General features: G+C 37.1%; 2 protein-coding genes across 8 annotated transcripts; one reads left to right on the forward strand and one right to left on the reverse strand.

Annotated features, from left to right (window-relative positions):
- The first annotated feature begins 3,698 nt into the window (after positions 1–3,698).
- LOC147492964 (uncharacterized) lies at positions 3,699–9,299 on the forward strand. 7 transcript variants are annotated; one of them, XM_086568981.1, is made up of 6 exons: positions 3,699–3,846; positions 4,053–4,107; positions 5,041–5,181; positions 6,774–6,958; positions 7,044–7,213; positions 9,036–9,299. In XM_086568981.1, exons 1-4 carry the CDS (start codon positions 3,818–3,820, stop codon positions 6,804–6,806), a joined length of 258 nt encoding a protein of 85 aa, XP_086425107.1. In that variant the 5' UTR covers positions 3,699–3,817; the 3' UTR covers positions 6,807–6,958; positions 7,044–7,213; positions 9,036–9,299. The 7 variants fall into 7 exon arrangements, 6 of the variants coding, with proteins under 6 accessions (XP_086425107.1, XP_086425106.1, XP_086425103.1 ...); XM_086568980.1 differs by having other exon boundaries at positions 3,720–3,846; positions 3,990–4,107; XR_015199958.1 differs by having other exon boundaries at positions 3,815–3,953.
- Positions 9,300–14,129: 4,830 nt separating this feature from the next.
- LOC147492965 (protoporphyrinogen oxidase, mitochondrial-like) lies at positions 14,130–29,768 on the reverse strand. Its single transcript, XM_086565794.1, has 18 exons — positions 29,542–29,768; positions 29,373–29,412; positions 29,132–29,267; positions 25,760–25,825; positions 23,860–23,910; positions 23,611–23,667; positions 22,369–22,457; positions 21,201–21,237; positions 21,025–21,090; positions 19,943–19,983; positions 18,444–18,576; positions 17,440–17,616; positions 16,737–16,811; positions 16,140–16,266; positions 15,943–16,051; positions 15,713–15,787; positions 15,483–15,589; positions 14,130–14,402 (listed from the first exon to the last, which is right to left on the reverse strand). Exons 1-18 carry the CDS (start codon positions 29,603–29,605, stop codon positions 14,254–14,256), a joined length of 1,599 nt encoding a protein of 532 aa, XP_086421920.1. The 5' UTR covers positions 29,606–29,768; the 3' UTR covers positions 14,130–14,253.
- Positions 29,769–72,089: the final 42,321 nt, after the last annotated feature.

Here is a 72,089-nt window from a genome sequence, read left to right on the forward strand (position 1 = left end):
CTTGTTGCATATGGTAAATGCAATCATGATGATGCCTCTTAAAAATGAGTTAGGATTTTATTTTTGTTATTAGGATGTGATTTTGATCACTTATCTATTTTTTTATCTTATTTGCTAAGAGACTAGCAAAAGGCTAGTTGGGAGTTGTGATAAGTGCTCAAAAAGTGTAATTTAACCCTTGATTATGCCTCTTGTTTAGCCATCTTAGTGAACTAATAGTGTTTGTAAGTTATGTTTTATGATTCCCCAGGTGAAAGAGAGAGTTTTGTAGAATATTAGAGAAAAAGGGGTAAAATGAAGCAATTCGGAGGGTTAAGGATCACATGGGAAACTCGTGGACAATCATGGAGAAGGCCAAGGAATTGAAGCAAAGATTAGACTTGGACCTATTTTAATGCCTATTTGGAAGCCCAAGGCCAAAGAATTCGTTGTTTGGACCAAAACCCGCAAAAGAGGATAGAAGAATAAAGAAGAAGAGACAAAATAGACTTCCGCGTCTGGGATGCATGGATCGTGCGTCCAGATGCATTGCTCGCGTCTGAGATGCATTGATAGTGCGTCCAGACGCATGAAACGACAATGTAGCCAATTCCTTTTCAGTTTTGGAGACGAAGTTGGACTCTAAAAGAAGTCTATTTGTATTAGAAAACAAATGGCTGTTTGGAATGCTTCTAGAACTCATTGTAACCCCTATAAATAGAGGACCTAAGTGCCTCATGTAATTTGCCAATTTACTTATACTCTTGTCTACATAACTTGAGGAAGAGAGAGATTAATAATAAAAGATTCGGTTTTAACTAGCTGAGTCTTAATAAATTAGTCTTTCTAGTCTTATGTTCTTCAACTCTTCTTCTTCTCGTTCTTCGTGTTCTTCCTTCTCTATGGAAGGCTAATCTTCTCCTTCAAGGGAGAAGATGAAGCCTGTGCTTAGGGTTTGTTGATTCTTTTGGTTCATGGTGTTCTTCAATCAGGTTAGTTCTTTATGTTTTTAGTTATTAGTTCCATTGCCCAGACCAGGGGATGGAAGTATAGATTAAGGTTTTTATTTATTACGATCGAATATCATGCTAGTTTAGGGTTTTATTTATTGCAATTGAATATTTGCTAATGACATGCTTTTATTTATTGCAATTGAATATAATGCTAGAATAGGGTTTTATTTATTGTAATTGAATATTATACTATTATTCTCTACTTTTCTTCTAGTAGTGTAGTGTTTTAGAGTAAGGGAAGTATTCCTTACGTTTGCCTTAGATGGTGATTCATTGAATAGCTGCCTAAGCTCACATAAAAGGAAAGAAGATACTAGTAACATAAAACTTAGGAACAACCTTGAGTAAAGTTATTTGTTAACGATGTTTTGTCCAAGAGGGCATCGGCACTCGCTCGATTGCCTAATTGTAGTCTACTTGTGAGAACAACCATGAAGTAAAAAGTCATTGAATCAAAAGTATCGGTGGATTCTAATCTCTTGAATTCCCTTTCTTATAAATTCTTAATAGTTTAGTTAGTTTAGTTTAGTTTGGCATTAGAATCTACAATATCTATAATCATAGTTTTTAATCCCTCAAACCCCCTTTCCAGTCCTGTCCTTCACATAACATACACTTAAAAGTGGAATGATACCCTACTCATCATTTACTTATTGAGGGACAATTAGGTTTTGATACGCTTCTATTTTAGTTCAATGACCATCATCCATCTACATCATCTATCTACATCATCCATCTACATCATCCATATACCATCTCACACACACAAAAGGAGGCAAGGTCAATTAGTAATGCATTTGTAACAGAAAATGTTTTCAGTTTTACTAGGCCTTCAATTAATGTTAATGGAGATATAGTAAAAAAGGTTTTCGGTTATTATTGAAATTTCAATGTGCAATTTCTCTTGTATTTCGATATATAATCACATAAATATCGTGGATAGGTGGAAACATTGTGTAATTTGTTGTAATGCAACTGCCAGTCTTAGCGATTAATGCGTGAATACAAATTTGTGGGGCGGCTTATATAGTGTCGTTCGTAACTTTCTAATTTACACTTATTAACTTGTTAGTAAGCACCTGATATAAAACACTCGATAAGCTTTGAATGGCACTATATAAGCTGAGAACGGCACTATATAAGCTTCACAAGACACTATAAGTGTGCTTCAAAATATATTGCAACACCACATATGGGCTCAAAATACCACCAAATGGATTACATCTTCACAGTCCCTACTTTACATATTCACATCACTTACAATGACCTACTGGGGCATCAAAGAATGCATCCATGATACAAGTTATACAACAAAATATGCACAATAACATGTAGGTTGGGCTACCACTGTACCAAAACTTCAATCCACCACTAGTAGTGGTTTTCCAATTCCATTCTTCCACAGGGGAGCGTATAAATTATGGAGCATTTCTTTGGCATTGGAGGATACCAGAAGCTTTGGACGATTTCTAGTCTTCGTCTTTTTGTAAGCAAAAAAGCATCAAATTCTATCTCCTCGGAAATGCTCATCTCTGAATCCATGTCAGAGTGTTTTCGTTTCATCGACTGTAACAAGTAACAACGAACAATACGACTAATTAATACCAACTGTAATCAAATTACAACCAGACATTATATAGAAGCTCCCGACACTATAAACTGACAAGGACATAGAAATTACCATTAATCCAGCACGAGGTTGTAACGCCCGTATTTAAAATACGTAATTATTTATTAATTAATTAATTTAATTATTTATTTAAAAGTCGCTGGATTGGATTTGGGATATGTGGGCCTGGTTTCTGGGCCCGAGTCTGTGTTGGGCTTGGGTTTCAAACTCAGGTATATAATCACATTGTTTTAGAGAATAGGGTTTTTAGAGAATAAAATAATAAAAATGGAGGCTGCTTGTTTGCTCGAGCGTTGGAACGCAACGATTCGGATTAGGAGAGATTCGTCGAGTTGTTCATTAAGGTGAGTAGTTAGTTTTTCTACTTCACCGGTATACAGAAACAGTTTTATCGTTCATTCTTCTTCGTCATGTCTCGTTACTATTAAACTAGTTATATATAGGTATATTGTTTTGAGTTATTAGTGAAACTGTCGGAACTGTTGGAACTCGGAAGTCATCAATGGCGGCGTCGCGAGTCCAACAGCAAGAAATCGTCCGATTTTTTTTATTTGAACATTTATGATTATATTTACTGTGTTGTGGGGTTGGGTTATTAAGTGAGTTTAGAATCGATTGTTATTGGGCTGTTCAAGCTTTAAACAGGCGCGAGCTCAAATTTGTGCTGCTTACCTTTTTGTTGTTTGTTTGGTGGGTTATACGGCTATTGTTCTAGTTGGATTATGAGGATTGATTGAGGTTGGGATATCGATTTGGGCTTGTTGGTTTACTAGGCTGTTGGAAGCTTTGAATAACTGTGTTAATCACTACACCATAATAGGATATTTGCAACACGCACCTTTTTTGGTTTGCAACGGTTTTTTACCGTTAGAAAATTGCCAACACTATATAAGCGTTGGTAATGTTGTTAAGTGTTACTTTAATTCCGATGAATTTCTAGAATTAATTTCTAACGCTTAAAAATCGTTTGGAAAGTGTTACAAATCAAAATTTTGAAAATTTCGCGAAATAGGGAAACTAAAAAATCGCGCTCTATTATTTCGGTCTAAATATAAAACATAACCTTAGTTTTAGTCTCTCTCTTCTCTCTCTCACCGCCGCCACATTCTTAGATCTCCTCCCTCTCTCTCACTTCCAGTACCCTCTTCTCTCTCACTCACTTAGTTTAATACCTACTTAAATTTTTCTTGGATTGATGCTGCTCCAAATTTTCTTGCTTCAAAGGTACGATTTTTATTTTTGCCGATGCGCTGGAGTGAGCATTTATAAGTTATACAATGCACTAATTGTTCATCCAGCTTTTTACCAAGTACAATTGCTCCATTGTTCAAGTAAGAGACTCTATCCCCGACATTTATCTTCTGTAGGTTTATCTCTATGTTGCTTTTGTCATGAATGGAGATTCAACAAGATTTGTGGTACTGTTACAGGTCAATCTGGACTTGTAAAGAAGCTCGATTTAGTCATTACTTCTCCTCTACTAAGGTATTGTTCTGCCATAATATCTTGATTATTTTTTCACACCCACTTATGTACTTTGGTTGTAACTTTTCTTTTTTGGTGAAATTGGGCCGGGTTTGAATTGTAGATACAATCTAGGATTTCTATATTTTGCTCGACTTTTAATTTCTATGACTTAGTTTTCTGACATGAGTTTATTCTTTGTCCATTTATTTTCAGTTTTGTTTGATTAGTTTTTTTTTTGGAATAGTTGTCCTTCTAGTGTTCTTGTAGGAAGGGAAAGAAAGGGTCCTTTTTATAAGTGTACGTTGTAGTCCAGTATCCAATGATACTTTTGACGTTCAATCCATATTTGATATTTAAACAACTTTCTTGTTGATGATTTGACAAACTTTCCCGTTGATTTCGAAATATATATTTATTTGTGACACGTTTTAAGACTGATCACTTTTCTATCTCACTTACTTTCCCATTGCTTTTCATAAATTTATTTTAGAATAATAATCTTAATAAGCAACCCTTTTAAGGAGCTGCACATGTGGCACACTGGTTAAATTGTTTTGTTATAGCAATTATTTCAAAATCACAATATCATACGTCAATAAAACTGAAGACATCAAATATCATTACAGACAAGATCTGCTATAATCTTTTCGTTAGCTAGCGGTCTTCATTATGCATCCAATGACTCTAAATTTGTTGCATATGGTCCAAAATGTCTGGTATGCATACCCTCTATGTGGTTGACATTAATTGTTGCATCTATAATGGATTCCTGTTAGCATATTTCAAATTAAATGTTGTTAGAAAACTGCATTCTCTCTTCATATTCAAAAACCGTCCCTGAGTACACAGTACACTTGAATAGAAGATCAAATAATTCTAGCAACATTGATTTATGCTTGGCCAGTGGTTAAATGCTCACCTTTGATTTATATTTCGGTTCTTTTGTTCTAGATTAACCTTGATTCAGCAAAAGGATACAAGTCTCGTGGCATAGCTCGATCGATGCTTGGCCAGTGGGAAGAGGCTGCCAAGGATCTTCACTTAGCATCCAGAATAGATTATGATGAGAAGATTGCTGCCGTTCTTAAAAAGGTATCACTAGACATGTACATATGTTGGAAATGGTATCACACTCTATTCTTAAATGATGCTTGATGGGGTTACTCATATTGGGAATGGGAAAAGAAGCTTTACTGTTGTTTACAAAATTTGGGGAGTAATATTAGAAACAATTTCCTTACTTTTTAATATTGTTGTTTATTGAATAAAAACTTTTTGAATAAAGTTCAATGTCAATCTCATTATCTGACTGGACTTAGTTTTGCCTTAGCACATGATTGTGATTAGGCGTCGCCAGACTGATGAAATAGGCCGTCTTTAGTTTACTTAGGGCGGCTTAGCTGAATCTCGTGCTGGTGAAAGGCCATGTCGGCTGATCGTCATACGTGACCGGCGGATCAGAAGAACCTACAGGAAGAAGAAAGAGCCTCCACTTGAATTTCGCTAAGCCCTTGCCTCCAAACTCTAAACTAAGGCCAGATTTCGACTGCAGGTGAGGTGCGAAGTCAGACTACTCAACCAGATCAGATAAGGCGGGCCACCGTCGTAATAGTAAGCTAGTGTCGCTTGCCTAGTCAAAGGCGGCAAAAGCAATTGAGCTAGCCGCCCGGTCATGCAGGCCTGGCGGTGCGGATGAATTCTTTCGTCCTCTATAACCTAGCGGCGGATTTCATCAGTCTGGCCCCGATCTTCAAAATCGTAGGATTAATATTTCCTGTGATAGTGCGGCTATTCTCTGTACAGAGCTTAGTGGCCTAGATCTTGTCAAGAATCAGCGTCTAGTGTGCGAAAGATCAGTATGATGAAGGAAGCAGGCGGCTTTTCAATCTTCTTGTGCCCCTGAAGAAGAGTCACTTACTTTCGCTACCATTGTCGCAGTCAAGATGACTCATTATTAGTTGCTACGTAGACATGTTAACTACTGCTAACGAATAGCCGCTTATCTGCGAACAATAGCGTGGCGCTACCTACCCTCTCGAGACCTCTTTCACGGCCTGGGCCGGTCTTCGACAGTCAGGAGAATGCCGAGTAGGGAGTTCACTATTATATACATGAATAATGAAAAAAAGTAAAAAAACATGTAGCCTTGCAATCATTGTTCTGATCTCCTTCATCATGTAATTTGCCTGCCATGGAAGCTTCCCCTCATTTGAGATGAATGAAACCACATTGCTAGAGTCTATTCACACCTGTAAGTTCCTCACTTGATGTGTCATAGCTAACTGAAGTCCTTTAAGTACTCCTTGTAACTCAATCAGTGCAATTGAGTTATATGAAGACCTTCCCTTTGCTGCTGCAACAACTGAACCTTCATGATCTCTTATAACAGCTGCCCATCCCTTAACTCAACATTAAGTGTACCATCTGTGTTCAGCACATGTCCTTCATAAACTGGTTTGTTCCATACACATTGCTTGATGTCTGTTACCTCGGGCTGAACTTGAACATTCCAACTTTATTTGCATATGCTTAATCTTTTTAGTTCAGAAAACTGCATGTAGACACATCCTGTGCCAATAAAAAAGTAACCTTTCATTGGTATAAAGTTCTAAAGAGCAAATGGATTTACATACAACATCATGGAATATTTCTAAAATTCATATTTCCTTTGGTATTCTGTGCAGTTGCTGCTGATGGGAACGAGCCAGTGCAGATGAAGCTTTACAAGTCCTTAAGATTATGGGCTTTTTACGTAGATTTAGAGGAGGGTTTAGGAACATTGGAGTCAACTCGTGCTGTTTATGAACGGATACTTGACTTGAAGATTGCAACACCACAAGTTATAATCAATTATGCTTTGCTTCTGGAGGTATGTGTTTCCCTTTGGTATTTACCATTTTTAATGGTTCTCAGTCGATTTAGAGCTAATTTTTTTTTTTTTGGGTGTTTTGAAGGAAAATAAATACTTCGAGGATGCATTCAAGGTATATGAAAGGGGTGTCAAAATATTCAAATATCCCCATGTCAAGGATATCTGGGTAACATATTTGACAAAATTTGTCAAAAGATATGGGAAGACAAAGTTGAGAGAGCCAGGGAGTTATTTCAGCATGCAGTTGAAACGGTTTGTAGCAGTCTCATCCTTTTAATTATTAAATTGTTAAGTCTTTATGCTCCTAGTTTGTAATTAGCGTCCAATGATCTGCATTTTTGAAACACTGTTTAACATTATACTGTTTATGCACACATTACAGACAGAGAGGCACCACACACACAGACTCAGGGTCTTAAAAAGTAGCATGGACATTTCAAATATTTAAAGAAGTCCATGTCGGATCCACAGGCACATGGACATTCACGTCGGACGCCTTCATATCCCATCAGACACTAACACTCATATCTGTGTTAGGGTGACTTAGGTTTAAAAACACAAGGTTTCCAACAAAACCCACGAGTCTTTATGATAGTAATAATCTCCTCAAAAAGTACAAATATATAGTGCAATTATCATAATCTGCCAGTGAACACCCAAACTGCTTTTATAGGGAAAACCAAAAACTTCGAAAAGAACTTTTCAATACTTGAATAACAAAATCTGTAGTACCAAAATTAATTTGGATTCAGTAAGACTTAAGTCTGAATCAGAACCTCCTAGAAGGGCTCTTTTTTAAGATTTGAGCATCCATCGAATGAAAAGAGTTTGTTTGATGCACTAAGAACTCTAAAATTTCTATTGAAGTGAAATATAAAAGCATAATGAACATAGTGTTGAACTTCAAAAACTGCACTACCTAGTTGAAAACAGATCACCTAGTCAAGTTTGTCCGCCAAAGAGACTACGAGAGTATAAAAAGAGAGAGAGTGTAAAGCAGAGGTGGCAATGGAAGGAGGAAAAGCAAGACAAAGGGACGAAGGTATATCATTTCACCCTCCAGTAACTCATAATCTCGCTTCCCTCGTTGGATTATGACACATGAAGAATTGACAAGGTGAATGGCGTGTTTATTGGGTCCACATGGAGGAGAGCGAGCTATATACAAGAGTCAAAAGAAACGTTGCAGGTTGTGGTTCTGTAAAAGCCACAAATAGAAGGGTAAGTGTATTGCTATTGGGAACCTGTTTTTTTACGTTATAAAAAATAATTTCCATTGGGAAAAATAAAACCTTACAACCCGACAACGTAGTTCTTAGCAGGAAAAGGAAGCTAAGGATAGCACCACCCAGTTCTATTTTGGGCGTGGGAGGTGTGTGGCTGTATTACTGTCCATCTTCATAGAACGGTTTAATTGCTCGTCACTTACTGGTTTAGACATCCAGTCTTGCAAATGTGAGACGCATTGGTGCCCAAATCGTCCGAATATTATAAGATAACCATTAGTGGTCATTTGCGTTATATTTTCTATGGCAACTGTAAATAAATATGTTTGAGGATGATTGTTTATCATGCGAACAAACGTATATCTGGTTCTGGTCCGTGATATTCCTTTCTAGCATTTCGTGCCTATGGAAGAAAATTGTTGATTTTGAAATGGATTTAAAGTTTCTACCTAAGTAAAGATGCGCGTTGTGCTTGTGTTTCATTTTGAAAGTATTGTGGAAGGTTGATATTTTGTTACTTTCTATTGGGTATTAGTGAAAATCAGCATTTTCGTATGTTGCTTAGTTGTTGTTCTCTTTCGTGATTTTACTATTGATCTGAAGTGATTGTGTCTTTGTCGATTCGATGTATTGAAATGTGTTGGCTGATGTTGTGCAACTCCATGATTGGCTATGACTCCTCATATGGGTCTATTATGGACCATACAGTGACTATGAGTCTTACTCTTTATCCCTCCTATATATACATATAGTTCCATTGTGTATTTCCTTACTAAAAAAGTTATCTGAGGCCTAAAAGGTTTCTTATTTTCGACTCTGGTATATGAGAAGGTTTGTTTTTCTTTCAGCTCTTGTTCATCTTCATGTTGCACTATGACTTCATTTGGCAATTTAAGGATTGTGGATTATTGTTGTGATCTTTGATAGGGATTTGAAGTTGTCGGGATGTACAAACTTTTTGCTTGGGAGTATAGAATTGTATTTTACTTGATTTCATAAAATTGTATTTTTTATTTGGTTACTATATAGATGAGGTAGTTTCTTTTACCTCTTTCACTATCTTTTGAGATTTAGTCATCAAACCATAATACAAATGCTCCTGTTTTGATTAATTCATTTCGTCCTATTTGCAAAAGCATTAGTAATTTTCTTTGTTTTTATATGAAACCAGGAGGTTCAAATTTAGGGCAAGAAAAAAATAAAAATAATTTTTTTTATAATATCAACACATTAGTAACGGTTTTAAACCGTTGCAAAGCAAAAAAAAATTAAAGCATCATCAATAATCGTTACAAATCAAAGTACGCAACGCTTTTTAACCGTTACTAATTGTCACTCTGCAACGGTTAATAACCGTTGGAAAATTTGGTTTGCAACGCTTTTTAACCGTTAGTAATTGTCACTTTGCAACGGTTAATAACCGTTGGAAAATTTGGTTTGCAACGGCAAAAAACCGTTGCAAATATTTCCAACACTTTACCGACGCTCTATTTGCAACGCTTAAAAAGCGTTGCGAAAATTATTCGCAACGGTTTTTTGCCGTTGCAAATAGCCTGTTATGGTGTAGTGAATGGCGGCCAGAGAATCGCCCAGTTTAAAAATGCCCAGTTTATAACTGGAAATGTCTTCTTTGAATTGTGTTTTTTGAATGGAGTTTGTTTGTTGAGGTTTGAGTGCTTCTTTGGATTTGGGTGGAAATTTTGTTGGGCCGGTGGTGAATGGAGGTCGATGGAATCCAGATCTAGATTTGAGGATGAGTATTGATTTAAGGAGTTGGGGTTTTCGCTTTTGTTAAAATAGTGGGGGTTTTTTCCCTGAGCATTTTCGAGTAGGTTGGGAGGAGTGGCGATCGGTATTGGCGGTGGCCGAATCGGTGGTGGCTGGTGGAGGAAGAAGCCTGAAGAAGACTACTTGGTGGTCTCTCCTGGGCTTGGGCTTGGGCCGAAATGGTTAAGTTTTGGTTGGGCCAAAACTCTATTAGTTGTGTTGGGGCCGGGCCGAAATGTTTGAGTTTTGTTTGGGCCAAAGATCTAACTTTAGTGGTTGGGCCGGATTCATTTCTTTTAATTTTGTTTGGGGCCAGTCCAGAGGACTTAAAAATAGAGATCCAAATAGGTCTTTCAACATTTAGACTTTTGGGTTCTAAGGTTTGGGCATGGCCAGTTGGGTCCTAACCATGACCTTAGCCAGGAGCCCATGAACCATGCACCTTTGACCTTAGCCATGAACCATGGCTATGACTCTGAACCTGTTGAATATGGAAACGACAGTTTGACTTTTACCGTTGACTTTGACAGTTGACCGTTGACTGGAGAATGTTGACTTTTTCCAGATTTTCACATATTAGATTCATGGACTTTAGATTTTTGGGGATTTGATTATGGAATGTGGACTGTTTAATTGTGCTACGTTTTATGTTGTAAATTGTATGGATAAATCAAATGCTAAAATGCTGTGGAAGCTTGTATAAACTTGTTTGTCAGTATCTAATATAGATTTGACGTTGATATTGTGTATATTTTGACACGTGACGAGATAGAAATTTTAGGAGATATAATATTCCTAAAACGCTATAAAAATATTATGCGATACATTTGAAGTAATTGTGACATTATATAATATGTTGGGATATATATATTAAATGCAATAGTTTTGGAGAAATAAATGTATAAACACTCCATTATTTTATCTGTGAGATGCTAGTAGAGTATTTGTAGATATTTCCCACGGGATTGTGGCATAGTGCAATAATATATTGGCTCGTGAAAGAATGAAAGTGGTTATGAGATATAATTGAGATATTTCTAAATATTGTGGCTTAGTACAATAAGGTATTTGACCTGCACGTGATATAGTGAAATTATTATGCATGAGTCATAAATGTATGACACTTGAATAAATTACGTAACAAAAATCCTAGAACCTAGCTACCACAACTCATGTGATTTGGCCCTTCTGGCGTTTCAGTGAATCTGAATGGCACTTTGGGCGAAAGTAATTGGATTGGCCCTTCTGGCGTTTCAGTAAATCTGAATGGCCCTTCTGGCATAGCCGAATAGTGGTTTGATTATTCCGTTCGCAAAATTAGAACGAGATGCGCGATATTTTATGCCGTATAATGGCAGTACTTACATAATGGCTTTTATGTGAGGGTTACGGTGTCGCGGCATCCATTTCGAGGTAGTTACGCACGGAGTGGTTCATTATGTAAGGGGAGGCATGTGGATGTACATGTTCGGCGTTGGGAAGTGATTGTGGTAGCCAGGGAAACTAGGTAAGACATAGATACGACGTGATTTTAGGGACACACAAAGAAAGCCTTAATTAATATAATTATGGTAATATGTTGGTTAATAATATATCTTTAGATAGATGATTGTATATGGTTTTGGAGAAGGGTGGGTCAAACTAATTACTGGTGCAGGGACGACCCACTCTGTAATTGAGCATGAAATGTGGTAAGTATAGAATATACTTGGCTGGTTGCTAGTTTAGTTAGAACTTAAGGCGCCTAGTGGAGAAACTAAATACCTTTGTATTATTATCGGAAAGCTAAGGCGCCTCAGTGGAGGAACTACCTGCCTTAATTATGGTACTTAAGGATGTTATATTAGTCGTTGAAAGTTAAGGCGCCTCGGTGGAGAAACTAACTGCCTTAGGAATTGTGTATGTATATGTATAAGTATATGTTGTATTTTAGAGCTACTCACACCAGCATTTTTATAATGCTGACCCGATTTGCATGTTTGCTTATCAGGTGTGTTCATTAAATGAACATAGTTGATAAGTCTTGACAGGTGTAGTGTTGAAGAAGGTTGGTTACTGCTTGTGGTTTGTGTTAGCGTTGCATTTCAGGATATGTTTTGTTTTCCCTTGAGGTAATATAGATTTTCAATTGAGACAAGGTTATTTGTATTCTCATTTGTAAATTTAGATAAAGAGTTATTGAAAAGAGATTTGTAACCTAATCTTATTTGTAAATTTTTGTAATGAAGAGGACTTTTGTTTAAGTTAAAATTTTTATTGGCTTTTAATTATCCGCATATTTAAACTGTTTATGGTTTTTTGGGAGTTGAGAGTGCGTCACACCTCGAAGATCGAAGAGTCGGGAACAAATATTGTTTTTCCGAATTCTGTCGAAATTCGGGGTGTGACAGAGGTGGTAGGGGATATGGTTGTGGTGTAACCTCTGGATAGGGTGAAGACGAAGAAAAATCTTCTGGAGTATCGAATCCACCTAGAAAGCTAAACGCTGAAATGAAAGCGGGAGAGCGAAGAAACATCACTGTCATAGCCATTTTGATATTTCTGGCGACACAGAATAACTCAACTCTAACAGGATCAGTTTCTTTTCCAAGTCCACTAGCATGACATTTACCTAACAGACCAACTGTTAAAATTTGTACCCATCGCAACTTCTGTATTGTCATAGACTTGTGCTTACTTTCAATCTTCACAAAACCAACAGAAAACTTTCCAGAAAGTACATTTAGGCTCTGAATGTTCTTTTCAATACAATAAGTGTACAAGTCCAAAACTTCTTCACACTCACATATCATTTCCCAAAGATATTTAGCCATGAAATTGACGTCAATACCCCAGGACCTCAGCAAATCTATTTCCACAACCAGATTGTAAAAGTAAAAGTATTTACTAACTACTGTGTTTGTGTCTAGCTTGAACTTGTACAGCTTATTCACAGCCACAATGAAAATCTCCCACAAATGAGCCAGAGTATCAATATCTGGGCACTTTGGTGACTAGGAATGCCATTCCAAGTTAAAAGCATGACCATTCACAATAGCCACTAGCGCAACTGAACTCTTCCCCAGTATCCAGTATTCATCAAAAGTCCCTTCCTCTACATGCCATTTCCACCACATGTTCACCTTCTCCCCTCTATGAAAATCCCTCACAGATCTCTCCTCTTCACGACCCTCATGAGAATCATAAAATTTCATGAATATACTGATACTGGTGATTTGACAAAATATACGGCACTATACTGGAATTATAAGATACTAAATTGGGCGGGAAGTGTGGGGATAAGAGTTTCTCCTGCTCCAAGAATAGGTGTTCCAAAGAAACTGAAGGAAATATAGGGAACATTGGGCGGGAAAGGTAGGGAAAAGATAGGGAAATGTGTTTCATTGGAGTGCGTGGAAGAGGGAGAAGAAGATTAGGGCAAGTCCTCTTCTGAAACAAACTACAGAAGATGGGTAGAGAGAAGAAGATGAGGTCCTAACTTGGAAGAGGCTAATAAAGTAATTACACATGATTTAACACAAGGGTAAAATAATATTAACACTAGAGAGGAAGAAGGGCATGGTAGGAAGTTCACATTTGTTTGCTGACATTAGCAAGTGGATCCAACGTCCTGTTTTGGCACAAAACATGGGTCAACAATTTCAACGCCCTATAGTAGTATATCTGCTAATTTGGTGTCCGATTTGTGTATTTGCCGATGTTGGATTGTTGGTGAAGCTTGGAGCGTGACAACATTGACACGAGGACTTTGGTGTGGATCCATGGCTATGAAGTTACGGGCGACTTGGCAAGACCATAGATTGGCATAGCATGACCATCGACTGTCTTGTTACCTTTGGAAAGAAACGAGCTAACGAGTCGAATTTTTATGCATACAATCTTTGGCTTCTGTACTAAATTAAGTGCTGACAGATAACAGAGTGCAAGGAAACAAGCACATAACTTTGCATCTGAACTTTTATATTTCTGAATTTTTGGACATGCCTACGACAAACTTGTTCTCTAAGTTCGATTGTATGTTTGATAAGATTCCTCTTGTATTTACCCCTTCATTTTGTGCTAAAACATCTGCTGAAACGCTTATTTAGATGTTCATCTATCACCCCTGTAGTCTGTATTTTATGAAGTTAATTACAAATGCTATATTATTTCAGCTTGTTACGAAAACTTGAGTCTGAGAGCAAAACTAAAGATATGCTTTGCTACTTGGATTCAATGGTATTACACTTCGAAATCATCTGGTACAGAATGATATGCCTAGAAGTTGCTTTTACATAATAACATTTTCCACAAGGCTAGTTAGTTTTTGATAGTTTCATCATCCGATGCCTTGGATTCCAAATGCAACTTGTCCTCGGAAGAAGAATTTAGATAGGAGATCACTAGGTCAGCCGCTTTGCATCCAGAAGCTAGTGCTTTGTCAACAGATAAGCCACCTCTGTGGTTACCTACAAAGTTCATACACACAAAGAAAGAAAGTTATTATTGCTGACCAAAGACCACAACGACGCCAGCTTTAAAAGAGAATATATTATATATATCTCGGACAAGTGAAAGTAACAAGGACAACTGGAACTTGGGGAACAGTTTCTTCCTTCCCTACAAGAGCTCGAATGGGAGAGTATCCAATCAGTTTTAAAAAAATTAATCTTACACAAACAAGTGGGAACACTGAGTAATTGGTCAAGCATTCTCAAGTATAACGCAGTCAACTGGTAATATGCAGCAATAGACCTAGCTGAGGCTGAGTCCAATGGTTTGGTGCGCCAAAACACCAAATCACAATAGAATACAGGGTTTGCGTTTTTCAACCCAATGGTTTTTCTCCCACCCGCCACTCACACAGGCGTGTAGAAAAAACTTTAAATTTGACAACTATCCTAGCCGCCATCAACAAAAGCGTGTGGGGAAATTGACACTTTTTGACTAAATTAAATTCCAAACTCCCAATTTTGCCCCTCTCCTCATGGATAGAAAACTAAATTTGCCTAAATTAGATTCTTGAAAATCAATTATGTGGGGCCTTATTTTCTGCCCGCCATTGTCCCTGAGGTGTAGAGCATACGCCATTCCGCTAAAACTTCCTCTATATGTAGGTAAATTAATAGCAATAGCGTTGACGGGTTGGTGTTTTGACACACCATTGGATCACAATTTTCGTCATATTTGGTGGGATGGGGCACTATTGGACTTGGCCTGAACAAAGATATGTCGTCAGATTAGTTAGGTAAGACATTGTTATCGCACCTTAGATTTACAATGAGCTAGCTTTCAATTATGAATACTCGATAGATATGAAAAGGTAAAAGTTGTGTGATATAAGTCATGATACTGTGGCTCAACTAACTTACAGTTAACTTTAGTCACATACTCGCACTAGATTTAGAAAAGATAGGAGAGACCAACTGAGCAAACGAAGTACATCCTGTGCAGTTGACCCTCTCATAGAGTAGATAATAAAATTGCCTTAATTGGGCATAGCAACTCATATCAGCTCTTTCCTAAAGTTCATACCAGTGAGCACTTACCTGCATAAAAGAAACCAGGAAGACTCTCTTCCATCTTCTCTATTGCTCTCAGAACAGAGTTGTAGTCATGCCCATACAAGGGAAAGGCTTTGCTCCAGTAGAAACAACTGTATTTTGAGCAATACCCACAGAAGAAAAGCAACAATATAAGAGGTGATCTGGGATTCCATCCAAATGCCATGCGTGTAATATTACCCTAAATCATTTATAAGGAAAGGAGGTTTTCATACTGGAAAAAGGCTGGCTCCCCTTGTGCACCCAACAATTTTCCAAGGTCAGAAGCGACCACCTCCTTCAATTCATCCCTGAAGACAAATTAATAATAAGTACACTTGTTAATTAGGCCAACGGAGAAAGCAGCGGTGTATTAGTTGGTTCAGTTAGACCTCACATAACACAATATAGTCTTGAGAGAATTGAAATGAGAAAACACCATTCACAAGCGTAAAGTATCACGTACACTGAAGCCTTTGCTAGCTCCTTGTTCCGACTTCCACCAACAAAAGTAGTATATAGATGCACATCACTTGGCACACGATCCGGGAACATCATGGAAGAAAAAATTGTACCTGTTTGATAGAAAGAAATGTTAAATTGGCACAAATAGGTTAAAAGGATTTAGGTACTTATTAAATTGATTGATTAAAAAATTCGTACCGAGTGTTTTATAACCATTCGTTTGCTGCTCTATGGAAGGAATAAGAACCCCAAATCCCTCAAGTGGTCTCCTGACATTCTCTTTTTTATAGGTGGTGATTACAACTGAAAGTGGCATATAGTTTACCTGCATTACAAAGGCCAACGACTGCACATTGATACTAACTAGTGAAACTCGTGAAAGCTGAACCATAAGAGCTTCAAGCTAATGTTCTTGTCATCTACACAGACAAGCTGTCCATGTAAATTGTAGTTATGTTACTACACAAACACAATAAAAAACTCTGGGTATAGCATTTAAACAAATGAATGATTGGATCAAGATAATCAAGTCGTGAAATTTCTGAAAATGTTCACACATATTTTCGGGTAACGTGGAATTTCTGTTGTTCATCTGGAAGATAATAACAGTGTATGAGTTGTACGTATTTTCAGATAACATGGAAATTACCATATGGATAAAACAACAGAGCTATAAACCAATGACGGGATTGATTTCGTTGAGATGCATGTGTGTTTTATTTAAGATGAAGAATTGAAATTTTTAGTGACAATTAGCATGTGTAGAAATTACTGATGAAGTAGTTGGATGCTTACCTCCGGAAGAAAGTCAAGCATAAAAGGATAGCCTCTTCGTAGAATCTTCATTTCTTTAACATTACATAGTGGAGCCTGATATACAGAATGCAGTCTCAACAGAATATTATCTCAAATAGGAATCTTGAAACTGGACCAAGTTTTTTTTTTTTTTTATAATGAAATGAACCAAGTTAATAAATGGGCACTATCCAATCAAATGTGCCGTGACTTTGACCCAATGTAAAAAGCTGCCAAAACATTAGCTTATCTTAAACTTTAGGAGCATCCAACTCAAAACCAATTGATGTTGAGTAGAGATGCTTCAAGAACTTTATACTATAATGGGATTATACAAACATCTCAAAACACCCCTTCATGTGTGGCGCTACTTCAAGCCAAGCCACTACATGGACGACACACTTGGGTGACGTGGAGTAAACGGCCACTTTGGGCCAAACACAATAGCCTGCTCTAATCTCATCTTAAACTTTAGGAGCATCCAACTCAAACCCAATTAGTGATGAGTCGAGTGGCCCCAAGAACTTCATAACTTTATATACTGTAATGCAAGGATTTTATTATCCCACGTGTCCATGTGGAACTATACTGACAATCTCAACGAATAATAATACTCAAGATTATTATCATCAGCAGCAGCAGCACAACTCTTATATAAGCGAACATAAAGAATTTCAATACGAAAGGATTACGCAAAACTCACCGTCATGATGACTGCATCAAAAGATTGATCGGGTGAAGGCTTCTTGTGGTTTGGGGCATAAGAAATCGACCAATTGTCAAATAGAGAGTTTTCATCAAGGCTACAAGATAATGATAGCACCTTTGAATTCAATTTAAAACTATCTCCAAGCTCTTTGCACAACATGTTTGCAAGCGACTGTCAGAGATAGAAAGTTAAGAATTAGAAGCAATGATTTATTTATTTTACTTTTTCTTTTCGTGCTTCTTTTTTTATTCTATTTTACCTGAACCCCAAATGATGAATAAAGAATGAACTCCAATCCCCAAAGAAAATATAAAATTAAAAGAAAATATAAAATATGGTTTCAAGCTTCCAATGGCCCATATTGAACGTTATTCTTAAAAATTTCCACAAAAAAAATAGGTCTTTGAACTATAGTATTTTTAACCAACAATTGTCTTCTAAGAAAATTTATTAAGATAATGAAACCTTTTACTTAGCATTTAAGTTTATTGAGCATGATAATGAGGATTTCTATTCATAAAGTAAAAGGATTTTATTATTGGTAATGAAGAAGAAGGTTTGGAGAGAAAAAGGAGAAAAAGATAATAAGGCCTTAGTTGGTTGCAGCCTTGTATCATGGTTTAAAGAAAATAACATGGTTCACATAATAGAAACTTCATAAAATGGGAGATGTCCTCTTAGAATTCTAACATATAAATATCTTATTCTAAGTATTCCTATAATTCCTTTAAAAATAATGAAATAAGAAAAAAAAAAAAAAAAAAAAATCAACCTATGCAACGCATGCACACACCCATTATTAGAATATAAAATTTCTTAAGCACAAATGCATAATTCTGAGAACCGAAAAAAGGTAAAGCTATTGGCAAGAAATTCTTTGGAATTATAAAATGAACTTCAAAGTGATTGCCGATGTAATTACACACCGATTTCCTAGAATTAGTTATATAGGAAACAACATGTAACTTTGTCAATCTATTTAAAAGACATGTAGAAACCTGCATCCCTCCATGAAATGAAAATGGACCGCGTTGGGCGTTCTTTTTTCCAGAGGAAGGATCCATTTTTCCCTTCTTTTCTTTTTTTCCAAATAATTTAGAACGAATTGCACCAACTACAACGGATCCAAACCTGATGAGAAAAGAAATTATTAGATAATTACAAAATGCTAATATGTGTCTCAATCTCATAACTGTTAAATTGCCAATTTCTTTATAAGCCCGCTCGAACTTATGTGAATGGTCAATTCTATTAATATATTAGATGAGGCTCGGGGACACTCAATATGTCAACACTCCCCCTCAGCAGAACACGCTGGAAATACACAGATAGATGGATTGGACATCTTCACCTGGCTGGCAAGAGTGGAAAAGCACAGGTAGAAGGATGGGACATCTTCACCTGGCAGGAGTTGAACCCGAAACATCTCAGAAACCATTGGCTTCGATATCATGTTAAATTGTCAATTTTTCCATAAGCTCAAACTTACGTGAAGGGTCCATTCTATTAATATATTATATGAGGCTCGGGGACACTCAATATGTCAACAACAACATTATGCAAGAAGGATAATTTTCGTTGAGACAATAATCTCTCCACAAACAAATGTAGAAGAGTTTTTGCCTTATCGAAGGATAAGTATCTATAAGAGTTAAACAAATGTTTTCCACAAACTTATAAGGGAACAAAAACACAACAAGTTAAGGCCCCGCTTGTTGGAACCCACTACTTCCGCACGAGCTGCCACAAAGCAATAAATCAAATGAATTCTTTGTCACAAGTGAATTTGTAGAGCATGACCATTGCCACCACCCACCACCGTCATTGCCATCACCTCGTCTTTATTTTTTTTTTCTTTCTCCGTTCTTTTTTCCTCCTCTACGCCATTATGATAATCACCGCACCTTCTTCGTCCAAATAAGTGGGGGAGAAATAAGTTGACACAATGCCCTCAAACCCCAGTGGACCATCCACACAAAATGAAAGTAGCATTGTGGGACATCTCCTGGTCCTCTTAGAACTCTTACAAAGATCATGGAAACAGTCCACTCATTGCCAACTAGTTTTGAGTTGGATGCTTTAAATTTGAGATGGAATTAGAGCAGGCAATTGTTCTAAGCCAACGACCCATTCACTCCACGCCACCAAATTAAATTAGTTTGCTGCTTCGCTCAAAGTTATGCCACGTGTGAGGGTGCATGTTGAGATAAGATATATAGTCCCACATTGGAAGTATACCATTTTGCATTAGAATAGATAAGAACTTGGGGCTACTCCACTCATTGTCGATTAGTTTTGAGTTGGATTGTCCATATATAAGAAGGGCGACGTGACATGATTTGGTTTGTAACAAGATTTTTTTAGTTTCTTCTCGTCAACCCTACAATCTGTAGATATCCTCTTACAAGCAATTTTAAGTAAGCCGGCCCTAATACACGGACCTTTTAATAATGTTTATTCTACGGGAAATAACCAAAACAATTTACACATTACTTACATTTTTTCAAGATTCCATAGAGCGGGAAATGCATGGGGCATCTGTTAAAAAACCCAAAACCAGGCAGTAAAAGAAAATTAGTAATTCCCAAGAGAAGAGAGATGAATTTATACATTAGCTAATACTTTTTCTTTCTCACAAATCTACATTAGCTAATACATACATTTGGCTATTATTAACATTAACATCCTTCATCAATACAATAGTTTCAGTTACGCAAAAGTAGTTTTCTTTCCTAAAACAAATAAATAATGGCTTAGATACCAATACTTAACCTGTTGGGCTACTATTACAGTTGAAGAGGTCCTCTCGAATCCCCACCCTCCAGAACAAAACGGTCCAGTCTGTGGTTCTTCAGAAATATTGTAGCAAAAAGTTGATATCTAACTAAATTTAATAACAGAGGCTTCACTTACTGTATAGTTTAGGCAAGCTAGTCTTCTCCTTCCCTTAAGACTAATTTTGCCCTTCTCAATTTTGATCCACTGTTGCTCGGGTTGAACAGGTTAAAACTCAATTTGCGTTGTTGTGTGACTACTGACTTCTGTCTATGGGCTAGCATAGACAAATTGCAGGTCATGCAATGGCCACGACTGATTGGTGCCTTAGTCCTAAAATGAATATGATAAAGGAATGCAAAGATGATGAACTAAAATGTGTCTGGCTGATTGAGGTGCCCAACGGTATTTGTCCTAAAGACTCATCATGCAATGGAGATTCCTTATATTTGCAATCACATACTAGGTACTTAGGAAGTAAGGTGTCATTAGCTGCCTATTAGAACTGTGAAGCCTTTAGGTTGTGTACTCATGTATTTTACTATTTTTGGTCCCACCCCACAATATATGAAAACATTTGGGAGGGTTGTAATAGTTTCGACATGAGTACTCATGTGTACTCAAGATCAAGTCTTTACCAGATTCAGCTGAATCAAGAAACTTATGCACCTCCTTAGGCATTCAAGTTTAGTTCACAAGCCCTGTTACTCTGTTAGTAACACTCTCATTGAGCGCGCACATACATTAGTACATCAAGAAAAGATCTATTTCTCACAACAAAATTCATAAGAAGAAAATACTCACAGACAATGAATCAAGGTCTGCCGCACTTGTACCAGCAACAAAAGGATCAATGAGATAATCAACAACCTAAGCAAAAAAAAAAACATAAAACTTTGAAGTTATCCAAACTAAGTGTTAGCAGCTTTAGACATTTCTTTACAATTGATAAAACTCCCAAGCATAAAGACAGTAAACACCTCTTTCCCAAAATGGCGCTCAAAGAAGTCTCGCACACTGCAAAGAAGGAGCAACCAATTAGCTGAGAGGACATGCAAAAAGGTTTTCGGCACTAACGCTTAGAAGCTGAAATTTTCTGAGAATCTCTATCGTAACCATTACACAACAGATTTTATAAACAAAATCAAAATGCAAAACCATCAAATCATATAAGCTTTTAATTTAGATGAAATAATTAACTCTGATATCCATCTTTCAAAACTGATATTGTCATTTGAACTTCAGTTTATGGTTCCTAGATAAGTATCCCGTCTCTAGCCAAAAGAGGAAAAAGTGATATAGCTCTTCAAATGTGTAAAGCATTCTTCATGATGCAAGAAAAATGCTCGACGGTCCGCATGTATGACCATACTATTTTAGTTCCATCAAATCATAGATGTTAAAATACAAAAGGCTTTTTTTGACTGACGTGCTCCCTCCCCCACCTCTACCAAAACAAAGACAAAAACAAAATAAGAATGTCAAAATGAATCAATCTACGAATCTACGTGTTTTGGCCATGGAGCATGACACCGCCCACACACCCCACCCAAAACAGACACACATAAACAGACAAACTGTGGGGGGGGGGGGAGATTCTAACTTCAATTAAGTTGAGGGGCATGTAAATTCCCATATAACTTCAATTAAGTTAAGGGAAGGTCAATAGAAACCAATACAAATTATGATTATTATTACTTTGATTGGCCCCAATATGAAATTTACACCAAAAAGGACATATAAAGCCTGAAAATTAAATTACTCGACATTCAACACATAGAAATGCCTAATAAAGAGGGAGGCAATAGCCAAGTGAATACGGAAACTCCTACTGCCTTGTAATTTTTGTAATCATTGTAGTATGTTGAATTAATACACAAATGGATATTTCTATTAGACTAACTCCAACTGTAAGGCAAATGATTATATTTGCTAAACGCAGTCACCAACCGTCTGGCAACTGGTTATATTGTCAACAGATGTGTAGTGTGAACGCCAATAAACTCAATAAACTAGTCAGACTCCACATGAATTGGAGTGTGGTTTTACATGTTTCACACTCAACATGAGTTGGAGTGTGGTTTCCTTTCAGTTGGAGACAAAGAAGCTATATTGTTATCCATATTTTAAACAACTTCATGCATTTACCTTCGCTTTGAATCTTCATTAGACGCCTCCAATGAAACAACATTTTCTACATAAGATCTCCATAAAAATGGCTCCATAAATAACTGAAACTGCAAACACAAATATTTCATAATGTTGAGATGTTTAGTCCCACATGGGATATGTTAAGTTACGCATAAAAATATATAAGTTTTGGACCCTCTCCAGTTATCATCAATTGGTTTTAAGTTGGATATCCATCTTCCATATGGTATCAAAGCGGACTATTGTCTTTGTGGGCTATTGTGTTTGGTCCAAAGGGCATGTTGTTTACTCCATATAACCCAAGTATATTTGTCCACGTGTTAGGCTCAAATAATACCACAGGTGAGGGGGCGTGTTGAGATGTTTAGTCCCACATGGGATATGTTACATTGCGCATAAAAATTTGTCTTTGGGCCTCTCCACTCATCACCCATTGGTATTAAGTTGGATATCCATCTTCAATATATAACTTACGGAGTTGTTACTCAGGAAGTTGTGAAAACACTTTATCACAACTGAAGCTCAAGGAAAACAAAAATAAACAATTAGCATATGCTTCAAAAGTAAACTTGTCTAAGTGTTAGAGTTGTTTTTATCCATGAAACATTTCCCGAGGGCGTCAGCCCTATTACTTTTCTGGATGTAATCCTAATATGTGTCTGAGAGAGGGCCAAAATCAATTAAGGACACATTCTCTTTTCTCTCTTCTTCTCAATATTTCCATCTTTCATATTCTCTTATCTAATATCACTAATACAACTTAACTTCAAGAAAAAAGGAGTTTTCAAGAGGGAGGAAGGATAGGTATAGGAATGACATTATGAACAATTATATTTCTTCGTAGCAAGGACCATGTGGAATAGCTACAAACATCTATCTTATAAAAGTTCCAGCAGATTGCTGGGAATGACGAAAGTGTCAAGGGAAGTATAAAGTGGTTCTTTAGCGTTACATATGGGATTTTTTTCCTTGTGAATGTATATTATGTATAGTCGTAGTTGTTTAATCTCAATGGATCACTGAAGATGTTTCACTATCGATATATTTGAATATTTGTGTCCTTGGATAAGAAATGGTAATCACATCAAACAGTCTTTTGAAGAAGCACATCAACCGGTCTTTAGAAAATGTAATACAAGCATCTAGTAGATGGCTGAGATTGCAGTCATTATATGTTGGTTTTGCTACTCAGGATATAAGTGCATAAAATGATACAGGAATCTTGAGATTCAGACAAACCTTTGATTTGGTAGAAAGAAAATTGCTCTTCATAAATCCAAAGAAAGTTGTAGGAAGCTGATGACCAGAATCAAGCAGTGAGAATTGTTTTAAAAAAATAACAATGTAAACAGCTGAAAAGAGAAAGGAGGAAAGAAGAAAAAGAAATAAAACTAGATTACCTTTTCAATAAAATTAAAAAATAAAACAAATCAAAAGAAAAGAAAAGAGACTAGTTTAAGAAATAAAAGTGCAGTATTCAGAACTCACTATTTCAGGTTGTCCATTTCTGACAATGTACCGCTTGTTCGCCGAAATTGGCTTTACAATGAAACAAAACTCAAGAGTCAACTAAATTATAGAAATAGTAACATATTGCAGAAATCAAGTTTGCTAAGGCTAGATTACCAACAGGGATCTACACTCAAATTTGGAATCAGAAGGGTACATGCTCAATACAAATACAATCTTAGTCTTACAACTTTAACAGTTTAACACTATAAGAACTCAAGAAATGTTCGACCACTGTAAAATTTTGGCACTTCATGTTCTTAAATTCAAACTGACATTATTCACAACAATGCACTTCCAAATTTCTTTTCGCCTAACTATGTCACTCATCATTTTTATAGTCTTTTATCAGTCAAAGCCAGAGTGAGAAAGCTCCAATTTGCTACATTTATCTCAAACATGTGTTTTGAGTTTTTCCATAGAAAGAAACACTTGTGGATCTAAAATAAAAAGAAATAACGACATATGATGTCTCTCCATAATTAAAAGTTTAGTATCGCATTTAATGAAGAGAAAAGTTTCATATTTCCATTTTTCACAAAAGAATCACAGAAGTGAGTGTTGAGATGTTTAGCATAGTCCCACATGGGATATCTAGAGCCTTGCAATATAGCTATGCTACATGGACACGCCATATTTCAAAAAATAATCAGGTCGGATATGTATCCATTATGTCGTGTTGGACCACGACCACGCACACATATTGTATGTGCTATACCTCAGTTTTTTATATTTCGTTGTGTCAGACACTTCGTATCCGTGTTGGATACGGACACACGTGTCCGTGTCAATGTAACTTAGCAATATAGTATAAAAGTTTGTAGGCCTCTCCACTCGTTGCCCAAGGGTTTTGAGTTGGGTTCTACTAAAGTTTAAGATCATATTGGGGAAGGCTTATTGTATTTGGCCCAAAAGGGCCCATTTACTCCACGTGTGTTAGGCTCAAGTAATGCCAAACTTGAAGAGATGTCTTCACATATTTAGTGTAGTCCCACATAGAACCTCTAAAACCTTATTGTATAGTATAAAAGGTCATGGACCTCTCCCCTCACCACCAATTAGTTTTGAGATGGATGCTCCTAATTAAGACTGATAAAGGTCAAACCAGATACAAACTTCTACAGCCCATATTGTTGATGAACTTGTCTAAGATGCTGATACAAGTATCACCAATTATCATTATTTTTCTAAACGCTGATATTGGAAATGAATTGGGAGAATTTGGTCAATTGTTATTCAACTGGAAATGAGTTATGTTGTCAAAGGCGGACCCAAGGATCTACCGCCTTGCTTCGCCCCTAACAAAATAGAAAATGAGAAATAAAAACCTTTTAGGTAATGGTATTAATATTTATGTAATAGGAGCACCAAAGGATTTCCAAATCTCCAAGATGAATCAAAAGGGGGGGGGGGGGGTTGGGGTTGGTGAGATTTCTTATGTACAACATCTAGAAAGTCCATGTCCATAACGTGGGAATCCAATTTAGTATTTTCAGAATTCAGTAACTAAGTTCTTGACTTCCCAAAGCAAGAACACACTTTTCCACAAAACAAAATAACTACTAATAAACCTAACCAACAATATGTAAGCCCTCTAATGAATTGTTGCTTGAACTTAGATATGATTCAATGATCCATAATGATAATGTAGTAAACCTACATCACTACTTAAATAAATTTAAAAAAAAATTAAAAAATTAAAAGAAAATACATTTATAAATTACCAGATAATCTCAATCTTCACATGTCCTCCAAAAAGGGACTAGATGCATTTTCCTTTTTAAGGACTAAACAAGTCAAAATTTTGGTATAGCTTGTAAACTAACAGTAAAGTAATGAACGCTAGCAACTTGAGCCAAAAATGGTAAGAAATACATACAAATTGTTGTTTCCCTCGAAGTCCTGCATTGTCAAGAATTCTTGTCACCTCCATCTCACTCTCCAACTGAAAGAGGATGTATCAAAAATCAAAAAATTAGAATAAATACATGGATATTAGGAGATACATATATGTACTAGCTTGTAGGCCCATGCATACACACTGGCTCTTTTGAAAACATTTAGATTTTTTTTAGAAAATTGAGACTACCGTTTTAGTCGCTAACCCGTTTTAATTTTCTAACAAATTGTTTTAAATTAAGCTTTAATTAAGTTTTAAAAACCCGTTTTTTCAATTTGGAGAGAGATCCTGTTTTAATAGGAGAATAATTACCGTTTTAATTAGATATGCTAGATTTTCCCTTTTCAATAGGAGAGGAATTCCCATTTTAATAGAAAAATTATTCCCGCTTTAATTAGAAGTGTTAGAATTCGTTATAATAGGAGAGGAATTCCCGTTATAAAAAAGGATTTCTGTTTTTCAAATAGGAGAGAAATTCCCGTCTTAATAGAAGATGACATGGAATTTTAATAGAGCTCGAAAAATACCTCTTGTTGGAGCTTTAATATTAAGTAGGGGTACAAACGGATAGGTTCGGATGCGGATATGCCTGTATCCGAATCCGAATCCGAAAGTTCGTAGTTACATCCGAATCCGACGGATGTATGATAATGGTATCTGAATTCGATATCCGAATCCGATCACTAAATATGGGCTTTCATGATTTCATGGACCTTGTCACCTGGTGTCCATATTTGTTCACTCCGTTGCTGCTGTTGCTTCAACTGAAGAAATTGATTCAACTGCAGTTGTTGCTGAGCAAGTGCTTGATTTGAGTGATTTGTGTAAAACCCAACATTAGTTGTGAATCAAGCTTGCAATCTCTACTTCTAAGCTCATCAAGCACTCTTGAAGCCTCATGTACTCAACCCACTTTGCAAAGTCCATCAATAATCAAAACCGCAATAACCGATCCATTAATCATTGAAAATTTGAAACACCTGTTTAACCCCTTCCACCAATCTCAACAACTCATCTAATTCACAAACTCTACAAAACTTCCGAATAAAAACACCAAACCCAACAGTACTAAAACAAATACCTCTAACAAACATTTCATCAAACATTTTCTTTGCAAAATCAACATATCCATCGAAGCAAGTGCACTAAAGTTTAATTACATACCTCATGTCCAATCTCATCACCAAATGAACCAATATCATTAAAAATCACAAACGATTACGAGCTTTCTTTACTTCCCATAAAAACACCAAACCCAACAAGATTTAAAACAAATACCTCTAACAAACATTTCATCAAACATTTTCTTTGCAAAATCAACATATCCATCCGAAGCAAGTGCAAATTTAAAAGTTTAATTACATACCTCATGTCCAATCTCATCACCAAATGAACCAATATCATTAAAAATCACAACGCATTTACGAGCTTTCTTGCCCACGATCTGTGAAGCAATAACAGCGTGATAAATCGAAGGATGGAGAAGCACATTATGGGTTTTAATATCTTTAATGAGTTTCTCAACTTCGTTAAACTAGCGGGAAATGGAGAGAGCTTTCATGATTTGATAGAGGAAGAATAGGAGTTGTGGTGGTGGCGTTGGTCTCTGGCTCTCTTTCTGGAGAAAGGAGAAAGAGAAAAGGCCTTAAAATTTCCACATTTTTCTTTTTATAGTTCATTAATTAATGATGTTTTGTATTTAATTAACTATTTAATAATATACTTATAATAATTAAATCGGATCGGATATTATCCGACAGATATGACCAGAATCCAAATCCGTATCCGAAATGGTTTCGGATGGCAAATTTTATCCGAATCCGAATCCGATATCCGAAATTTTCGGATAATATCCAATTTTTCAAATATGAATACGAATCGGATTCGGATTTTTGGATATCCGTCTGCACCCCTAATATTAAGATATAGATATGTATGGCAATGAGAAGGCTATACATATTCAGGTAAATACAACATGAATAATTATGAGAAAACAATGCCACACAATTTTAAACGTTCTCCACCAAATCTATCTGGAACTCATTTTTTTTTTTTTTTTTTTTATTGGTAAGTCCGTTTTAAATGAGATCAAGAACTCTTTGATCTTTGGCAGGGTTCGAGCCCCGGACCTCGGTATTATCACCCAAACGTTTTTACCGACTTTGCTAGTCGCCTCCTGGCGGTAAAGCGTGTGGGCAAGCCTGTTTTTAAAGAAATCAGTAACTCAATAGTGTGTAGCGGGGTTCGAACCCCAAACCTCTAGTAGACCTTTCTTTTGATCAGCTTCAAACATCTTAAATGTACACAAGGTTCAAGAAGAGGTCTCGACACCTAAAACCTTTGGCCGACATGTACAATGTGCGAGCTAGAAACTAACGCCTTTTATTTAGCTGTCCTATAGCTCTTGAGATGTGGGCCAGATTATTACGTTCTATCTCTTCTCTTCTCGACTCAAGATGTGAATCCATTTATCCCACAACTAAGATCATCTGATCATGTAGACTTTGACCACACAATAGTAGCCATTTTTTTGGTTTGTTTGGAAAGAAACAACTAGCAGAAGTCTTAATGAAGAAAGGTTGGATGATATAGAGCATCACACCTTCATCCAAAGAAGTAAATTTCAGGGTGGGCAAGGGGAACTTGTGTCTTTGATGACTTTATACTAGGGGTTTTGTAGTGGGTTGGGATGATTCTTCGGGTTGGGGGATTTTATCTCTTATTATATTATCTGGCTAACTGAACTGTTATTTAAGTGTTTTAGCATCTTGGCTAAAAGCATCTATAATCAGTCCATTTGAGGTTTCCTGTATATGTGTGTTATGTAGATTGGAGGAAGAACACATTTAAATCTATTTTTCAGATGCCTGATCTGATCATACCTGATCCTCTGTTCTTGCTGACATGTCCATTGGACTCAACCACCTGCTTAGTGCCACACGCTAGCGGGAGATATTTATCGACAGCCCAATTAAAGCGTATTGGAGCTAAGTTGTGGAAGTTGCTAGCATACGTTTTTTGCAGGATTGCTTGGAGAACTACAGACGGTTCTATATTTGTATATGTGTCTCTACAAGTGCAGGTTTCAAAGAAAGAGACAAAAATTCAACGAGTTCGTGCTCAGTTGACAAGCTTTAATAGACGACCGGTGAGAGAAATCATTGTGCTGGTTAACCACAATATTGCAACTGAAAAAAGTGTCGATAGTCTTCAAGGGGTGATGACATTGTGTTGGTTTGCATATATACACTGTTTGCCATATTTAGCTTTTAATTATCAATCATTTGAATTGCACCTTTTGATTCAGATTCAAATCAAATCCAAACAAATATAATCTAATTAGAAACTCACCATAGTATTTGCCCCTTCGTCCCATATAAGCCCATCACGCGAAACGCTTTTCAGCTTTCCGCCGACTCTTTCATCAGCTTCGAATAATGTCACGTCCAAACCATTGGATTTCAGCTTGTAAGCAGCAGCAAGTCCACTTGAAAGTCAAAGACAAACAAAATAACTAGTGACAAATTTTTATATATTTATATATATATATATTATATATATATATATATATATTGTTTGCAAATGAACGTACCTAATACCACCACCAACAACTGCCACCGATTTAACTGAACCTGTATATACAAGAAGAATGATAAATTTTATGTGAAGCTAGTTAGCTTAGCTGACGGTTTGTGAAGTGCATGTAAAAAAAAGGCAGCCAGCTAGAACGTTTTTTAGAATGGGCGTACGTACGTACGTACCTAATTTAGTTTTGCTATCTTCTCGTCCTTTGACGGTTGCTGTAGTTGTGGAGGAGGATGTCATTTTGCGCAACTGAGTAAAGTGTTCAAGTTTCAACTAACACTCTTTTTTGTATGTTTTGTTTGCATCGAATGTGGAGTTCAATTGTTGTGGACCCACTTGACTGGTCGTATGATAGGGGAGTATGCCAGTTCCCAGCGACATTTTTTTTTTGTTAGAGCAAGTCGAATGGGCAACAGCTATAATGGCCTGCTAAAAGGTGCCACATATGCCATTTAGCACCCCCAGCCAAATTTTGCAGCCCAAATTCGAAAAATCAAACCAATGGAACTCTTAGCAACTGTTAAGTTCGGGATACGGATTGTAAAGTTTCTGCCGTCTACCGTACAGACGACATAAACTCTGCCGCATGTACACTCTAGACGTTATAACGCACGAAACTCTTCTTCTCAATTCACTTCTTCAATTCTTTAATCCCTCACTCATTTTCTCTCCTCACTCCCAAAAACCAAAAACATAAACAATTCACTCATTCATTTCTCAATCCCTTACTACCAAAAACAAACTCGAGAAACTTTTCTTCTCTCCTCACTCCTTAATTCCTCAATACTCGTAAGTTTCACTCTCTTTTATTGAATTCGAGTTTAGAAATGTTAATTGTGATTGAATTGAATTGAATTGTGATTGAATTGATATTAGAATTGAATTGAATGTTGATTTTAGAATTGCAAATTCGATTTTAGAATTGAATTGAATTGTGATTGAATTGATTTTAGAATTGAATTGAATGTTGATTTTAGAATTGAATTGAATTATGATTGAATTAGAACTGCAAATTCGATTTTAGAATTGAATTGAATGTTGATTTTAGAATTGAGTTGAATTGAATTGAATTGTGATTGAATTAGAATGTCGGAATTAGAATGTTGGAATTGATGAATGTTAGTTTGAAATTATGCGTTTTGTTTAAAGAGGATATTGTTGATTGAATTGCAAGTGCCATGCAAAATGAGTAACAAGGGTAAACGATTTTTCGGTCGAAAATCAATTAGTAGATTGACACAAGAGTTGATGTTAGTGCTAAACGCCGATGAGGATGAAAACGTCGATGAAATCTATAATTTGCAAAACCCTCCAGTAATTGAATTTCCGGACCCAGTCGATCTACTAACACATGCTACATTGGCTAGAAACCCGAAAACTCACATCTCTCATTGTATAAATATGGTAAGCATTTGATCGTTAAATTTGATTTTTTTAACATCATAATTTGTATTTTCTTTAATTTTAATGAATAAATATTTTGAATAAATGTTTAGGGAGGGGGGGAGATGAAATTGCGGTGTTATTGGGCATCCGTGAACAATTGGTGGAAGATAATGGTTGCCAAAAGAGATTGTTTTGAAAGCATAAAAAATGAAATTTTACAATCTCCATTTGGGTCATTATTTCGATGTGGTTATCAAAACGCCGACCGTGGTTTGATTTACGCTTTGATCGAGCGGTGGTGGGACACAACTCACACTTTCCAGTTTCTACAAGGCGAGATAGGCATCACTCCAATGGATGTTACTATGCTCACAGGAATGAGCGTAGGAAGGGGAAAAGTCGTTACGTTTGGAGAAGGTCGGTTCGCGACTTTTGATTATGCACAGCAAAATTGGCCGAATATAAGGCCGGAGTATTGGGCTAAAGGGGGTATCAAACCTTCTTTTTTTGTGAATGAGTTCATAGAGAAAACAAAAGAGAGTGACGAAGGTTGGTGCCCAACGGGTACAGATCGGGAGAGATATTTAAGAGTATTCTATTTTTACTTAATCACGCAGTGTTTCTTCCCCACGGGTGATAGTTCACTGAGATTAGGTTGGATAGAGTGTTTGGTTTGGTTAGATTACATGCATAGGATGATTGGGGTGGCGCTATGTTTGGAGCTTTGATTTACGCGTTGTATCAAGCGTGCCGAGTCACAGCTAATGTTACGGATGGTCAATGTGATGGCTTCACCCCTCTTTTACAAGTAAGTTTTAAATTTTTAGTATTATAACTTTATGATAGTATTATAATTTTTAAATTACGTACAAGTTTGATTTTGATATTTGTTTTTATGATAGTATTAGTGGCATGAGTACGTACCTACCATGGCTCCTCTTCGAAGATCGAACATGGACCGTGATATTGTCCCACGGATTATAGCATGAATGAATGACTTTAAAGATCACCGAACTGGTCAAGGACGCACAACATTCACTTAGATCGTAACCAACTAGAGACTAGGTCGGCATTGGCGATACAGTGGACACCATGGTTTTATACTCGATATATGGAATTAAATGTTGATGATTTGGAGGGAGATACCATGGATGATGTTTGGTTACGTGAGGAGATTCATCGTGTATGTCGTTCGTATAATCTTACAATGCGCCGAATCGTTTTTGAGTTTGGAGGTATCATCGTGTAGTACCTAGGCGATAGGTGTTGGCACCAAATCGTTGGGACACTTTTCATCCCACACCCTCCTCCGGAGAATATGTGTCCATTGGGAAGAGCCAGTCAATGGAAGTCTTATCTTAGAATGCATGAAGACTTGTGGCCACAAGTTTCTCTATATTTAGATGTGAATAGTGACTATGATAGTTACTGGGATCGCGTCTTAAGAGGTCCTATATTGCTTGCTAATATGTATAAAGCTGCTAACATGGACTTTGTGGGACATAAAGCTATTAGAAGTGATTTGTGTATCCCACACCTTGCTGAGCCTTACTTTTCATCTCAAGGTCCTTACGAGTCTTTTGTTCCAGCTCCTCCGATTCGGATAACCCATGGAGCTATGGCATAGTTGATAAGAGCCCAAAACTGTAATTTTAACCCCTTAATATTACTACTTTTAGACCAATTATGCGAGTAATAAATAAGAGTTAATGCTAATTACGTGCTTTTATGTATTTCAGGCATGGAACTCAATTATGTGCAGAAATGTGCCACTTTGGCGATATAAAGGAGCAAAGGTTTGGTTGCTAATAAGTTCTGTGATAAAGGCCAAGATTCAAGGAGACAAGCCTTTATGAAGCTCGGTCAGAAGCTGAAAAGTCAACATAGGTAGAAACAGTGCACAAGTCAGCAGAACTTCCGAAGACCATATCTTTGGACTCAAGCCTCGGATTTGGGCCTACCTTACGTCAAAACGACCGGCTCGGAAAGAGCTTTCCAATGGTCGAAACCTTAACCCAATCAGAGGAGCAAAAGTGGATGAAAAGCTTACTGAAATCAAAGCCAGCTTCAACGGGCTCTGTAGACTGAAGAAATTGGGCTTTGGGCTTGATTTTCCGGCCCAAAACATGAGACCTCAGCCCATGCACGAAATTGTGAATGTGATCTCCTTCTTTACATAAAACAAAACTTAGCTCTTAAGAAAGATATAGTTAGATAGCTTAGAATAGAAAGTAGCCATTAAAATAGCTTGTAGATCTAGTTTTTGAATTCAATTAGTTAAATTAATTAGTTTCATTCCTTGTTTTAGATTAATTCTTTGAATCATTGTTCTTCATTGATTAGATAAATAAAATAGTTTATTCTTGTTCATTTCCAATTTGTCATTTAAATTTGTAGATCTAATTTCAATTATTGTTGTTATTCATTCTTAGTATTAACTAGATTTGAAGTATTGTTAGTTAAAATTAGTAAAGTTCAAATCTTTATATTATGTCTAGTTTTAATTCAATGGAAAATGATAGTTTGATGAATCAAGGCTAAACCTCCATTAGAGGGGTTTGATGAAGCCTTGATGAAAACTTGATAGTGTAGTATAGAATCGTTGTAAAAATCTATTCCACTTTAGAAGGTCGTTGATTCACCATGAGAATGGGTGGACGACCTCACATGCTAGTTATGAATTGGTAGAAATGTCATGTATAATTAGGGATTAGAGTGACCAATTCTTACTATAAGACCGTAAGAATTGGTTTACAACAAATCTACGCTAGTTTATTAAGTTGGAGTAAAGGTGGAATCAAATTCCCCTAATTCTCTATCTAGATTCAACTCTTAGCAATTTGTCATTTCGTTATTCGTAGCTTGTTATTTGAATTCACATCGTAGTATAAATTCCCTCGTAAATCTCTCATTGACTTTGGATAGACCATCAATTGTAGATGACTTGAATGCTAAAGGACTAGGAATGTAACGAATCTTCTATTCCAACTTTACGTCAATAGATTCGAGAGTAGAAAACAAATATTTTAATAAGTAACAGTTCAGTTTATAGTTTTACTTTCGTTTAGAGTTTTATCGCTTTATTCATCAGTAAGACTATCTTTTTACGGTTATTAAATGGCGCCACTGCCATCTTAGTATTCTTTAGTATTTGTTTTCTTTATAATTGATAGTTTTCAAAGTCCCATAATCCACCCACCCTTGTTTGGATTCTCACTGTGGTTGTCTGTTTCAGCTTTGCAAATTTCCACGAAAAATTACTCAGAAGTGGCACCTCATACTGGGCAAACAAAAGTGGAGCACCACCAAACGCACGGAACTCCACCTTTTGTCGCCACCACCACCCTGCCAAGTCAACTGGAATTCCAACTTTTGCGTGGAATTCCAACCACCGCCACTGCCCTACCAAGGCCAACTTGGAAGCCACATCGCCCTGCGCTGGAATCCTAACTTTTTTGCGAGTGCGACTGCGCCTGCCTAGGCATATTCTCGAAAGCGCGCGCCCTCCTCATTAAACCGCTGCGATTTCCACGGGTTTTTTTTGAACTTCCATTTCTTCAAAGTTTTTCGGTGTTCTAACTTATTATATACACCGAGCACCACACGTAAACAAGGCGCTTATTCATAAAGCGAAGCAAGGAGGCTTTCGGTACTCTTTTCTTCCACACCTCGCATCTTACATTTAGAGGTTCATATTAGCATATCGGCATTGTTTGGAATGTTGTTGTGTTTCATTACGATTGGTCTTAGCCTTGCATGAGATTAAGGTCGGGCGAAGAAAACACCTAACGTAATTAACCGACAACGGCAACAAACAAGTCTTTCTAGTATACCACTCACTACACCTCTAGCTAGCATACCACACACACCACCTGAAGTAATGGCTAAAGAAAGAGAGTCTCCTCTCTCTGACTTTTACAAAGCCTTGAACGATAGCCCTAAATCTTACATCGTTCTATCGGACCGGTGGGGATTTCGAATCCCCAAATATATTTAATTTGTTACCCGTTTTTCATGGGTTAGACCATGAAAAGCCCTATCAGCACAAGCGTAGGATTGACCAAGTCCTTACTACATTCCACCATCCTATGATAGGTGCTGAACAAATTAAACTAAAGGTATTTTCCTTCACTTTAGCCGATAAGGCGACGTCTTGGTTAACTGCTTTACCCACCACTGAAGACCGATGAAATGTTTTTCAAGATTCATTTCTTTCGACAGAATCCTCATGAATCATTTTCAGAGGCTTGAAATCGTTTCACCGATCTACTTATAGAGTGTCCACATCATAACCTCGCGAAAGATACGTTAGTTCGTGCCTTTTCCAAGGGACTTCTACACCACCATAAAGAAGTCCTTGACATAATGAATGGGGGTAGTTTCTTAAGTAAAGGCCCTCGAGGCTTATAAATTTTAGAAGATCGGACTAAAGCGTAATAATAACTGGGGGTAGTGGCGATATCTCCATGGCGCTAGTTCTTCTACGGTGATAAAGGCCGCCGGTATGTTTGAGATGAAACCCGATCCGGAACTTAAAAATTTAATCGAATCTCTAACTAAAAGGTAGTGGCTATTTACGTTCAACAAACACCTATCCGATCATGAATGTCAACTCCAATCCATGTAATTTATGTTTGAGTCGAGCATCCGACTCTATTGTCCTTTGTCCTTTTCGCTTTATGAGCAACAATGATCCACAACAAGATAATGTTTGCTCGATTAATAGTTTTCCTATTCCTAACGCCTCTTGGAGACAACATCCCAACTTCGGTTGGAGAAATAATCAACAAGTAACACCTCCGGGGTTTAATAATCAAAATGTTAGGCAAGCAAACAATTATAACCAAGCTCAAACCCACGACAAGGACAAGGTCGGGGTAATTATAATTATAACAACCAAAGCGTTAAATGACCGACAAGATCAAGAACAAGGTCGGGGTAATTATAATAATTATAACAATAATAATTAGGGTTAGTTAGACTTACCCCATTACTAGTTGCAATTAGTGTTACCCCGGTTTTCAAAAATATTAGTGATACCCCGATTGCAAGATCAGCCCGGTTCTGAGATGAATTTTTTTTTTTCGGATGAAGAAATCGGCCGTTGGATCCTTTCGGGGTATCACTCAATGGAAGTGTGTAAAACTAATTGCAACTAGTAATGGGGGGGGGGGGGGTAAGTCTAACTAACCCTAATAATTATAATGCTAATAGAGGTATCGTTATAGTAAATAATAACTACCAAAATCCACCCATTAATAATCAACTTGACATAGTTCCTGTCACACAACCTAAAGCTAACACCCTTCCACAACCGGATCGTTTCGATACCTTTATACAATCTCAACAACAGATTTTACAAGCCATCCAACTTTCCTTATAGCAGTTAGCTCAAGAGAAAGTGCAACCCAAAGGTGTGTTTCCAGGACAAGCAATAGCTAATCCTAAAACAACAAACACTGCCTTTGAGGTAAATGGTAATACTAGTACGGGAAATGAAAACATAGGTGAGCTAAATGTCATCTCCACTCTCCCAGGGAGAGTGGTTGATAACAAAGTAACTATGCCTATAGTTACCCCACCAGTTGTCCCTACACCGCAGATTGTACTAGATACTGTAATAGAAACTGAAGAGCCTACCCTATGAGGTACCCGGTTAAAACCACAACCTAAGAAACAAAAAGCCAAGGTTAAACATCCTGTTGATAATTATGCTAAATATAGAGAGAAACCACCGTTTCCCCAGAGATTAGCAATGTTAACTAAGGATACGAATTTCGATGAGATTAGGGAGGTTTTCAAAAATCTAACAATAAACCTTCCTTTTCTTGAAGCGATAAAAAAATTATCTCACCATGCTAAGTTTCTTAAAGAGTTGTGCACTACTAGGCGTAAGACAAATATTCCTAAAGACGCCTTTTTAACTGAACAATTTCCAACTTTATGGAACACAATGGAATCGTTAAGTACAAGGACCCTGGTCGTCCTACTGTACAATGCACCTTAGGAGATTCCCACATGACGATCGCTTTACTAGACCTGGGGGCGAGTGTTAACTTACTCTTGGTATTATCTATACAAACAAATAGATCTACAAGAAATGCAACATATTAAAATGACGTTGCAATTAGCGGATCGATCAATTAAGTACCCTAAAGGTGTGGTTGAAAATGTGCTTGTTAAGGTCCAGGATTTCTACTATCCTGCTGATTTTGTTATCCTTGATACAGAAGTCGCTAACGACTCTATTTCGATCATTTTAAGGCATCCCTTCTTGGCGACTGCCAACGCGCTTAAAAACTGCCGCGATAGGTCGATGTCCTTATCTTTTGGCCATCTTTCGGTTGAGGTAAATGTTTTTAAACTAATAAAACAGTTACCAGATTCGTCTATAGATGGAGAGGCTAACATGATCGAGAGTTTAGCTCAAGATTACTTTAATAACACGTTTCCAGAAAACCATATGCCTAAATTCCTATCTTTTGGAAGTTCAGATTTTGTCGATGACTCCTACATAGAGGAAGTCAACACCATCTTCGAGTTTACACAAATCGTAGACCCTTCGGTTGCTCCATATATAGAGTTTGAAGACCTGCTGCCTAAGCAAGTATTCATTACTCAAGATGAGGACCCTTCATAAGCATTTATCAATATTCCTCCCACCCCGGTGCTTAAACCTCTTCCTCCTGAGTTAAAGTATATTCAACTTGATCCGGATGGTAGTCATCCGGTAATTATATCTTCTCTGTTATCTAAGGAGGAAGAGACACGGTTGATCAGGTTGATTAGGGAACATCGTTCTGCGATTGGTTGGTCTCTAGCCGACATTAAGGGAATTGACCCTAATGTGTGCACTCATCGTATCCATTTAGAAGATAACGCAAAGACTTCTCGCGAACCTCAGCGATGTTTAAACCCTGCCATGAAAGAAGTGGTCAGGGAAGTCTTATGGTTACTTGATGCGGGTATCATATAACCAATCTTTGATAGCAAATGGGTCAGTCCCATTCATGTAGTTCCAAAGAAATCAGGGATTACCATGGTCCATAATGCCAAGGGTGAATATGTTGCCACGCATGGTCCTATGAAATGGAGGATTTGTATTGATTACAGACGCTTAAATGCCATGACACGAAAGGATCATTTTCCTTTACCCTTTATAGATCAGATGCTTGAACGTCTAGCTAGTCATGCTTTTTATTGCTTTCTGGATGGCTACTCTGGCTATTTCCAAATTATTATTGATATTGATGACTAAGAAAAGACTACCTTCACATGTCCCTTTGGAACATACGCCTATAAACAAATGCATTTTGGCCTTTGTAATGCTCCTGGTACCTTCCAGCGGTGTATGTTTCATATATTTAGTGACGTGGTAGAGCGTTTCATGGAAGTGTTCATGGACGATTTTTCAATCTATGGAGACTCTTTCACTGAATGCCTGTCTAACCTTTCTAAAGTTTTAACGCGATGTGAAGAGAAGAGTCTCGTTTTAAATTGGGAAAAATGTCACTTCATGGTGAAAAAAAGCATAGTACTAGGTCACATCATATCTAGTGATGACATCGAAATAGATAAGGCCAAACTAGATAAGATAGCGACTCTACCTATACCACGGACTGTCCGTGATATTAGAGCCTTTTCTAGGCCATGCAGGTTTTTATAGGCGTTTTATCAAAGATTTTTTGAAAATAGCTAGACCCTTAACTAATTTGCTTTTAAAGGAGGCCATCTTTGATTTTAATTTTAGCAGAAAAACAGGCTTTTGAAACTTTGAAAGCGCGCCTTTAACTGCACCCATTATACAACCTCCCGATTGGTCTAAACCTTTTGAACTCATGTGTGATGCTAGTGATTATGCAGTTGGTGCTGTCTTGGGACAGAAACTAGATAATAAATCCACCGTTATTTATTATGCTAGTAAAACTCTAAACGATACTCAAAGGAATTATACAACTTGTGAAAAAGAATTCTTAACTATCGTTTATGCTTTAGATAAGTTTCGTCCTTATTTGGTTGGTTCTAAGACTCTAGTTTACACGGGCCATGCAGCCCTTAGGTACCTTCTCGCAAAGAAGGATGCTAAGCAGAGGTTGATCCGATGGATTCTTCTCCTGCAAGAATTCACATTAGAAATAAAGGACAAATGAGGGGTCGAAAATGTAGTTATCGACCACTTATCTAGACTTACAAATGGCGATGAAAGTGATTGACTCCATCTGGGACTCTTTTTCGGATGAGCATCTGTATGTTATATTTTTCGCACCATGGTATCGACATTGTGAATTATTTAGCGTCGATATTATTCCTTATGAGTGGTCAAGAAATGAACGTAAGAAGTTTTTGGCCAGAGTTAAGCTATATTACTGGGATGAGCCCTACCTTTTTAAGTATTGTGCGGATCAGATTATTTATCGTTGTATTCCCCAGTGGGAATATAATGAGGTACTCTTATTCTGCCATGAAAAAGAGTCTGGTGGCCATTTCAGTGGTATGAAAACAACTGCTAAAATTCTATAATGTGGGTTTTATTGGCCTACTCTCTTTAAAGATGCCTAAGTGCATTGCAAGGTGTGCATTCGTTGCCAACAACTTGGGCGAATCACGAAACATAATATGATGCCATTGAACCCAATCGTGGTGGTAGAAATTTTTGACGTATGGGGCATTGATTTCATGGGTCCTTTTCCAGTTTCCCACGGTTTCATTTATATTCTAGTTGTCGTGGACTACGTGTCTAAGTGGATAGAGGCCATGGCTTGCCGTACCAATGACCATAAGACAGTTGTGTTTTTCATAAAAGAGTATATTTTCTGTCGATTTGGCATTCCCAAGGCCATCATTAGTGATGGAGGAACACATTTTTGCAATAGAGTTGTTGCATCATTAGTAAAGAAGTATGGAGTTACACATAAGGTAGCAACTTCGTATCATCCACAAACTAGCGGACAAGTAGAAGTTTCTAATAGGGAAATCAAAAGATCTTGGAAACAACCGTGAAATCGATCACGAAAAGACCGGTGAAGTGTCTATCTGATGCCTTATGGGCGTATAGGACTGCTTTCAAAACCCCTATAGGTATGTCTCCCTTTAGACTTGTATTTGGGAAGTTTTGTCATTTGCCCGTTAAATTGGAGCACCGTGCTATGTGGGCTATAAAAAGCATTAACTTCAATTTTGATGAGGCGGGTGTCAAACGCAAGTTGTAATTGAATGAGCTTGAAGAAATCTGTAGCGACTCTTATGATCTCGCAAAGGATTATAAAGCTAACATGAAACATGTTCATGATAAACAAATCTTGCGCAAAGAGTTTGTGGTAGGTCAAAAGGTCTTACTGTACAATTTCCCTCTACATATTTTTCTAGGGAAATTAAAAACCCGTTGGTCTGGTCCTTTTCTGGTTAGTGAAGTCACCCCTTACGGGGCAATCACCTTGGTAAATCCCAAGGATAACAGTACCTTTCAAGTTAATGGCCAACGGTTGAAACATTTTCACGAGCTATTGTCCCCTGATGTAGAGGAAGTCCTTTTACAGGACCCTGTCTATGAGGACAGACCTTTTTCATTGGTGTACTTCCTTTCATTTCAAAATATTGGTAAGTGCACCACTCAGGTAACTGGGCCCTCCCTATGGAGTGTGTGGTTGTAAGTACCGGATCCTAAGTCCACGGTTAACATAATTCACTTTTTCTACTCTTGCATATTTTCTCGGTTTTTTAGTCATGTCCCTCTATGGCGTGAATTATGCATTTAATGTTTTCTTGTTTTCTTATATTAAATTTTATTCATAAAAAAAAATTAAAAAAAAATTGTTAAAATCATAAAATAGTAAGTTAGGAAGTCTCGGGAATCTGACTTTAAAAGACCCACTTTTAAAAACAAATTTTTTAACTCTGTTGTCAAAAATTTGTTTTGGGGTGGGGTGTCCAGTTTCCATCCTGGATTGTTCAACTGTCCATTGGTGTTGTTTAGGCCGTTTAATCGTATTTCGATCTGGGTTGTCATTATCTATGAAATTAGATTTCATTCGTTCGCATAACTTAAGTCATGCACGTACTTCGAGGTGTTTTCCATCTTCTTACATGTCACCATCGGTCGGACTAGAGTGTTTTATAGATCAATGGATTGGAAATTCTTTCCTGATCATTTCCATACCTCATTCACAAAAATCGGCCCGGTAACAAAGCGGCAATTTAAGTTTGAAGTTGGGCGAAATATCGAAAAATCAAAATCCGAAAATCAAGTGGGCTTGGGCCCAACTTCGCGCGCACGTGCATTGCACGTGCATCTCTTTCCTTCACACCAACAGTCGCGATTCCATTCTACAAACCGCCATTACCAAACATCAAAGCTTCAAAACTTAACCAAAATAAAAAATAAATAAGAAACATAAATACACCCACACCCAAAGTTGAAACCCACCCCAAATCTCCTCCTAACTACAACCACCACCACCTCCACTAACTTAAACAACCAAACACCACCAAAAATTCAAAAATTTCGACTGCCACCACCACCACTGCACCTCCTGCCATTATTTTTTGTTAGGGTGTTTCAAAACAAGTCCCCTACCTTATTCAAACCCACACATCCTATAAAAACTCCAATGGCTCAAAGACGTCGGATATTACCGGAGCACGCTTTTAATGCCGACCACTTCACACCATTTTACGGTGATGAGATGGTTAGGAGGGACTGGAGTGGTTTGTGGTACTCGACAGACGATTTTTACCATGAAGATTTGGTCCGAGAGTTTTATAGGACGAAGGAGTTGAATGGGGATCGAATTTTTGTTAAGGTGGCTGGGAGGAGGAGAGAGGTTACTACTGGGTTGTTGGCTGAGATTTTAGGCATTCCACCTAGACACCATCTCGATGCCACATTACAAGATTCCCAGTTTACTGCTGTAGAACCTTTGATGAACGCTGATCGTCTTGGAAGGGAACTACAATCGCGAGCTCGCATTGTGTTCATGATGTCGTCTCTCGAACCAACCCGGTCAGGTAGCTCGATGGATTGGTAAGAATGTCATAGGGAAGGAGAAAGTTAGTGATATCGGTCTGAACTGCCTTCACATTCTATGGATACTCCAGGAGCAGAAGTATGAGTTCTGTATTTTAGAGTTTTTGCGTAACATGATTATGGGAGTTGGAAAGAGTATTGCACCTCTCCCTGTTTTGATAACGAAGATCATGGTAACCTTGAGAGTGACTCCGAGGTCTGATAGGATTTGCCTGAAGGAGCACCGAAATCATCATATTTATACGGAGTGTATCCAGAGAGTTTGAAGGTTGCCTGAAGAGAGGGTAGTCACGGAGTCTGACTCGGAGGATGAGGATGACAAGACATGTTTTGATGTCGATGCCTTGACGAGGTGTAGGTCGGATGCAGAACGCATGGCTGTGATTCACCGTGGCATGCGTTCTCTCAATACTATTTGTGAAGACCTTCGAACTCGGCATGCTACCATGCATCATAACTTCGAGACTCGTGCCCGGTGTGAGGATGAGTGGTAGGAACAGACGAGGGCGAGATAGAAGCTTAGCGCCAGTTCCGAGATGACATGCTTGCATGCTTACCACCCCAGGGGGGTTCTTCTCCGGAGGAGCAGTCTGTGAGGCACGAGTGTCGTCGCCACAAGACGGATGGCTCTGGCCCATTGGAAGCCCAAGGGCCATCTACTTCTCGAGCGCATTCCACTACTAGCAGCGAGTGGTTAGGGATCTAATGAGTTGATTTGTTTTATTGTATTTGTTTTTATTTAGTACGGATGTAAAAAGATTAGTTCAGTAATTAAATTTGAATTTGGTTGTCGTATATTATTTGGAATTCAATTTTAATATAATTTGGTTATTTTCGAATTGGGCGTTGTTTTTATCATTAATCCCACCTTCCCGAATTGTTTGGGGGTGGTATTATTTAGCCTGGCATAATTCGTTATATGATCATCCATTTTAAGAAGTTGTTTTGGAGTGAGGGTTGAGAATATTGCCGATATGGGCATCGCTATAAATAGATATTGTGTTAGGATGAAATCTCGATAAATTAGGCAGTATCTAACCTAAATTCAACCTAAAAGATATTAAGTTTGTTTTGGAATAGAGAATATGGGTTATTTCTGTTTTCAGTTTTGGAAATTTTTTTATTTCTGGCAATTGCCTTAAAACTTTTTGGGTAACTTTCCGATTCGTTTTAGCAACTGAAATCCTATAAAAATTGCATTCATTCTACACTCACAACCCCAACTACATCTCACATTCACCTCTCATGTTTCACTCCCACTTTACCTTATTTTTCCTCCACACTTTTGGCGGCCTTTGCAAATACCCTCGGCCTTTGACCGCCGAGGAATTCTACCACGAAAGCACGACTGCGCCCTCTCCAACACAAACCTGAGCGCCACCTGCACCCAAAACACTGGAATTCTAGTTTTCATCCTGAGCTCACCCCGCGCCCATCCCAGGCTAAAGGTGAAGCGCCCGCATCATCCAAGCATACCTTGGGCGCACCTCGATCCGATCCCAATGGGCACCAAAAAAATTTCAAGTTTTTCGAAAGTTGTTCTGGGATAGTTGCAGCTGTTCTAGAGAGTAGTTTTGTGATGACTTCTCCTATAGTAATACTGGAGCAGTCTTTCAAACACTTGTTGGGGAGCGAGTCCTATGGACATTGGTTCTGCGAGAGGATCATAAAGTTCGGATGGAGGCATCTTCTGGTAAGTGAAGACGACTCGTATTCACCTAAGCTTACTGAATTTTTCTACAATAATGTTAAGTTCTATTGTAACCAGGATGGAGAACAAGAATTCTCCGTCACGGTTAATGACACACCCCTAGAATTCAATAAGTATGTGGTAGCATTAGTTTCGGGAATACCAATACCTGATCCTATTCACACGTGGGGATATATGACCGATAATTCATACCTCTATGACTATACATATTTCCATGAGTATTATGGGGGAGGGGTATTTCGTATAATGGACCAAGGGCATTACAACATAGCCCTTGGTAGCTTGTCCCTAAATGTAGGCACCACCATGTTATTCATCCTCATGAATATTCTAGGGGAGTGGCAATTTACTTCTGCAAATAGTAATGCTGGTGACGTTTTCCTTGCTTTAGCTGAGGGACGTCACCGATATGACATTCCCCGAGTATTAGTGGCTAGTGTTAAGAGAGCCCAAAGCATGCGACATAAGTATCTTCTTATGCCTGTTTTGGTTTGTCGCATCATGCTCAGTTGTCTACCTGAATTATGTACCTAGTTCACGGATTGGAAAAGGGTTAAAGTCATGAGACCCACCAATTGGGTGGTTTGCTCATTTCGAGTAATGACTTGGCTGGGATGGCAGGTGCAACCTCATTTGGTTGCTCCTTACACCCCATCAGACATAGTAACACTAGACAGGTTAGCACAAGTTGACGAGATATGGCGGCAGGCTTGGCAAGTTATCATGGCATGGCAGGATGCGAAAGAACCTCATCTCATTGAAGAGGGAAATGAGGAGGACAATGTTTAAACGGGAGTGCAGGTAAGTGTTAGTTTCAATTAGTGTCTGCTTATGTCCCAAGCAATCTTTTTCTCATTAACCCCATAAGGGTGGAACTCTTATAGAGTTGCATCAGTTTTGTTTTCTATATTAGTATGTTATAACCTTGTTTTGCAGATGTTCTGGAATTTCACGTGTTTCAATGGTATTTTCCTACCCTCTTTATTTAAAATACTTTGAAGACAAAGCATGCTTCTTGTTTGGGGGCATAGAAACACGTGTAATTAAGACACCTGTTAGGATATAGATATGTATAATATGCACTTGTTTTCTAGCTAAAAAATTTAAAAATTTTAAAAAAATATAAATAAAAAGTATGCTATATACTTAGGAATATTGGTATTGTTTTCTTTCTCTATGCTCTCAATAATCTAGAAGTCTCACGTAGCTTTTGCATTAGAATAGTTTTTAGAAACTTAGGCTAATATGTAGGTAATAATCTTTGCACCTATCTATAAATATGTTACATGAGTATCTATGATTGTTGGCAGTAAGTTTCTGAAATCTAGGCTAGAATACTTATTCTACAAATCCTGTGAGAATATAGCCTAAAGTCTTATATGAGTGACATATTTGACAAATGACACAAGGGAGAAGTAAAATCCGAATAGAGAAATCACACGTCCACTTGCTAGATCACTATACCATATCTTAAGCGAGAATTTAGGCCATCTTTGGATCGATATAGCCAGAGATTCCAACCTATGAATTATTTTCCACTAGTCGCCCCTCTGAGCCTTTCTTTAGCCTTTCATAAACCACAAATCATTTACCCTGTTACAAAACAAAACAAAATAAAAAATCAACCTACCCAATTCTTTGAATAAGTTTGAGAATAGAGATGAAGAATAGAAAAGAGAATAACCTTTGAAATCAAGAATTTGTTAGTCGCTTCAGAAGAGAAAAGTAAGTTTCCATCCAAATAAAAAATAAATAAAATAATAAAAATAATAATAATAAAGTGTTAGAACTCCAAAATAGAATCAAGGAGTCAAAAGCCAAAAAAAAAAATATATATATATATGGCTAAGGATGGAAACAAAGTGTAGAAGCAAAAGTAAAGAATAAGGTTTTCTCTAGTTACATAATATGAAGACTCTATTATCTCAGACTTGTTCTCTTTGAATATCCATTTCCTTCCTTCTTAAACCATCTCCTAATCCCCACAACACCTAATAATTAAAGACCTCTAACTCAATTAGGAATAGGTTAGTGTGATAGTAAGTGGCAGATGTGTTTGATCGACTCCGGCTTCCTTGTGTGTCATTAAGTTTGTAAGGTAAAGTGTGCCCACTGCACACTTGAGTAGCAAAACTTGAGCGGAAAAATCAGAGTGGTTTTTGTCTTGACATTTATGTGAGGACCTACTTAAAGACGCTATTTCGAATTTTCATAAACGGACCTGCTAGTTCATCTCATAGTATTACTCATTGTAAATATGTTTATTCGTAGATGATAGATTATTATGCATATATTAGCTTAGGTTTCGACTTGATTATTCTGTATTCATTTGCTAAGTGAGATATATAGATAATTGAGACATAGATAAGGAAACAATAGTTTTATTTCAGAGTCGTTGTAGTATAGATGAAGTTTGTGAGTACCTTCACTGGAAAACTCTCACGAGGCTATAACTCGTCCACTAGGGAATTCCTAGTGGTTTAAAGCCTTGTGTTGATATGGTCAATGCAATCAATCGAACTTCGTAAACGAGATTAGTTAAAACTCCATTTTTGGTCACTTATGCTAATTTCTCATATTTGCTTGAGGACAAGCAAAATGCTGTTTGGGGGTGGTTTGATAAGAGCCCAAAACTGTAGTTTTAACCCCTTAATAATACTACTTTTAGACTAATTATGCGAGTAATAAATAAGAGTTAATGCTAATTACATGTTTTTATGTATTTCAGGCATGGAACTCAATTATGTGCAGAAATGTGCCACTTTGGCGATATAAAGGAGCAAAGGGTTGGTTGCTAAGAAGTTTTGTGATAAAGGCCAAGATTCAAGGAAACAAGCCTTTATGATGCCCGGTCAAAAGCTGAAAAGTCAACACGGGCAGAAATAGTGCACAAGTTAGCAGAACTTCCGAAGACCATATCTTTGGACTTAGGCCTCAGATTTGGGCCTACCTTACGTCAAAACGACCGTCTCGGAAAGAGCTTTCCAATGGTATAAGCTCTAACCCAATCAGAGAAGCAAAAGTGGATGAAAAGCCTGCTAAAGTCAAAGCCAGCTGAAACAGGCTCTGTGGACTGAAGAAATTGGGCTTTGGGCTCAATTTTTCGGCCCAAAACATGAGACCTCAGCCCATGCACGAAATTGTGGATCTGGTCTCCTTCTTTACATAAAACAAAACTTAGCTTTTAAGAAATATATAGTTAGATAGTTTAGAATAGAAAATAGCCATTAAAATAGCTTGTAGATCTAGTTTTTGAATTCAATTAATTAAATTAATTAGTTTTATTCCTTATTTTAGATTAATTCTTTGAATCATTGTTCTTCATTGATTAGATAAATAAAATAGTTTATTCTTGTTCATTTCGAATTTGTCATTTAAATTTGTAGATCTAATTTCAATTATTGTTGTTATTCATTCTTAGTATTGATTAGATTTGAAGTATTGTTAGTTAAAATTAGTAAAGTTCAAATCTTTATATTATGTCTAGTTTTAATTCAATGGGAAATGATAGTTTGATGAATCAAGGCTAAACCTCTATTAGAGGGGTTTGATGAAGCATTGATGAAAACTTGATAGTGTAGTATAGAATCATTGTAAGAATCTATTCCACTCTAGAAGGTCGCTGATTCGCCATGAGAATGGGTGTACGACCTCACATGCTAGTTATGAATTGGTAGAAATGTCATGTATAATTAGGGATTAGAACAACAAATTCTTACTGTGAGAACGTAAGAATTGGTTTACAACAAATCTACGCTAGTTTATTAAGTTGGAGTAAAGGTGGAATCAAATTCCCCTAATTCTCTATCTAGATTCAACTCTTAGTAATTTGTCATTTTGTTATTCGTAGCTTGTTATTGGAATTCACATTGTAGTATAAATTCCCTCGTAAATCTCTCATTGACTTTGGATAGACCATAAATTGTAGAAGACTTGAATGCTAAAGGACTAGGAGTAGAACCAATCTTCTATTGCAACTCTACGTCAATAGATTCGAGAGTAGAAAACAAATATTTTGATAAGTAACAGTTCAGTTTATAGTTTTACTTGCATTTAGAGTTTCATCACTTTATTCATCAGTAAGTCTATCTTTTTACGGTTATCAATAGTTACATCTCAAGGAATGCATGTCACCATACCTATACCTCATGTTGATCAAAGTTATCTTCCGAACCTTGTCCCGGATTTTGACATTCTAGATGAGGTTAGTATTTGGTTTATATTTTGAAACTTGAATTATATTTGGTTTATAGTGATGATTTTTCTTAAAGTTATTGATTTTTTTTGTAAGCTACACTTAGAGCGTGATATGCCGAGTTGCAGCTAATGATGCATGGGATGCGCGATTCGTTTATGACTACAACCAACGAATGCTATCATTATTTGGTAGCCACGCGAGAAGAAAAAAAAAGACACATGATAAAGTTGCATAGTTAGAAGCGCAGGTGCTAGAACTTACATTGCGAGAATCATGGCGAGCGAGTAAATCAAAGAAGAGGCAAGCTAACTAGGGTTCGAGCGGAAATTAGTTTAGAAGTTGTTTTTATGTGTGTTTTGATTTCCTTCTATGGATTTTGTTTAGTTGAATGAATTGAATCATATTTGTTTAATGAATGAATTTTGTTTAGTTGAATGAATGTGTGGATTGTTGTCTATTGCATGAACGAAATGGATTGGAATGGAATGAAGTTAATGGAATGAAGTGGAATGAGTTTGTATATGAAAAGAAGAATGACATTTGTCAGTTTTTATGTCTGGCAGGTACAGTTTCTGCCGTCTGTCCATTTAATTAAAACAGGATACATACGGTATAGTTTCTGCCATCTATACATAAATAGCCAACAGACGGCAGAAACTATGTTGTCCGTCTCCCGGAACTTATTATGGCAGCTGCTAGCGAAGGTCTTAACTTTGGCTGGGTTTTTAACTCCTTCCAAATTTAAGACCCTTTTAGCAGCCCCATTCGAATGACATTTTTTGTGTTTGGGGTGCTATATTTGCCTTTAGCAGCCCATATAGCCCCCATTGGACTTGCTCTTAGACTTTTGTGACGTGCATTGTCAAAAAATAATTAACAGGAGTTAATACAACCTTTTAGATTTGTACCTTGTTTATGCTGTGTAAAAAACAAATGGTGGTAATATTCTCCCCCCAACGCATCTATAACTTAACAAATGGTGGTAATATTTCTAGTATTGTAAAGAACTCCTCGGAAGAATGGTATAACATCTTTCAGATTTGTAGGCATACTTCTTCAGCTGTGGAGATTTACAAAGCTTTTGTTAGAGCCACGGTGCATGAGCTTTGGTGCGAAAGAAATAGAAGGAAGAAAAAGAACTTGACGCTCACAGAACAACAGGGTCAGAGGTGAATGACTCACTAGCGAATAGAGCTCTGGTTGCTAGACTGGGACTAGAACTTAACTACACTGTTCACAAGCAAATTGGTTGCACATGGAGGAGCCCAGATGAAGAGTATTATATGCTCAACACCGATGGATCAGTGCAACAATCAAGTAATGGATATGGAGGTACTATCATAAACTCTCAAGGGAATGTCATCTTCCAAGAACTATTTGCTATTGCGGTAGGCCTTAAACAAGCCCAATCCTTAAGTATAGCAAAACTTGAAATAAATTCTGACTCTCTAGGTGCTATTAACATCATCAATGGCCTTGCTCGAAGTCCATGGTATTGCTCCAATATAGTGGCCCAGATAATATCCCTTAAAAGTTCTTTTGTGGATTGTATTTTTAAGCATGTGTATAGAGAAGCCTTTCGAAGTTGTATAGATCATCAGTTGATCAGGTTATTTCCTTCTCCCCTCCTCTGGACTTTAAGTTACACTCTATTGTAGAAAAGGACAGGAAAGGAACTATGTACTCCAGAGATTATCTTAATACAGGTTGAGGTCGGCCATAACCTCTAAACTTTAAAAAAAAAAAAAAAAAAAAAAAAAAAAAAACAAACATAATCTCACCCATAGATAATATAATACCCATTATACCCTTCCACCAACACTAACGCCATTACCACCAACACTAACACCAACGTCAGTAAAGCCTCAACTACACTGCCAAAATAAACTAACACTTGTTATAATTAAAAATCGCAATTAATTATCTTTCTATTCATCAAGACTTTTAGAATGATTGATGGTATTTTAGTTTCATTTTCATCTATTTAAGTTTTTTCCCACAATTTCATCATGGTTATATATATTTCATCCCTTTTCCAACGGCTTAAATATTTTCCATTTTTTTAGTTTGGATTGTTATGTTTTTATTTAAACATCCATGTAAATTGGGTTATCGTGTAAATATAATTTTGGGCTATTTAGCTTTTGGGCCACTTTTTAATTGGATAATTTGTAGTTGGTCACCAATTGATAGTTTATTTTGTTTGGGCCAAAATTGACGGTTGGCTGCGTTGACTTTGAGTTGACCGTCTTGTTCTATCCATAATTTTCTAGAAATGGCTAAAGTGCCCCACACATGCCATACACGTGACTTACTTGTGGACCAAACATAAGTATTACTATTAACAGTATGACCAAATGCTAAAAATTCCAAATAATAGTCAGACACTTGACAAGATCTAAGATTTGATTCAGTGACCATATAAGAATCTTTTTGCGACCACAGCTTAACCAACTTACATCTTGCACCTAAACCAAGTTAATTAACATACACACACAAATAAGACCCAAAAGTGAAGGGGGGAAACAAAACAAAATGCATATTATTAATTTTTGCATAATTGTACAAATTAAATAGTCTCGATCATTACATAGATTTTTTTGTGGTAGGAGCAAAACAAAACTTCACGAATATTATTATGAACACGTTTGGGGTTGTGAGAATTCAATTGCTATACTGAGAGGTTAGAAGGTGTTTGTTTTTCATTAGCTTTTATACTAAAATAATTGTGAGGTATTGTTCAAATTGGACTATCTCAAGTCTAAATTTGAACAAGATCATTACATCTACATAAAGATGACTGATTGCAGAACACCTCGTACGATTTATTACCAGTGTTAGTTATGGGGTTGAACAATCTATTGTTGATTCAATCGCTATCATTAGGTATAAACTAGAATATAATAAAAGTTGGTAAAAGATAGTGAATATTTGAGTGGTCAGTTTATCAAATTAGAGACTTTTAACTTTCAAGGAGGTAGTGGTGAGCTTGTGCTAATGGGGGAGGTGGATAATATAATTTGTTAATGGTGAGTTTATAGATGTAACAAGGAGAGAATATTAGCACTATAAAGTTATTGTTTAATAGTACCAAGAACATAAAATTGTACACCCCAATTAGCGGCTAATTTTATGTCAATTTAGAGTTGGTTATTGTATTTATGGTCAACTACCAATTACATGAAAGATGCATCATAATTAGAGCATACAATTGGAATTATAACAAATTTATGCCCTTTATTAAATGCTCAAGTCTTATCTCAAAATTAGGGTTTGGCCCCAAACTTTAATTGTAAATTAAGGTTTGGTCATAGGATAAATGTGTCAATATATAAAATATGGATGGGCAACCGTCAATTTTGGCCCAAATGCAAATAAACGATCAATTGGTGACCAACTGCAAATTATCCAATTAAAAAATGACCCAAAAGCTAAATAGGCCTATAATTTTTCAATTAACTTCTAAGTTTTCTGCTGTTCTAAATGTAGGTAATTCACATAAATTTGATTGTAGGTTCCCTCCATATGTGGAAATAGTGAGTTTATTATCACTCAAAAAAATTTTTAAAAAAATAAAAACCAATGTTTATGTAACACAAATTATGATTCAATTACAAGAGATCCGGTCCAAAGATTGGGGACAAAACTGATAAGGACAAAATTATGAAATAACTGACCAAAAAACCCACCCTAATTTCAAAAATACTCTCAAGGACAATAGTTGACTTTTGTCCGAAAAAGACAATAGTACCCTAGTATGCATAGGTGTCGGTGCATACCACCTTAGGCATGCACAGACGTCTATACATACCAAGCATCATAAAGAAAATGGTATGCACAAGTGTCAGTACATACCATATCTTGGTATGCGAGGTATGCACAGACGTATGTGCATACCAAGCATCACAAAGAAAATGGTATGCACAAGTGTCAGTGCATACCACCTCTTGGTATGCGAGGTATGCACAGACGTATGTGCATACCAAGCATCACAAAGAAAATGGTATGTACAAGTGTTAGTGCATACCACCTCTTGGTTTGCGAAGTATGCATAGACGTCTGTGCATACCAAACATAGAAAGGTAAAATTGGAAAACGTAAAAAAAAAATAATAATAAAATTCAAGTCTATCCTTAGTAATAATTAAAACGTAAAATCTAGTTTTTCTAGTAGTAATAAGCCAAAAAATGTCTTTATCAATGGTTTCAAAACTCAGTTGTCCTAGACTATGATTAAAATTGGAAAGTGACCATTTTGGATTATTTCTTGATTAAGATTATTGGTTCGGAACAGATCGGATCTAGAATCAAGAAAAAGTTTTTGGCTCTCTAACTCAAGTATCCAATCGGGTCGGTCCGATTCTAAATTTGGATATTGTTAAAAGTGGAACGGTATTGGAGTTGTACACATTCAGACCAATCCAAACCATTGCTAGCCTTATCCATGATTTGCACGTGGGTTGTGGTGGAGTCCAGTTTTGCTGTCCCAAAGGAAACTATCCTAGCAAATTAAGCATTTGAGGAGAAAAAAACAAACTCAACTAAGAAACAACGAATGAAAAGAGGATTCTCACCCGAATATTGGAGTGAAATTTTCTTCTTCCCCGAAAAAACAACAAACAAACAAAAAAAGGCTCTCGAAGAAAATCTATATATTTTCTCCAAATCTATTACATGATGGAACAAATCGATAACGAATCATAATATAATCTTAACGAGGAGCATATGTTTGATGAAAATGGTATTGAGTCAGGTGAATTTTGTAGACAAAGGTGGTCTTGACAAGAATGTGGAAGACAAAATGGGAGATGATGTTAGTATTCAATTGGGAACAATTTTCCAATAAGAAGAAGATGCTTACGACTTTTACAACTTGTACACGCACGACGTTTGTTTCAGTATAAGGCGACACAAGTTCTACAAACTTCCTAATGGCAAGTTGATTCGAAGACAATTCTATTGTTCATTTGAAGCCAAACCGAGTTAAAAAAAGAAAGCAAATGTCAAGAACTGGTTGTCGGCTATACTTGAGATCAAGATTGGAGAAGATGGAAAATATCACATAACACAATTCATTTAAGGTCACAATCACAACTTGAATTGGTCTCTCCAACTAGAGTTCATTTATTAAAATCACAAAAAGGTGTTAAGCCTACTCAAGCGCCTTTAATGTCTGTAAGGGACATCATATCAAGCATGTGATGTGCACACAATCCACACACAACGACTCCACCAACTCCAATCCAAAAGCATGAGCAATCACTCACTCGTCTAGATCAGGCCAACATCAATAACTCATCACTTGACTTCATCTCATGACATCATCACTTACTACCTTCATCATTGCTATCATTAGTGCGCATTAGGCCTCCACCCGCCATAATACCCAAATCATTATAGTCGTTTACCATCATTATAGTGCTCTTACCATCATTACGCCCTATGCCAGCTCAAACAACCTAACACCTAGAGCTACTACTGACACGCGCTCCTTTTGTGTGTGTATGGTATATGGATGATGTAGATGGATGATGGTCGTTGAACAAATAGAAGCGTATCAAAACCTAATTATCCCTCAATAAGTAAATGATAAGTAGGGTATCGTTCCACTTTTAAGTGTATGTTATGTGAAGGACAAACAAGGGGGTTTGAGGGATTAAAAACTATGATTGTAGAGATTTTAGATTCTAATGCTAAACTAAACTAACTAAACTATTGAGAATTTATAAGAGAGGGAATCCAAGAGATTAGAATCCACCAATACTTTTGATCTATGACCTTCTGCTTCATGGTTGTTCTTACAAGTAGACTACAATTAGGCAATCGAGCGAGTGCAGATGCCTTCTTGGATGAAACATCGTTAACAATTAACTCTACTTAAGGTTGTTCCTATGCTTATGCTATTAATATATTCTTTCCTTTTATGTAAACTCGGCAGCCATTCAATGTATTACCGAGAGCAACATAAAGGAGTACTTCCTAATAGGGCGGCCATTCAACGAATCACTATTTAAGGCAAACACAAAAAATACTTCCCCTAGGCAGCCACTCCCTGAGCTATCCCTTCTAAGGCAACACAAAGAATACTTCTCTAACTCTAAAAAATTATACTACTAGAAGAAAAGTAAAGAACACTAGCATGATATTAATATTGCAAAATATAAACCATATTCTATACTTCCATCCCCTGGTGTGAGCAATGAAACTAATAACTAAAAACATAAAGAACTAACCTAATTAAATAACACCATGAACTAGAAGAATCATTAAACCTTAAGCATCGGCTTCATCTCCTCCCTTGAAGGAGAAGATTAGCCTTCCATAAAGAAGGAAGAACACGAAGAATGAGAAGAAGAAGAGTCGAAGACTAGAAGACTAGAAAGACTAACTTATTAAGACTCAGCTAGTTAAAACCGAATCTTTTATTATTAATCTCTCTCTGCCTCAAGTTCTGGAGACAAGAATATAAGTAAATTGGCAAATTACATGAGGCACTCAGGTCCTCTATTTATAGGGGTTACAATGAGTTCTAGAAGCATTCCAAACCGCCATTTGTTTCTTAATACAAATCAACTTCTTTCAGAGTCCAACTTCGTTTCCAAAACTGAGAAGAAAGTGGCTACAGTGTCGTTTCATGCATCTAGATGCACGATCCATCCATCTCAGACGCGAGCAATGTGTCTGGATGCACGATCCATGCTTCCAAGATGCGGAAGTCTATTTTATCTTTTTTGCTCTATCCTTTTATCCTCTTTTGCAGGTTTTGGTCCAAGCAATGAATCCTTTGGCCTTGGGCTTCTAAATAGGATTTAAAATAGGTCCAAGTCACATCTTTAATAACTTCAATTCCTTGACCTTCTCCATGATTGTCCACGGGCTTCTCATGTGATCTTTAATGCTCCGAATTGCTCAGTTTTACCCCTTTTTCTCTAATATTCCACAAAACTCTCTTTTTCACCTGTAGAATCATAAAACATAACTTACAAACACTATTAGTCCACTAAGATGGCTAAACAAGAGGCATAATCGAGGGTTAAATTGCACTTTTTGAGCACTTATCACAACTCCCAACTAGCCTTTTGCTAGTCTCTTAGCAAATAAGATAAAAAAAAATAGATAAGTGATCAAAATCACATCCTAATAAAATCTTAACTCACTTTCGCAGCCATCGCGATTGCATTTACCATATTCAATAAGGGTTTAAACCTTTAAGTTCCCCAAAAAGGACGAGTTATAGTCTTGTGAGGGTTTTCAGGTGATATGCCCACAAAATCAATCAATAGCATGTTCAAGAATGATAGTATTTTTCAGAGAGAGAAATTCCTTACCCACTTAGTGCTTACTCCAACAGACGGTCTCCATTGCTAACTATGTTGCTGCAAAGACTCATAGATTATGATGGGAGATAGTAAAAATTGTCAAAATTCTCAATTAAGGCTTATGTGTGTACTTAGTCAATCTCCTATACTCTCCTATCCAAGAAACGGAATCCCTAGTTTACCTTTAGACAGATAATCTTGACTTTCAATCCTCACCGGTCATACTCTCAGAAAAGAATCTCTCAGAAGATGGTATACTATTTTACCTCATGTATGTGGGGAAAAGAATAATGAATACGAACATCCCACATACTACCTTGAAAAACAGACTTCTAGATGACAGTAGTCTCATGGAAAGAATGTCAATCACATATGAAGTGTCAGGTCCTTCACTTTAGCATCCTCTCACCTATTCTAGACTTCGTACCATACTGTAGTGATAAGTCATGGGTTGTAACTTGGCTTGGGTATTGGTTTATGAAGAAAAGGTAAAAAGGATTCAAATGTTGTTTCTGAAAACACTAAGGGTTTTGCTTCTTTCTTTGGAAGATTTCTTCAAATTCTATATTGCAGAGAAAATTTTTCCTTTGTCTTAGCTTTTCCATCCATTCTGTTCATTATTATTTTTTTAACTCAGTGGTATATCCTTGATTAGTATTGGATATGCTTTTTTTCCACAAGCATCCTTCACTTATAACAGAATGATGGTCTTCATTGTATCTCTCTTATATTTCCTTGTAATCTTCCTTTTGTGCTCTTTCTTCCTCCTTGTGGCCCTCGTATACTCAGAAACATATGGGTATGGCTGATAAAGGTTTTTCACTATACTCCTTGTTTAGAGTTGGGTAAAGGATAAAGAGTTTTGGAAGAAATGGCTTGATGTAAGGCTCAAAAGGGTTTAACATGATGGTCTTACTAGGTGGGATAAAGGCTGAATGGGTTCACTACTTGACTTATCAGTATGATACTCTGTTTCGAATAGACTACAAGACCTAATGACTATCTCCCCAGTTAATGTCACTTCGTGATTAACCAAATCAACAATTAATGAGACTATATTACAACGACATAAAGAACTGAAAGATGTTGAGTCACTAAGACTCGGATTTTTCATAAGAACTCTCCAAAGAATTGGTATAAAGCTCAAGTCTCACGGGCTAAGTCTAAAAATTATGCTTCCAGTTTACTAGGGGTTTAAATCTCTCTTCTAGCAAAAGTACACAAAACTGACCAAGTACTATGGTGGTGCCTTGATAAAGAATTCTATCAACAAGAACTATGTACGAGCATAATAAATAGTTTAAGCGGTAATGAAATCAATAATATCAACTATCTATCAAACTCAACACTAAGCAAAGATAGAATCTATATCCCCGGACTCATCATTAAAATTCATTTTTCTCATGCTACTGATATAGAAACAAAATTATTTTTGTTTTTGAAAACTAATTTTCGAAATTCATTTCTCAAGTACACCCTCCCCCTACTTATGCATGCATTGACCTCAATGTATAAAGAAGTAAATGAAATGGATGAGAAAAAGATAGGATATTACCATTGATGCCGAATATCATAATTAGTTGAAGAAACAAAACAAATATTTTTAGGTCTTCTTACGTCAGATCCCCAAGATGTAATGTGAGTCCTTTAAAGTCAGATTCTCAAGACTTTTGAGTCCTTTATAGTCAGATCCTTAACACTAATATTCACACCCACTAGGTTTCACTTTGTAGGAATTCTTCTGATCTCTCTCAGCAGGTGATTGACAAAAGTATACCTTGTACCAACAATTTTCTCTTAATGGCTGTAACCCACGACAAGTTTCAGAATGGCAATTCTTACACTAACCTAGCTTACGCACTCTCCTCTTACGTGCAAATGAACTTTTATTGAACCCTACGCGAGCGATAGAAATAATCTTCCTTTGAAGGTCAACGGGGAGTAAATCCCACAAACTAACAGGTGGTGAACACTTAGGTTTCCATCTCAAAACAACATGTTTACTTCCTGTAGACATTTTAAACTCGGTCTACTAGAGTTATGAGACTTTGACTTCGGTGCTTGCAACTCCTCTTAGTAAAGGATAAAGTTATGAAAATCTAAGGGCTCGGCTATCAGTGGCACTTATACTAATGAGATCCTAAGGAGTCAAGCTTATGACGCTTGGCTTCCTCATGCAAAAAATTTAAACTAGACAGAGTAACAGGTTCATCAAGACATAGAATGTAATCTTTAAGGTGTGTAGGTAACTTACCCCAATTTTCCACTTCAACAGTGGTCTGATAAACTGGATCCTTGAGAAAAATGGCCTCCACGTCTCTAGTAGGTTACTCCAGAAAAGGCTTCAGTCGATGAGCGTTGACTTTGAAACGAGTCCTTCTCTTTATGTCTTATACTTCAATAACTTCAAAAGGTGTGACATGTCTTACTACAAACGGTCCCGTCCATCTAGATCTCAACTTTACAGTGAAAATTTCTAGACGAGAGTTGTAGACTAGAACATTCTATCCAGGTTCAAATTCTCTCTTCAGAATTCTTCTGTTATTTAATGCTTTAGTCTTATCCTTGTAAATCCTTGACTTATCATAAGCATCACTTCTTAATTCCTCTAATTCACTGATCTAAAGCTTCCTCCTTTCTCCTCCTTGATATAGGCTGAAATTCATCTTTTTCACTGCCCAGTAGGCTTTATGTTCTAACTCAACAGGTAGATGACACACCTTTCCATATACCAAGCGATAGGGTGACATCCCTATGGGTGTTTTGAATGTTGTTCTGCATGCCCATAGTGCATCTTGGAGTCTAAGAGACCAGTCTTTCATAGAAGGATTAACTGTCTTCTCTAGAAAACTTTTGATTTCCCTATTCGAAACTTCTGCTTGACCATTAGTCTGAGGATGATATGGTAAAGCTAGCTTATGAATTACTCCATACTTTGTGATAAATTTAAAATTGAATAGCTTTACCTACGAAATAAAGCGATGGAACTCTAAACGCAAGTAAAACTAAAACTAATCTTATGGGTCTATGTTTATCAAAGATTCTACTCTCAATCCTTTGAGATATAGTGGAGTAGAGTGATTCGTTCCACTCCTAGTCCTTCCGCATGTTATTGTTCTCTACGTATAAGTACTCTTAACTCTAAAGTCTAATGAGAGATTTACGAAAAGGCAACTAGACTACGATGCAACTAGTCGGTTATCAAAATAACTAAGGGAATGCTACGTTGATTCGATGATAAGGAGTTAGAGGGGATTGATTCCACCTTAACTTCGACTTAATCCTATTAACCATTTAATCGTCGAATCCGAATTGAAGCGCGCCCTTGAGAACAATTGGTTCTTCCTAATCCCTAATTACACATGGCATTCCTACCAATTCATAACTAGCATGTGAGCGATTAAACCCATTCTCATGGTGAACTAATCGTTTTCTAGAGTGGAAAGGAAATTACGACGACGATTCTACGATAGTCGGAATCAAGCTTTCATCAAGGCTTCTCAACCCCCTCTAATGGAGGTTTAGCCGAGAATCATTACGCTAATCATTTCGATTAAAGTTAAACTAAACATGATATAAAAAATTGAAATTTACTAATCTAAATTAAACAATAATTAAAATCTAATTAATAACTAAGAATTGAATAACAAGTAATAAATGAATCAGATCTAACACAAATGTAAATGACAAGAATCGAAATTTAACAACTAGCTATTTTATTAATCAAACTAATTAAGAGTAATGATTCTAATAGTTTAATCTAAAACAAGAATTGGATTTGAAATTAAACTTAATTAAAACAATTAAATAAAAACTAGATCTAGAAGCTACTTTAATGGCTACTTTTTACTCTACCCTATCTACCATTAACTATCTACCATTAACAAAGAGCTAAGCTTTTGTTTTATCTCACTTTCAGATCCAAAAATCGTGCATGGGCTTGGAGCCATGTTTTGGGCGGAAAATCGCCCAAAACCCAATTCTTCAAATTCAAAAACCTCTTCAGCTGCAGTTGGCTTCAACAGACTTTTCGTCCACTTCTGCTCCTCTGATTGGATCACGGCTTAGACCATTGGAAATCTCTTTCCGAGGCGGTCGTTTTGACATAAGGTAGGCCCCATTCCGAGGTCCGAGTCCAAAGATATGACCCGAGGAAGTTTTTCGACTTTGTGTCTTTGTTTTACTGCGTCGACTTTTCAGCTTTTGACCGGGCTTTAGAAAGGCTTTGTCTTCTTGAATCTTGACCTTTAATCACGGAACTCCTTAGTAACCGACCTTTGCTCCTTTATCTTGCTAAAGTGGCACATTTCTACACATAATGGACTTTGAAGCCTGAAATGCATAAAAATACGTAATCAGTGTTAACTCTTAATTATTACTCACATAATTGGTCTAAAAGTATGTCTGTTACAGGGTTAAAACTACAGTTTTGGGCTCTTATCACTTTGCCATAAGATTCCCAAATATACGATTATAGAAGTGAGAATCGTTATCACTGATGATGGCTCTCGGTGCTCCAAATCTTGGTAGAATGTTCTTCTTCAGAAAGTCCACGATGACTTTATGATCGGCGGTCTTTGTAGGAACTACTTCAATCCACTTTGAAACATAGTCCACAGCCAGTAGAATGTAGGTGTAACCAAAAGAAGGCAGGAAATGGTCCCATGAAATCTATACTCCATACATCAAAGATTTCTGAGATAAGGATCGGTTGTTGAGGCCACTCGAATCTTTCCGAGGTCTTACCCAAAAATTGGCATCTCAGATATGCTTTGCAATAAACATTTGCATCTTTAAAAAGAGTAGGCCAATAGAATCCAGCTTGCAATACCTTGTCTGTAGTACGTTACGGGCCAAAGTGTCCTCCGCAAGGCTGATCGTGACAAAATGATAGAATGGATTCCTATTCTGATTTTGGGATGCATCTCCGAATAATCTGATACGAACACTTCTTGAATAAGTTTGGATCATCCCAAAAATAATATCTGGCCTTTGAGTAGAATAAATCTTTTTCTTGTTTGCTCCAATGCGATGGTACCTTTTCGATCACAAGATAATTTGCGATATGGCCGTACCATGGTACTTCTGATATACTAAACAATTGTTCATCAGGAAAAGTCTCGCAGATTTATAAGCTGTCTTCCTGATAAGAGCTCAAAACTGTAGTTTTAACCACCTAACAATAATACTTTTAGACCAATTATGTGAGTAATAAATAAGAGTTAATGCTGATTACGTGTTTTTATGTATTTCAGGCATTGGAGTCAATTATGTGCAGAAATGTGTCACTTTGGCGAGATAAAGGAGCAAGGGTTGGTTGCTAAGAAGTTCTGTAATTAAAAGCCAAGATTCAAGGAGAAAAAGCCTTTTTAAAGCCCGGTCAAAGCTGAAAAGTCAAAGTCAACGCGGGCAGAAATAGTGCGTAAAAGTCAGCAGAACTTCCAAAGACTGTATCTTTGGACTCAGACCTCGGAATTGGACCTACCTTATGTCAAAACGACCGGCTCGGAAAGCATTTTACAATGGTCTAAGTCTTAATCATCAGAGGAGTAGAAGTGGATGAAAAGTCTACTGAAGTCAAATCTAGCTAAAAAGGGCTCTGTGGACTGAAGAGATTGGATTTTGGGCTCGATTTTCCGGCCCAAAACATGGCTCCTCAGCCCATGCACGAAAATATGGACCTTGTCTCCTCCATTTCAACACACAAGACTTAAATCTTAAGCAAGTAGTTTTTAGGTAGCCATTAGCATATATAATTCTAGATCTAGATTTAGACTCAATTAATTAATTAGTTTGTTTTGTCTTGTTTTAAATTCAGTTATTGAATTATTGTTATTGCTATTCATTAGATCAATAAAGTTAATTAGTTCTTCATAATCTAGTTTCATTTTCATTAAATCATTGTAGTTTCAATTCATAGATTTAGTTATTTATCATTATTAGTTTCAATTAAATCTTGCATGATTAGATTTCCATTTGAATTGAAATAAGCAAATTTAGAATCTTTATATCATGTCTTGTTTAAATTCATATAGAAATGATAGTGTAATGATTCTAGGCTAAACCTCCATTAGAGGGGGTTGAAGAAGCCTTGATGAAAGCTTGATTGTTGTTAGCAAAGAATAGTCATAATTTTTCTTTCCAATCTAGGAAGTAATTAGTTCACCATGAGAATGGGTTTGATTGCTTCACATGCTAGATGTTAGTTGGTAGAGATTACCATGAACAACTAGGGATTAGGAAGAACCAATTGCTATGTGAAAGTATTGCAATCTGGATTACGACGAATCTTCGCTAGTTAATTAAGTCGAGTTAAGATGGAATCAATCCCCCCTAATTCCTTATCATAGTGTCAATTTAGCATTTCGTAGTTGAATTATCGTATCTTATTAGCATAATTTGCATCGTAGTATAAATCCCATCATACTCTCATTGACTTTGGATAGATTGATAATCTTAGTAAATGCTAATTCTAAAGAGCTATGAGTGGAACAAATCTTCTACTCCAACTCTATTGCGATAGCATTCGAGAGTAGAAAAACTTTGATAATTAATTAGCACACAAAATAGTTTTAGTTTTACTTACGTTTAAGTTTCATTTTTCATTCGTAAGTAAAACTATCATTTTATGTTTATCAAATGGCACCGCTGCCATCTTAGTTCCCTTTAGAATTGTTTTTATTAGTATTGTTAGTCTTCCAAAAGTCCCATTAAACCCACCCACCCTTGTTTGATTCTAACTGTGGTTGTTGGTTTTGAACCGAAGTTTTACTTTGCAGAAATACGCGAGCGACCGCCTTGGTAGGCAAAGTTCGAAAGTGGACACGCCGCCTAAAACACTAGACATCAGCCAAGGTTAAAGCGCCGTTGTTGGTTTCAGAACTGAGTTTTACCAGCAGGAATACACGAGCGAACGACCGCCTTTGGTAGGCAAAGTTCGAAGGCGACGACGCGTGCCTAAAACACTTGGACATCGACAAGGTTGAGGCGCCTACCAAGGCAAAGTTCGAAAGCCAGCATGGCGCTGGAACTCGAAGTTTGACTGGAGCGACTTCGCGCCCTCACAAGGTTGAACCAGAGCACACCCCACACCCTCTTCTAAACTGCCCGATTTCCACAGGTTAGTTCAAAGTACCATTTCTTCAGGTTATTCAGTGATCTAACTTGTTACACACACTGAGCTCGCGTATACAAGACGCTATTCATAAGTGAAGCAAGGAGGCATTCAGGTACTTCTTTCTTTCACTCCTCGCGTCTCCTGTTAGAGGTTTATACTAGCATATCAGGATTGTTTTGAGTGTTGTCGTGTTTAGTTTAAGATTGGTCATAGCCTTGCATGAGATTAAGGTCAGGCCGAAGAAAAACGCCTAACGTAATCAACCGGAAACGTCAACAAACACGCCTTTCTAGTATACCACTCACTACACCTCTAGCTAGCATACCACACACCACACCTGATATAATGGCTGAAGAAAGAGAGTTTCCTCTCCCTGACTTTTACAAAGCCTTGAACGATAGCCCAAAATCTTACATCGTTCTATCAGACCCAGTGAGGGATTTCCAAATCCCCCCAAATATATTTAATTTATTACCCGTTTTTCATGGGTTAGACCATGAAAAACCTTATCAGCACATGCATAAGATTGACCAAGTCCTTACTATATTCCACCATCCTACGGTTGGTGCTGAACAAATTAAACTGAAGGTGTTTCCTTTCACTTTAGCCGATAAGGCAACATCTTGGTTAACGGCCTAAGCGCCTAATTCTGTGGACTCATGGGGCAAACTTGTTCAACTATTTATGGAATTTTCAGAGGCTTGGAATTGTTTTACCGATCTTCTTATAGAGTGTCCACACCATAACCTCGCGAAAGACACGTTAGTTTGTGCCTTTTCCAAGGGACTGTTGCACCACCACAAAGAGGTGCTTGACATAATAAATGGGGGTAGTTTCCTCAGTAAGGGAGCATCAGAGGCTTATAAATTTTTAGAAGATCAAACAAAGCATAATAATAACTGGGGGGGGGGGGGTAGTGACAATATCCCCCGTTCAACTAGTTCTTATTCAACAGTTAAGGCTACCAGTATGTTTGAGATTAAATATGATCTTGAGCTTAAAGCTCTAATTGAATCCCTTACTAAAAAGGTAGAAGCTATTTCTGTTCATCAAAAGCCTACCCCGATCATGAATGTCAACTTTATTCCCTATAATTTATGTTTGAGTCCTGGGCATCCCGACTCCTATTGTCCTCTAGTCTATGAACATCCATCCACACATCCGGACAATGTTTATTCCATTAATAGCGAACCTAACGCACCTTGACGACAAAACCCCAATTTTGGTTGGCGAAATAATCAACAAGTTCCACCTCCAGGGTATAATAATCAAAATGTTAGGCCAGCACCCAATTACAACCAAGCTCCCCAGAGACAAGGACAAGGATAAGGACAAGGTAATTATAATAATTATAACAATAATAATTATAATGCTAATAGAGGTATCGTTCTGGTTAATAATAACTATCACAACCCACATGTTATTAATCAACGTGAGATAGTTCTAGTCACACCACCTGTGACCACTACACCTACACAACCGGATTGTTTTGATGCCTTCATACAAGTTAGCCAACAACTTTTCCAATCCATGGCTCAATCTAACCAACAGGTTTTACAATCCATTAATCATTTAACCCAATAGTTAGCCCAAGAGAAAGCCCAACCAAAAGGCGTGTTTCCAGGTCAAGCGTTACCTAATCCTAAAACACAAAACACAGCCTTTGAGGTAATCGGTAATACTAGTAATGAAAATAGAAACGTAGGTGAGTTAAATGCTATCACCACTCTTCGTTCTGGCAGAGTGGTTGATAATGTCGTAAGTATGCCTGTGGTTACCCCTGATGGTCCCCTACACGATATTCTACTAGATACCGAACGAAACCCGAAGATCCTACCCCCGTAGAGGTACCGGTTAAACAACAACCTAAGAAACAAAAGCCAAGATTAAACATCCCTGTTGACCCTTATGCTAAATATAGAGAGAAACCACCGCTTTCCCCGAGATTAGCAATGTTAACCAAGGATACTTAATTTCGATGAAATTAGGGAAGTTTTAAAAATCTAACGATAAACCTTCCTTTTCTAAAAGCGATAAAAAGTTACCTCACCATTCTAAGTTTCTTAAAGAGTTGTGCACTACTAGGCGCAGAAGACAAATATTCCTAAAGACGCCTTTTTAACTGAATAGTTCCCAACTCTATCTGAAAATAATGGAATCATTAAGTACAAGGACCATGGTTGTCCTACTGTACAATGCACCTTGGGAGATAATCACATGACAACTGCCCTATTAGACCTGGGGGCAAGTGTTAACTTACTCCCTTATTATTTATATAAACAAATCGGTCTACAAGAGAAGCAACCAACGAAAATGACGTTGCAATTAGCGGATCGTTCTATTAAATATCCTAAGGGTGTGGTTGAAAACGTGCTAGTTAAAGTTCAAAAATTTTACTACCCAACCGACTTCGTTATCCTCGACACAGAAGTCGCTAACGACTCTGTTCCTATCATTTTAGGGCGTCCCTTCTTAGCTACTGCCAACGCGCTCATACACTGCCAAGATGGTTCGATGTCCTTATCCTTTGGCCATCTTTCTGTTGAGGTAAACGTTTTTAAGACGATTCAACAGTACCCAGATACAACTATCGATGGAGAGGTTAGCATGATCAAGAGCTTCTCTCGAGATTATTTCGACAACACGTTTCCTGATAATCAGATGCCCAAATTTCTTTTCTTTGGAAGTTCAGACTCCAACGTTTTCATCCCTACACTAGTCGATACCCGTCTTATGGATGAGGACGAGATTGATGACTTTCTCAAAGATACAAAGGAATACCATAGTAATGTGGATGTGACCAATCTAGATGAGGAATTTGACGAGTTTCTTAGAGCAGGTGATGAATCACCCAATCAAGAACTACTTTGCGTACCATCCGCCACGATTCCCCTCATTCCACCTTTCAAAGGAACCTAGAGTTTGCATTTGATTCTCTTGTTTCTCCTGTGCTTCATGATTTTCTAAACTCTCCTGTTAAGAAAATACTACCTAAAGAGCCACCTGACACTTTCATTTTCAGTTGTGTGATAATACCAACCCATGCCACAAATGAGTTTTATGCTAAACCCACATTCTCATTTTTTTCAATTCCTTACTTCTAAAATTCATCCATATCCACCATATCTTCGACAACCATCCACTTTTTCACACTCATTCACTTGGCCACCGTTTCGTTGGAGGAAAAAGAAGACTTTGCTTGCTAGGTTAGGTTCTAGATTCATCAGTATTCACTCTCATCCCACTAGCCCACGTTTTGGGCAATCATGGTGCTTGATTTTGTTTGGGTGTGTTTCATGTGATCATTATTTATGGAACGATCCACAACTATTTCGGTTATTGATATATGGTAAACTACATGTTCATTATATACATATGTGTTAGATAAAGTCTTGAGTATCCGACTATAAAAGACTCATTTTATTCTTCGGCGTGCTACATTCCACTTTCATATATTGGTAAGTGCACCATTAAGGTAACCGGGCCCTCCCTATGGAGTGTGTGGTTGTAAGTACCGGATCCTAAGTCCACGTTTAACATAATTCACGTATTCCACTCTAGCATGTTTTCTCGGTTATTGAGTCATGTTTCTCTATGGTGTGAATTATGTCATTATTAGTTTTCATTTTTTTTATATTAAATCTTATTCAGAAAAAGTAAAAAATACCAAAACCATAAAAATAGTAATCTAAGAAGTCTCGGGAATCTGACTTTAAAAGACCCACGTTTTAAAACAAATTTTCAAACTTTGTTGCCAAAAATTTGTTTGGGGGTAGGGTGTTGGGTTTTCCATCCATGATTGCTAAACTTTCAATTTGTGTTGCTTATGCCGTTTATTCGTATTTCGATTTGGGTTGACTTTATCTATGAATTTAGATTTCATTCGTTCGCACAATTTATATCACGCACGCACTTCAAGGCATTTTCCATCTTCTTATATGTCACCCACAATTAGAATAGAGTGTTTTATAGATCATTGGATTGGAAATTCTCTCCTGATCGTTTCTATATCTCATTCGTAAAAATCGGATCGATAACGAATCGGAAATTTTAGTTTGAAGTTGCGCGAAAAAATCGAAAAATTTCGAAAACCGAATTAGGCTTGGGCCCAAATCTGGCACGCACACACCACGCACGTGCGTCCCCTTCCTCAAAACAAAACAGTAGCGAGTGGCTTAGGGAATTTATGGATTGATATTGTTTTGTTTGTTTTTATTGTTTTTATTAGTTCGGATGTTAATTTTGAATTCAGTAGTTAAATTTGAATTCTGTAGTTAATTGTATTTGAATTTGAATTTTAATATAATTTAGTTCTTTTTAAATTATGCATTGATTTTAGTGTCAATCCCACCTTCCCAAATTGTTTGGGGGTGGTATTATTTCTTTTAGCATGGTTTTTTATATGATCCAAAATTTATTATGTAATTTTGCGATGATTGTTGGGAATATTGCCGATAGTGGCATGGCTATGAATAGCTGTTGTGGTAGGATGAAATCTCAATGAGTTAGGCAGTTACTATCCTAAATTCAACCTAAAAGATATTAGGTTTGTTTTGGAATAAAGAATATGGGTTGTTTCCATTTTCGGATTTGGAAATATTTTGTTTCCGGCAATTGCCTTTAAGCTTTTTGGCAACTTGCCGATTTGTTTTGGAAACCCAAACCCTATATAAACTTCCTTAATTCTCCACACAAAACCCACATATCTCACTTTCATCTCTCACCTTTCACTCCCAAATTTTTCCTTTTTTCTTCTTGACTTCAAAGCACTTGCTGCATGGGAGCCTTTGCACCTCGGTTGGCGCGCCACCGCTGCCCGCCCCCTGTAACTTCGAAATTCACTGGAAGCGACGACCTTCTCCCATCCCAAAAGTGAGCCCTGCGCTAAGTGCACATTTACTCAATTTAGACCAGAGCGCAACCCGCGTCCATCCCAAGCTAAAAGTGAGCGTGCCCTGCGCCTAAGTGCTTGGAACTCGATCATAGCCTGAGCACACCCTGCGCCCTACCCAGGCATAGTTTGAGCACCCCCGCCCTAACCTCAGTAGGCACGAAAAATTCAGATTTTTGTGGATTGTTCCAAGATCGGTTGCAGCTGTTCTAGAGAGAAGTCTGGTGATGACATCCCCTCGTATCATACCGGAACAGTCTTTTGAAGACTTGTTCTAAAGTGACACCTATGGTGGGTGGTTTCGCAAAGTAATCATACAAGCAGGATGACAATTTTTAATGGTAAGTTCTTATGAACTTTACTCTCCTGCACTTACCTCGTATTTTTATGACCATTGTAAATTCTTTTATCAGATGGATGGAGAACACGTGTTCTCCATCAACATTGATGACGAAACAATGAAAATAACCAAGTTCTTGTTGGCTTTTGTTGTTGAGCTTCCTATGCCTACTGAGATTCAAGACCCATGGGGCTACATAGTTGATAATTTCTCTGCCTACAACTCTGCACTTTTGCATGAGAATTATGGGGCCGGCATTTTCCGTATAGATGAGCAAGGGACATATAACGTAGCCCTTGGTAGCTTGACCCTAAACGTGGGCACGGTCATGCTTTTTATCATGCTAAACATATTAGGGGAGTAGCATTTTTCTTCTGCGAATGATGCCACTTGCGACGCTTTCCTTGGTCTAGCTGAGGGACGCCTACTATATGACCTTCCCAAGACATTAATGTCTAGTTTAGCATGAGCCCAGAGTATGAGGCATAAGTACCTTCTTATGCCTATTTTAGTTTGTCGTATTATGCGATGTTTCTTCCCTATTTTTTGTGCCCATTTCACGGATTGGGTTGGGGTCGACATTGTGAGACCCACCAATTGTATTATTCGATCTTTCCGTGCTAGGACTTGGCCGGGATGGCAGGTGCAACCTCAAAGGGTTGCCCCCTACACCCTATCCGACCAAGTGGCGCTAAATAGGTTAGCGATTGTAGATGATAAATGGCGTGAAGCTTGGCAAGTTACCATGGCGTGGCAGGATGCGAAGGAACCTCATTTCTTTATAGAAGATGATGAGGATGACGCTTAAATGGGAGATAAGGTAAGTTTTTAGTTTAAGTTAGTGTCTGCTTATGTCCTAAGCAATTTTTATAACCCCATAACGGGTGGAATTCATATAGAGTTGCGTCTGTTTTTATTTTTCTATATTAGTATGTTTTAACCTTGTTTTGCAGATGTTCCAGAATTTCACGCGTTTCCATGGTATTTTTCTACCCTTTTTATTTCATTACTTTGAGGACAAAACATGCTTCTTGTTTGTAGTGGGGGGCATAGAAACACGTGTAATTAAAGCATCTGTTAGGATATAGATATGTACAATATGCACTTATTTTCTAGTAAAAATTCAAAAAAAAAAATTCAAAAATATAAATAAAAAGTTATGTTGTACACTTAGGAATATTGGTATTGTTTTCTTTCTCTATGCTCTCAATAATCTAGAAGTCTCACGTAGATTTTGCATGAGAATAGTTTTTAGAAACTTAGGTTAATATGTAAGTAATAATCTTTGCATCTATCTATAAATATATTACATGAGTATCTATGATTGTTTGGTAGTAAGTTTCTGAAATCTAGGCTAGAGGACTTATTCTACAAATCCTGTGAGAATATAGCCTAAAGCCTTATATGAGTGAAACATTTGAGAATGACACAAGGGAGAAGCAAAATCCGGATAGAGAAATCACACATCCACTTACTTGATCACTATACCATATCCTAAGCGAGAATTTAGGCATCTTTGGATTGATATAGCTATAAATTCAAACCTTATGAAATTATTTTCCGCTAGTCGCCCCTCTGAGCCTTTCTTTAGCCTTTTATAAACCGCAAATCCTTTAACCTTTTACAAAAACAAAACAAAATAAAAATCAACCTACCCATTATAGAATGAGTTTGAGAATAGGATGAGTGAAGAAAAGAGAAGAGAAAAACCTATGTAAACAAAAATTAGTTAGTTGCTTCAGAAAAGAAAAAGAAAATAAGTTTCCACCCAAAGAAAAGAAAAGAAAAATATAAATGGAAACAAAATAAAACTCCAAAAAAAAAGAATAAAATAGTCAAAAAACCAAAATTAAAAGGCTAAGGATGGAAACAAAGTGTTGAAGCAAAAGAACAAGGGTTTCTCTAGTTACGTAGTATGAAGGCCCTATTATCTCAGACTTGTTCTTTATGAATATCCATTTCCTTCCTTCTTAAACCATCTTCTAATCCCCGCAACACCTAATAAAGACTTCTAGCTCAATTAGGAATAGGATAGTGTGATAGTAAGTGGCAGATGTGGTTGATCGAACCCGGCTTCCTTGTGTGTCATTGAGATTGTAAGGTAAAGTGTGCCCACTACGCACTAGAGTAGCGAAACTTGAGTAGAAAAATCATAGTGGTTTTTGTCTTGACATTTATGTGAGGACCTACTTAAGGACGCTATTCTGAGTTTTCAGAAACGGACCTGCTAATGCATTTCATAGTATTACTCATTGTATATATGTTTATTCGTAGATGATTGATTATTATGAATATATTAGCTTAGGTTTCGACTTGATTATTCTGTATTCATTGCTAAGTGAGATGTATAGATAGTTGAGACATAAAGAAGGAAATAATAGTTTTATTTCTTAGTCGTTGTAGTATAGATGAAGTTTGTGAGTACCTTCACTGGAAAACTCTCACGAGGTTATAACTTGTCCACTAGGGAATTCCTAGTGGTATAAGGCCTTGTTGCATATGGTCAATGCAATCGCTCTCGGTGAAACGAGAGTAGTTAGAACTGCATTTTTGGTCCCTTATTCTAATTTCTCATATTTGCTAGAGGACAAGCAAAATGTTGTTTGGGGGTGGTTTGATAATAGCCCAAAACTATAGTTTTAACCCCCTAACAATAATACTTTTAGACCAATTATGCAAATAATAAATAAGAGTTAATGTTGATTACGTGTTTTTATGTATTTCAGGCATTGGAGTCAATTATGTATAGAAATGTGTCACTTTGGCGAGATAAAGAAGCAAGGGTTGGTTGCTAAGAAGTTTTGTGATTAAAGGCCAAGATTCAAGAAGAAAACGCGTTTTTAAAGCCCGGTCAAAGCTGAAAAGTCAAAGTCAACGCGGGCAGAAACAATGCGCAAAAGTCAGCAGAACTTCCGAAGACCGTATCTTTGGACTCATACCTCGGAATTGAGCCTACTTTATGTCAGAACGACCGGCTTGGAAAGAACTTTCCAATGGTTTAATCCTTGACCCAATCAGTAGAGCAGAAGTTGACGAAAAGTCTGCTAAAGTCAAATCTAGCTGAAAAGGAATCTGTGGACTGAAGAGATTGGGTTTTGGGCTCGATTTTCCAGCCCAAAACATTGCTCCTCAGCCCATGCACAAAAATGTGGATTTTGTCTCCTCCATTTCAACACATAAGACTTAACTCTTAAGCAAGTAGTTTTTAGGTAGCCATTAGCATATAGAATTCTAGATCTAGATTTAGACTAAATTAATTAATTAGTTTTTTTTGTCTTGTTTTAAATTCAGTTATTGAATTATTGTTATTGCTATTCATTAGACCAGTAAAGTTAATTAGTTCTTCATAATCTAGTTTCATTTTCATTAAATCATTGTAGTTTCAATTCATAGATTTAGTTATTTATCATTATTAGTTTCAATTAAATCTTGCATAATTAGATTTCCATTTGAATTGAAATAAGAAAATTTAGAATCTTTATATCATGTGTTGTTTAAATTCATATAGAAATGATAGTGTAATGATTCTAGGCTAAACCTCCATTAGAGGGGGTTGAAGAAACCTTGATGAAAGCTTGATTGTCGTTAGCGTAGAATAGTCGTAATTTTCCATTCCAATCTAGAAAGTAATTAGTTCACCATGAGAATGGGTTTGATTGCTTCACATGCTAGATGTTAGTTGGTAGAGATTACCATGAACAACTAGGGATTAGGAAGAACCAATTGCTATGGGAAAGCATTGCAATCCGGATTACGACTAATTTTCGCTAGTTAATTGAGTCGAGTTAAGATGGAATCAATCCCCCCTAATTCCTTTTCATAGTGTCAATTTAGCATTTCGTAGTTGAATTATCGTATCATGTTAGCATAATTTGCAGCGTCATATAAATCCCATCATACTCTCATTGACTTTGGATAGGTTGATAATCTTAGTAAACGTTAATTCTAAAGAACTAGGAGTGGAACGAATCTTCTACTCCAACTCTATTGCGATAACATTCGAGAGTAGAAAAACTTTGATAATTAGCACACAAAATAGTTTTAATTTTACTTGCGTTTAAGTTTCATCATTTATTCGTGAGTAAAACTATCATTTTACGTTTATCACTTCCGCATTATCCACTAGCAATCTAGAATGGTGATTAGCAATGACATTCTCCGTTCCTTTCTTATCACGTATCTCTAAATCAAATTCTTGTAAAAGTAGTATCCATCGGATCAACCTAGGCTTGGCATCCTGCTTAGTGAGTAAATGACGCAAGGTAGCATGGTCAGTATAGACAATCACCTTTGAACCTATCAGATATTGTCGAAATTTGTCAAGAGAATAGATGACGGCTAAGAGTTCCTTCTCAGTGGTAGAGTAATTCATCTGAGCTCCATTTGGAATCTTCCTAGCATAATAGATTGCGTACGGCACTTTCTTGTCTCTTTGTCTTAGAACGGCTCCTATAGCATAATCAGATGCATCACACATGATCTCAAACGGTTGGCTCTAATCAGGCGCACGAATGATTGGTGCTGAAGTGAGTGCTTCCTTTAACTTCATAAAAGCTTCGACGGATGACATATCAAAATCAAAGATAATATCTTTCCCTAAAAGATGTGACAGCAGTCTTGCAATTCTGTTGAAATCCTTGATGAATGGACGGTAGAATCCCGCGACCTAGGAAGGCACAGATATCTTTTACAGTTCTCAGTTTGGGTAGATCCTTTATAATATCAATCTTTGCTCGATCT

Source organism: Coptis chinensis, chromosome 6 (genome assembly GCF_015680905.1).
Source record: "Coptis chinensis isolate HL-2020 chromosome 6, ASM1568090v1, whole genome shotgun sequence".
NCBI classification, from domain to species: domain Eukaryota; kingdom Viridiplantae; phylum Streptophyta; class Magnoliopsida; order Ranunculales; family Ranunculaceae; genus Coptis; species Coptis chinensis.

Bases quoted from the DNA above. Each gene is read 5' to 3' on its own strand.
- LOC147492965 (XM_086565794.1), bottom strand. From the start codon at position 29,605: ATGACATCCTCCTCCACAACTACAGCAACCGTCAAAGGACGAGAAGAT. The intron at 23,911-25,759 runs GTATGTATTTCT...TTCATTGTAAAG, and splicing joins TTCGAGGGAAACAACAATTT to CCAATTTCGGCGAACAAGCG. The intron at 19,984-21,024 runs GTGAGTATTTTC...GTTTTTTAACAG, and splicing joins CAGACCTTGATTCATTGTCT to ATGCCCCATGCATTTCCCGC.
- LOC147492964 (XM_086568977.1), top strand. From the start codon at position 6,803: ATGAAGCTTTACAAGTCCTTAAGATTATGGGCTTTTTACGTAGATTTA. The intron at 6,959-7,043 runs GTATGTGTTTCC...GGTGTTTTGAAG, and splicing joins ATTATGCTTTGCTTCTGGAG to GAAAATAAATACTTCGAGGA. The intron at 7,224-9,114 runs GTCTCATCCTTT...GATCTTTGATAG, and splicing joins AGTTGAAACGGTTTGTAGCA to GGATTTGAAGTTGTCGGGAT.